Genomic DNA, 72,089 nt, shown 5'->3' with positions numbered 1-72,089 from the left:
TGAACAGTATATAAGCAGTGGGTGAACAAGTGTACTCCAACCTACTACCTTTGTTTTCGGGCTGCATTTCCTTAGGATTCTTCCAATGAATCTCAGTCTGGCATCTGATTTACCAACAATTAAATTTATTTGGTCATTCCATTTTAAATCACTCCTAATGCACACAATTGCTCTGATAGTCCATATTCTCTTACTTTGTTCATCAAACGCCCATAGGGAACTGTATCAAACGCCTTGCGGAAGTCAAGAAACACGGCATCTGCCTGGGAACCCGTGTCTATGGCCCTCTGAGTCTCGTGGACAAATAGCGCGAGCTGGGTTTCACATGATCGTGTTTTTCGAAACCCATGCTGATTCCTACAGAGTAGATTTCTAGTCTCAAGAAAAGCCATTATACTCAAACATAATACGTGTTCCAGAATTCTACAACTGATCGACGTTAGAGATATATGTCTATAGTTCTGCACATCTCTTCGACGTTCCTTCTTGAAAATGGGGATGACTTCTGCCCCTTTCCAATCTTTTGGAATGCTATGCTCTTCTAGAGACCTACGGTACACTGCTGCAAGAAGGGGGGCAAGTTCCTTCGTGTACTCTGTGTAAAATCGAACTGGTATTCTATCAGGTCCAGCGGCCTTTCCTCTTTTGAGCAATTTTAATTGCTTTTCTATCCCTCTGTCATCTATTTCGATATCTACCATTTTGTCATCTGTGCGACAATCTAGAGAAGGAACTACAGTGCAGTCTTCCTCTGTGAAACAGCTTTGGAAAATGACATTTAGTATTTCGGCCTTTAGTCTGTCATCCTCTGTTCAGTACCATTTTGGTCACAGAGTGTCTGGACATTTCGTTTTTATCCACCTACCGCTTTGACATAAGACCAAAATTTCTTAGGATTTTCTGCCAAGTCAGTACATAGAACTTTACTTTCGAATTCGTTGAATGCCACACACATAGCCCTCCTCACACACATTTCGATTTGTGTAATTTTTGTTTGTCTGCAAGGCTTTGGCTATGTTTATGTTTGCTGTGAAGTTCCCTTTGCTTCCGTAGCAGCTTTCTAGCTCGGTTGTTGTACCACGGTGGCTCTTTTCCATCTCTTATGATCTTGCTTGGCACATACTCATCTAAAGCATATTGTACGATGGTTTTGAACGTTGTCCACTAATCATCAGCACTATCTGTGCTTGAGATAAAACTTTTGTGTTGAGCCGTCCAGTACTCTGTAATCTGCTTTTTGTCACTTTTGCTAAACAAAAAAATCTACCTACCTTTTTTAATATTTCTAATTACGGCTGAAATCACCTATGCTGTAACAGCTTTATGATCGCATGATCGCTGATTCCCTGTTCTGCGTTAACTGTTTCAAATAGTTCGGGTCTGTTTGTCACCAGAAGGTCTAATATGTTATCGCCACAAGTCGGTTCTCTGTTTAACTGCTCAAGGTAGTTTTCAGATAATGCACTTAAAAAAATTTCACTGGATGCTTTGCCCCTGCCACCCATTATAAACGTTTGAGTCTCCCAGTCTATATCTGGTAAATTAAAATCTCCACCCAAAACAATAGCATGGTCAGGAAATCTACTAGAGATATTTTCCAGATTTTCCTTCAGGTGTTCTGCCACAACAGCTGCTGAGCCAGTGGACCTATAGAGACATCCAATTACCATGTTTGAGCCTGCTTTAACCGTGACCATCACCCAAATTATTTCACATTCCAGATCTCCGTCAATTTACTTCAATACTATTGCACTTTTTATCGCTATAAACACGCCTCCCCCTTTACTGTCCAGCCTGTCTCTGCAGTATACATTCCAATCTGAGTCTAGAATTTCATTACTGTTTACATCTGGTTTCAGCCAACTTTCCGTTCCTCGTACCATGTGGGCATTGTGACTGTTTATTAATGAGAGCAGTTGTGGGACCTTTCTATAGATGCTCCTGCAGTTTACTATTACCACACTAATATTGTCATTCGCTGTTGCGTTTTGCCTACTGCTACCTTGTCGCGTCCTAGGAGGCGTCTTGTTGGGCCAAGGGAGGGAATTCTCTAACCCAAAAAAACCCACATGCACACTCCACACGTACTCCGCTAACTTGTAGCCGCTTCCTGGGTGTAGTGCATGCATGACCTATTCATGGGGACACTACAATTCTCCACCCGATAGCAGAGCTCGAGAAATTTGCACCCCAGATCTCTGCAGAATCGTCTGAGCCTCTGGTTTAAGCCTCCCACTCAGCTCCAAACCAGAGGCCCGTGATCGGTTCTGGGAATGACATTCAAAATAGTTAGCTCCGTTTCCACCCTGCGATCTAGGCAGCCACCTTCACCAACTCCGCCAACCGTCTGTATGAACTGAGGATGACCTCTGAACCCAGACGGCAGGAGTCATTGGTGCCAACATGAGCAACAATTTGCAGTCGGGTGCACCCAGTGCTCCCTATCGCCGCCGGCAGAGCCTCCTCCACATCTCGGATGAGACCCCATGGCAAGCAGAGTGAACACTGGCCTTCTTCCCTGACCTTTCCGCTATTTTCCTAAGGGGATCCATCATCTGCCTAACATTGGAGCTCCCAATCACTAATAAACCCTTCCCCCCATGTGCCTGCTCGGACCTTGCTGAAGGAGCGGCCACATGTCCACTCACAGGTTGAGCAGGCGATGCCACACGGACAGCCTCCACATTGACCCTCCGCCTCATGTGACGTGAACATCGTTGAACCCGCCACTCCCCTTGGGAAGAGGGTGGCCCAACTGTGCCCGGTACCCACGAAGATGTCTCGACAGCAGGGACTGTGGGTGAAGCATGTAACACCTGGGGTGTACCATGCGATGCATCAGACTCCCCACTGCCCCTACACTCCGAGGCAGCAGCCTGAAGACGGCTGACTGTGGCCATCAGGATGTTCAGCTGTTTGCAAACAGTGGCCAGCTCCTCCTGCATCCGTACACAGCAGTCACACATCCTGTCCATCCCAAGGAATCAACAATTTACTGTAGAGCGTTAAGTAATCAGTTTTGAACTAGACTGCTAATTCAGTAAAGGCGGCTAATAGCTGACTAAACTGTGGTTACTAGACACTTCTTGTTGGAAACAATGAGACTAAGCACTAACTGTCTCTGGACTGTATTCGAAACAAACACAAAATCTATGGAACACTATTACTAGTGCTTGAAAATTAAAGTTTCCTAAAAGCGAAAACACACGGAAAAAGAAGTGACAAGTAAGAAAAACACAGTTAATACTTAAATTTACGTTGCTTGCTGCACAGGAGATGTGTAGCAGACGGCAGTTACCACTGACAATCATGTGGTGTCAGCTAACAGATACCTTTCAGAACATTTCCACAATGCTTTTTAACGACATTCTGCAGTATGTCTACTGATATAATAGAGATATATGCAAGTTCACTGCACTACTAGAAAAGAAAACCCTCTACATCTAAATTGACATCGATCTGTGCTAAGAGATGATAAAAAGTAGGTGGATTAATCAGCTGAGAGGGGCTGTAATGAGTTATGATTTAATGGTAGACTGATGATGCATTCTAGAGACAGCGAGAAGTTGTGGCAGTTCATGTATTGCACTCTCAACCATTTTTTTTCTGATGTTTTCCCATAGTGTATCAGTTGTGTGGTATAACTTTCATTCAACTCATATATAATTGTATGTTCTACGTGTGATTTAGAGAGCTATGTACCTGCGATCATTAACAGGAAACCCCTCCATACCACAGCCAGCGGAGCACTTCCAACGCATGTGCGATGAACCATGTCTACCAAACCGATGGAAAACCTATTTCAGCATCCTCCTCTAAACAAATGAAGATGTATGCAAAGTACTCCATTCCCCTGCCACATCTTGAACATAAATTGAGGCAGGGGTTTGTGAGGTACTGTAATCCCTGCGTATACATTTGCTTCACAGTTATTGTGTTTGGAAGAGATTGTGTTCTGTTCTCATAGATAGTGCAGCATTGGTGTAGTCTGACATGTCAAACACCACTGCTATGCGTTTGTCTTTTTCCTCATAAGATGTGGTAGTTTCATGAATTTTCCATTGCTGACAGTCATTTTATATGACTGATGCGAGCGTAGAATAATTATTGAACCATATTTGGACATGAACAATGTGTGCTGTACACCTCCAGAAAGCTATATAGTGCATGTTTCACAAAGAATCTATTTTTTCCTCTTGGTGTAGAAGGTAGTAGTTTTATCATCATAAAGCTTCTCACCATAGTAAGTAGGATAGAAATCTTAGAGGGTGAGTATATGTCAGGTGTTGGACATATATTTACTCCATTGGAGTATTAATAGCATCGCATTCCATGTGGCTAACATATTGGAAACCACACTGATTTTACATTATAGCATGTTTAAGTGTTGAATCATGTAGTCTTACGAGTGTATGTTCATGTTCTGTGACAATTTATCTTTTTCCAATACTACAGAATTGCTAGCACAAGTGATTTATGTACAATTTTTTAAACTCCTTCCTCCTGGAGTTCCATCATGCATAAACCATACTTTTCTTCTTCTTAATCATCTGTTATATCACCGCAACAGTCTCAAATGTATCAGGCTCGTATTCGCTACACACTAGTAACGGGTGCTAACCTCCTCAGCATGGATGCATCTAGAGAGATCGTGTGTAATTGGATGAGTGATGTAAGATTGGTATCAAACAGTCTTCACAGAACAGCAGCTACAGTAGTGGAATGTGCATACTGGTCTGTATCGTTAGTATCAGTCGGTTGTGCAAGTTTGGAAGTCGTGTTATGCTCTTTCTGAAAGCACAATATCGAAATATATTGATTACATGGAACTCAGTTCATCCCGTTCTTTAACAAGGTATCGAATGTAGTGGGTATAGTGCACTCATACTTCAGGTCAGTTCCAAATTAAGTCGGCGACAATGTGCGCAGGGAAGGTTGGTTAAAGGCCAAGGGACAGTTACAAGATGCATAGAGAGAGCATCTAGAGTTTTTTCTCATGATCATTAGTCGACAGGTTCAATCAAGTGGCAGCTCATTTCGATATAGAGGGCAGAGTGCTGCTATGAATATGATTCTTTTGTTGGGATGGTAGTTATCAAAGGTGATCTTTCATTCTCAGACTTTATTCTATGAATGCAAGGGACATAGGCAATTGCAATAAAATCTTACAGAATGTATGCAGTGTTTTGGCTAAGGAAAGTAGCTTTTGCACATTCTCTCTAATAATGACTATTTCCCACATTAAAGAACAGTATTTGTCTCATGTCACGTAGGAAGTGTAACAGGGTTTGCGATATGTCCACATGTATATAGCACTCGCAAAGTAATGGAGGGTATGGTTTAGCAGTGATACAGAAAATGAGACTCATGCTGCAGTGTCATTGGCTGATAGCATAACGAGATTGACACAATGAAACTCTTTGTTGTATTGACAGGTCGTCGAGAGTGGTGGTCTGGAAGTCGAGTAATTGGGAAAATTGCCTTATGGAAAACCTGGCAAAATTACGAAAATTAATGGAAAATACGTAAAACTGAGGTAAATGCGACAGAAATGTGGAGGAATAAGGGTACTTACATGATCGCCTGGGTGTACAAAAATCATTCCATTCCTCCACCAGTGTAATTGACAACTGATTCTGCATACTATCCATGCTCTATGGGTTTAAGTCCTACAGAATACCCCCATGTTCCACATGTGGTTATGCATTGTAAGCCATAAAAATGAAAGACTCTGTGTCCAAAGATTCAGAGATCATGATGACGACTACCTAGGCCACCAAAACAGTAACCCCACATGTGAGTGCAATAAGCACCACCAGTATGAGGATCAATGCTTTTGGACTCTTAAAAAATGGAACACTGAGACATCTGCTACCAAATCACTGTGGAACATGAGTTTAAATGCAGATGTCATCACCTTTAGATATCTGTTTGGAAATGCTCTACATTACTGCAAAATTTACCAGTTTCCATATGTTGCAGTCTCATCCACATTTTCGTCAATAAGAAACACCACCTCTGTCTTTCATTTCAACCATCCTGTGTGTTTTGGGAGCAGCTTAGTTTACGCCATGGGATGTCCAAGTTTCTGTGAGAGCTCAAGGATCGGAAAGTGTTAATGTCAGTTTAGCACCTGACACAGACCTCAAAGTCAAGGTAGAAAACCAAAATGTATGGTGGTGTACAAAGCTGTAGCCACACACTGTTTCGATGCATTAAAAAAAAATCAATGTATCTAACTGCTTATGAAACATCATCACAGGAACCCTCTATTGTGACTGATGGTCTGTAGGATATGGTCATTCCTCCAGCACAGACGAAAAAACTTTGCACTGCTCTGTGCAAGCAACTTTAACCACTGGCCACCTGCTTCAGTGTGCCAATACCTACATATTTAATAGGATCGCCAGATATGACAGCATGCAGAAAGTATTTGTTTTCGACATATTGGAAATAAGAGGCATGTTAAAACCTTACCACCGTTCTCTACCAGGTGGCGTTGGTGAAGTTTTAATAGTTCATTGGATATTATAAAAGCAAATTGTGTGTGTGTGTGTGTGTGTGTGTGTGTGTGTGTGTGTGTGTGTGAGAGAGAGAGAGAGAGAGAGAGAGAAAGAGAGAGAGAGAGAAGAATAAGAAAAAGAAGAAGAAGAGAGAGTGGTTGGTTGGTTGTTTGGGGAAGGAGACCAGGCAGCGTGGTCAATGGTCTTATCGGATTAGGGAAGGATGGGGAAGGAAGTCGGCCGCGCCCTTTCAGAGGAACCATCCCGGAATTTGCCTGGAGTGATTTAGGGAAATCATGGAAAACCTAAATCAGGATGGCCGGACGCGGGAGAAGAAGAGAGACTTTGCCATTAACAAAGGATCTGATGATCTGACACTATTACGCTGTTGTATATCTAGCGTAGTAATCATAGGAATATGATAAAGATTAGGACATGTACAGGGGGATATTTATAGACAGTCATTCGATATCGATGAATTGTAGGTGTAGTGCTTCCGAATTTCTTTGTACCGTCCATGTATACCCTGCATAGTTGAGAATTTCCTTCTGCATGTTAGTGTTCTATTTTTCTCGTTGCGATATCTCTCTGCCCAATCAGTGATGGGTGGAGGAATAGACAGTCTTCCAACTACTAGAATGGTGCTGTCAGGACGTAATGGGATTTCAAGAGAATGAACTGGGATGTGGGACTTGCCAGGGGACATCTCTTTCTCGTCGGAATCAGGTGGATACAAATGCTATACCGTGGAACCTCACTTAACGAGCACTGCTCATAATGTGCAATTCGCATAACAAGCAAAACAAATGGTAAAAAATGACTCAATTAACGAGTAATGTTATACATAATGAGTGACGATGGCTAGTGTGATGTCACCAGCCTTTTGTGCATAGCAGGAGAAACGTTCAACAACATAAACACCTTTCATTGTCTGCAGCTACCATCTTAGTGCAGATTATGATCATACATTTTTCTAAATTTGTGTTCACATGGTGTTTTTCTGTGTGCAAACGTTAATAACTTTCATACAAATGTCCCTTAGATAAAGCCATTAGGAGACGACAATAAGAGAGAGAAAGTGGCCTTAGAAATGAAACGTAAAATCATTGAAAAACGCAAATGTGGTGTGAGCATTGCTGATTTAGCATCCATGTATACTATGTGATCAAAAGTATTTGGACAGCTGGCTGAAAATCACTTACAAGTTTGCAACGCCCTCCATCGGTAATGCTGGTTTGCACCATGACTGATGGGGATACTTTCACGAATACCAAACCTTTATTCTTTGCAGAACACATTGAAGACAATTTTGGTGAAGTGGACTCCCTGAGAAAGATGCGGTGGGGTTCGTTGTTGATCAAAACTGCTTCAGCTGCCCGGTCTGTGGCCCTTCGTGCATGTAACCATCTTGGCACAATTCCTGATTCCTGTGTCAATTACCCCCCCCCTCCCCCACCCCACCAGTCTCTAAATATGGTTCAAGGTGTGATTTTTCACAGGGGCCTCATCCTTCAAACTGATGAGGAGCATCGGGACAATCTCGGATGGTGGGGTGTTCACTTTGTTCGGCGTGTTCAGAAGGGTCTGAAGTACAATCGCATTGATCCTGATGTCTTTATCCTGGCTTTTGAAGGGGGATTCCCTCCCTGAGAATGTAAAGATTATGTTTTATCGATGTGATGTGATGCCGTATATCCCACCTCCTATGAGGTGTTTTAAGTCTTCCCGCTGTTCACGGGCGCCTCTCTGTGGTGACTGTGCACGTCCACTCCATGAGAGGAGTTCCTGTGTTCCCCCTCCTGTGTGTGTTAATTGTCATGCCAATCGCTCTCCACGTTCACCAGATTGCCCTGTTTATAAGAAGGAAAAGAAGACACAGGAGTATAAGTCCCTTGATCGTTTAACCTACACTGAGGCTCGTAAGAGGTATGCATGTCTTCCCCTGTGTCCATGATGTCTAGTTATGCTTTAGTTACATTTTCACCCCTTCCTCCCCCTTCCTTACCCCAGTCCCGGACGGCTCTTCTCCCCCCTCCCCTGCGGCTCCCACACCTTCTCCTCCAGGCGCTGCTCCCCCTCCCAAGCCACTTCTTCAGCGTCTGCCAGTCAAGGGCGCCCCTCCCGGGGTGCCCCTTCCCGGCACCTTCCAAGCCAAAGGTCTACTGCCATGTGACGACTGCGAGAACCGTGGTCTGTTGGGACCCAGGTCACCCGATCTCTTTATGTTCCCAATCTTGTTGCAGCTGGCTCCATTATGCCGCACAGCCCTCCTCGATCTCAAACAGAAAAGAAGAAGAAACACAAGTCCTGGGACAAGGAGCCTCTTGTGTCACCAGAGGTTCCATCCCCAGCTTCACAACCAGATTCTGACCTGCTGTTCATGGATGTCGCCACCTTCTTGTCGGTGATGGGTGGTGACCCGGCGGTATGACTGGCTTTAGCCTGTTCAACCCCCATTTGAATAATCGTTCTGTGGTTATCCAGTGGAATTCTAATGGTTATTACCGTCACCTTACAGAGTTGGAATCAGTTATTTCGTCTTACTGTGCAGCTTGTGTAGTTCTACAGGAATCTCATTTTACTGATAATCATTCACCGACCCTCTGTGGGTTCAGTGTTTTCTGTCGAAATCGGGTCTGACACCTGCGGGCTTCTGGTAGCGTTTGTACGTTGCTCCATACAGATGTTGCTTGCACGTGACTTCCTCTTCAAACTACATTGGAAGTGGTTGCTGTTAGGTTCCACATGGACTCTGAGGTCACGGTTCACAATCTTTATCTCCCTCCTGACAGGACTCTTACACCAGCTGCCGAAACTACCCTTCTTCAGCAGCTTCCTCCTCCCTTCCTCCTTCCCAGGGATTTTAATGCTCATCATTGCTTGTGGGGCAGTGCTTTTCCATCTAGACGAGGTCTTCTCATAGACCAGTTTATTACAGACCTCGACTTCTGCCTTCTTAATGATGGCTCCCCTACTCATTTCTTGCTGGTCATGGTAACTTTTCTGCCATTGATCTTTCTCTTTCTTCTCCCTCCCTCCTCCCTTCATTACACTGGTCGCCACACGACGACCTTTCTGATAGTGACCATTTCCCATTGATTCTCTCGCTCACTTCCCGCTCCCCAATGGACGGATCACCTCATTGGTCTTTCCAATGCACCGATTGGCCTCTATATACTGCACAGGTCATGTTTTCTCCCTCTTTGTCGGGTTGTATTGATGACGTCTGCTAGCATTGCTGTATTGCGCTCATCTGGACCATTTTGTCGCCGGCAAGTCCCATGGTGGAGTACGGCCATTGCCATTGCCATCCGTGATCGTTGTCGAGCTTTGCAACACCTTAAGAGACACCCATCCATTGCCAACCATATTACCTTTAAACGCCTTCGCAGTAAAGCCCGTTATTTAATCAAACGGAGCAAATGGATATGTTGGGAGCGCTTTGTTTCTTCCCTCGCTTCTACTGTCCGTATGTCACGGGTATGGGCTACACTTCACTCTCTCCAAGGTTGCCATCGGCAGTCCACCCTCCCAGGCCTTCACCTTTGTACGGACCCGTTAATTCTTGCAGAACATCTTGCGACCCATTTTGCATCAGTATCAGCCTCCTATCCAGCTTCTTTTCTTCACCGAATCTTCCGCCTTATGTTTTACCCCTTGTCAGTCAGAATCTTAAAACAAACCTTTTACTGAATGGGAATTTCTTTCCACACTTTCTTCTTCTCATTATACGGCCCCTGGCCCTGACTCAATTCATGACCAACTGCTTCAACATCTCAGTGCTCCACAACGGCAACATCTTCTCCGGGTGTTTAACTGTATTTGGCTCCAGGGTGACTTCCCTTCTCAGTGGAGGGATAACATCGTGGTTCCTGGCCTTAAGCCTGGTAAGAACCCCCTATTTGTTGAAAGCTGTCGTCCAATTAGTCTGACAAATGTTGTTTGCAAGTTACTTGAACGGATGCTAGTCTGTAGGCTCAATTGGGTCCTCGAATCTCAGGATCTATTGTCCCCCTACCAGTGTGGCTTCCAAGAGGGACGATCTCTGATCATTTACTTCGCTTGGAATCCGCAGTTCGGCAGGCTTATTCCCAGCGCTCTATTTAGTTGCAGTAGTTTTTGACCATCGCTAGGCCTATGACACAGCTTGGCGCCATCACATCTTACTTACACTTCATCAGTGGGGTCTTCGGGGCCCACTCCCAATTTTTATCTGCCAGTTCCTGTTCCATCGGTCATTCAGGGTTTGGGTTGGTACTGTTTTTAGTTCTCCACAGACCCAGGAGACGGGCATCCCAGAAGGTTCTGTATTGAGTGTACTTCTTTTCCTCATTGCTATCGATGGACTTGTGGCCTTTGTCGGTCCTTTGGTAACTCCTGCTCTGTACGTGGATGATTTCTGCGTCTGGGTTAGTTCCTTTTTGATGGCCTCTGCAGAGCGGCAGCTCCAGGGAGCTATACGGTGTGCCTCTGCATGGTCCCTCTCACACGGGTTTCAATTCTCTCCTTTAAAATCGTGGGTGGTCCACTTCTGTCACCGTACTACGATCCAACCTGATCCAGAGCTCTATCTTGATGCACAACGATTGCCTGTGGTCCCACAGTTTCGTTTCCTGGGTCTTCTTTTCGACAACAAGCTCACTTGGCTGCCCCATATCAGACTTCTGAAGGTAGGATGTTTCCGTAAACTCAATGTTCTTCGCTTCCTTGCCCACACCTCTTGGGGTGTGGACCGCTTCCTCCTTCTTTGCCTTTATCGTGCTTCAGTTCTGTCTCACTTGGACTATGGTTGTCAAATTTATGGCTCGGCTGCTCCTTCCACACTGCATGTGCTGGATCCAGTCCACCATCATGGTATCCATTTGGCAACCGGTGCCTTCCCTAGTAGTCCTGTTGATAGTCTCCTGGTTGAGGCAAGGAAACCCACCCTTTCTGTTCGGCGGTCCCAGCTTCTGGTGTCTTATGCAATCGCTGTCCATTCCTCTCCCATACTTCCTATTCTGTCCTGTTCCAAAACCATGGACGCCACCCACCTGATTCCTGCCCTTGGACAGGTTTACCGGTTGGGCTCTGCTTTGCGTCTCTTCACCGTGATTTTCAGCTTCCTTCTTTGTCCTGTCTTCCACGCTCCCTCCACCCACCTCCACCCCTGCTTGGTTAGTTCCTCAGCCCCGAATTCAGATGGATCTCCGCCAAGGTCCGAAAGATTCCATTTTATGGGAGTTTCGGGATGCTGCTGTTTTTTACACCGATGTCTCTAAATCTGCTGATCATGTCGGATATGCCTTCACGTCCTCTGTTGGAATGGAAAATCATCTGCTGCCACCTACATGTGGGGTGTTTACTGCGGAATTGATGGCAATTTCCCAGGCCCTTACCTTTATTAAACAGTGCCAACAAACAGTCCCAACACAACCACATTTTGTTATGTATGGATTCAATGAGTGCCCTTGCCTATTGACCCGTGATTTTCGAGCCATCCCTTGGTCTCTGCCATCCATGACCATCTCGCTGATATTCACCGTGCTGCTTGTTCTGTTGACTTCCTTTGGGTCCCTGGCCATGTGGGTATCCCAGGTAATGAGCTTGCTGATCGTTTGGCTGGGGGAGCAATCACTAACCCCCCCTTTTCTGTAACCCCTCCTGTAGCGGATTTATGGCTTCAAATCAAATCCCACTTCGCACAATAAGGGGCAATTCTTGGGAGGCTACATCCCTGTCTAATAAACTTCATGCGATTAAGGTAACACCAGGCCCATGGCATTCTTCCTTTCGCCTCTCCCGAAAGGACTCGACCACACTGTGTCATCTCCGCATTGGCCATACAAGGCTGACCCACGGTTTTCTTTTGCGTGATGAGCCACCCCCACTTTGTGGTTGTGGAGCCTTCCAGTCAGTAGCCTACATTTTGGTTGAATGCCCCCTTCTTCTGGCTATGTGTGCTAAGTACAGACTCCTCTGCACTTTACCTTTGATGTTGGCTGACAATTTCTGGATGGTCGAACTGGTTCTCGGTTTCCTCTGGGAAAGTGGTTTTTATTCTCAGTTTTAAGGTTTTAATCTCTCTCTGGTGTTGGGGCAGGGCGGTGAGTTGGGGTATCTCCCACTGTAAGCCGTGTTTGGAGATTCCCAACTCCCCTCCCTGGTCGAGATCCTCTTTTCTTCCCCTTTTACTCTGTTTTTATCACTGTTTAGGATTGGTTAGTCTCCTTTTCCCATACGCACTTCTACATTCTAGCAGTTGCACACTTTTAAGTCGCAGGTGGTCTTGCCTCTACTGCTTCAGAGGTGGGATATTTCCTGCCTCTAGCATAGCTTTGGGTTTGCTCTCTTGCTGACTTGCTGTTTTTACCATTGACGACGTGATTGCACTTTTACATTTTTTAGCTTTTCCCTTTTATCGTTCTGACTTTTCTGAGATGTCACACTATCGGAATGGACTACATTTGAAACAAGGGACCGATGACCTTGCTGTTTGGTCCCTTCAACCCCAATCAACCAACCAACCATCCTCCCAGATAAATGGACACGACCTCCACAAAAATGCAGCAAGTCAGGTGTTAGGTATCAACCTGTTTCTAATCCACCATGATTTCAGCTGTGATAGATGTGGAGTGAGGCATAGATGATAGATGTAACAGTGGAGATGGGGTCCAGCAGAGGGTGAACACCAAACAGGGAGATCTCGAACCACAGATGAACAGAAAGTTGAAAGAAACTCAGATTTTGTGAGGTTACACCATAAGAGGTAAAACTAAATGTGCAAATTTTTCAAGTGATCTGCTGCAGAACAAAAAAATGCTTCAAATGGCTCTGAGCACTATGGGACTTAACATCTGAGGTCATCAGTCCCCTATAACTTAGAACTACTTAAACCTAACCAACCTAAGGACATCACACACATCCATGCCCAAGGAAGGATTCGAACCTGCGACCGTAGCGGTCGCGCGGTTCCAGACTGAAAAGCCTAGAACCACTCGGCCAAACCAGGCAGCACTGCAGAGCAGCTCATGACATCATCATCCAGATAATTAATGCAAACTGGGACAGGCATAGTCAATTCCTCTAAAAATTCTTGGAAAATAGCAGGAATGCTAGCCACACCAATAGGAGGGTGCAAATATTGATATAAACCAAAAGGAGTATTCAAAACCAGAACTCACCAAGACACTTTGTCCACAGTAACCAGCAGATATGCTTTAGACAAATCAATTTTAGAAAAGTACTGGTCACCCAATATTTTTGACAATGGTTCCTTCTTGCATGGGGGAGCATATGTATCCACAATCGACTGTGCATTGACAGTAGTACTGAAGTCGCCACAGAGGTGAAGTTTCCCTGACAGCTTCTGAACTACAGTCAGCAGAGATGATCATTCACTATCTATAACACATTGCACCAACCCAAGAGATTGAATTCTATCCAATTCTGCTTTCGCTTGATCTTTCAGGGCAACAGGAATAGGACGCGCATGACCAAAATGAGCCAGAAACATGAATTTTAACAAAATATGAGCAGAAAAATTCTCACCACATGCTACAACTTCCAAAAACAAGCCTAAAAACTCTTCACACAGTTTTTCCAATAGAGAACACTGTACCTGATTGGATATAAGGTGAACTGTGCCAGTGATAGAAAATTTAAATGCTTGAAATGTGTCCATCCTGAACAAGTTCTCAACACCAGCATCATCAAACACCAAAAATTTAATGGAACTCCAGTACATTTTGTGGTGCATACTTGTATGTGGGAATGTGTTGTTTTATTAGTTTAAGTTGTATGGCAAGTTGTTGATGTATTATTTCTGCTACATTGTCGTGTCTTCTAGGGTATTCTGTATTTGCTAGTATTGTACATCCACTTGTGATGTGATCTACTGTTTCTATTTGTTGTTTGTGAAGTCTGAATTTATCTGTTGTGGTATTGGGATCTTTAATAATATGCCTGCTGTAATATCTGGTGTTTATTGTTTGATCCTGTATTGCAATCATGAATCGTTCCGTCTCACTGTGTATATTGCCTTTTCTTAGCCATGTGTTGGATGCGTCTTGATCAATGTGTGGCTGTGTTAGATGATATGGGTGCTTGCCATGTAGTGTTTTCTTTTTCCAATTTACTTTCTTTTTATCTGTTAATATGTGATCTAAAGGGTTGTAGAAGTGGTTATGAAATTGCAGTGGTGTAGCCGATGTATTCATATGACTGACTGCTTTGTGTATTTTGCTAGTTTCTGCTCGTTCTATAAAGAATTTTCTTAAATTATCTACCTGTCCATAATGTAAGTTTTTTATGTCGATAAATCCGCTTCCTCCTTCCTTTCTGCTTAATGTCAATCTTTCTGTTGCAGAATGTATGTGATGTATTCTATATTTGTGGCATTGTGATCGTGTAAGTGTATTGAGTGCTTCTGGGTCTGTGTTACTCCATTTCACTATTCCAAATAAGTAGGTCAATATTGGTATAGCATAAGTATTTATAGCTTTTGTCTTGTTTCTTGCTGTCAATTCTGTTTTCAGTATTTTTGTTAGTCTTTGTCTATATTTTTCTTTTAGTTCTTCTTTAATCTTTGTATTATCTATTCCTATTTTTTGTCTGTATCCTAGATATTTATAGGCATCTGTTTTTTCCATTACTTCTATGCAGTCGCTGTGGTTCTCCAATATGTAATCTTCTTGTTTAGTGTGTTTTCCCTTGACTATGCTATTTTTTCTTACATTTGTCTGTTCCAAAAGCCATATTTATATCATTGCTGAATACGTCTGTTATCTTTGGTAATTGGTTGAGTTGTTGATTTGTTGCTGCCAGTAGTTTTAGATCATCCATGTACAGCAAATGTGTGATTTTGTGTTGGTATGTTCCAGTAATATTGTATCCATAACTCGTATTATTTAGCATGTTGGATAGTGGGTCCAGAGCAAGGCAGAACCAGAAAGGACTTAATGAATCTCCTTGGTATATTCCACACTTAATCTGTATTGGCTGTGATGTGACATTATTTGAATCTGTTTGGATATTAAGTGTGGTTTTCCAATTTTTCATTTCTATGTTTAGTAACTGTATCAATTTAGGATCTACTTTGTATATTTCCAATATTTGTAGTAACCATGAGTGGGGTGCACTATCAAAAGCTTTTTGGTAATCAATGTATGCGTAGTGTAGTGACCTTTGTTTAGTTTCAGCTTGATATGTCACCTCTGCATCTATTATCAGTTGCTCTTTACATCCTCGTGCTCCTTTGTAACAGCGTTTTTGTTCTTTATTATTATTATTATTTATTTGTATAACATTTTTTATCAAACCCATACCCTGTTTTAGCTAAGTAATCATTGAATGTATAAAATGTATTGCATAACAGGTACTTTTCAGCTGTATTTTTGCAAATTCTTTAATCTCTTTTGGTAATTTATTGTACAGTTTTATTCTTGGGTAGAAAGTGCTGTTTTGAGTTTTATGTTTATTTTTTCTTGGTAAATGTAAGTTGAGTCTATCTCTTGTTGGATGGTCATGGACAGAGCTGTTTGTGCAGTAATTATCAATGTTATTTTTGATGTGTACAACTGACTGCTAAATGTATTCACATGGAGCAGTTAAAATCTCCAATGTTCTGAACAGATCTTCACAATGTGCTTGACTACTATTTTTGGTTATTATTCTTATGGTTCTTTTCTGGGGTTAGAAAATTGTGTTCATATTTTGTGCATTTGTTCCCCAATAAAGAATGTCATAGCTAAGAATTGAGTGTACATATGATTAATATGTAACTAAAAGACACTGCATGTTACACAGTGATGCTAGGATTCTAAGGGCATAACATGCTGACGACATTTTGTTTGCAAGTACCTTTGTGTGTTCACAACACTACAACTGAGAATAAATAACCATTCCTAAAAATTTTGCACTTTTTACACAGCCTGTAGAGGTAAAATCTACATTTAATTTAACATGGTCTTTTTTCCTCTCCAAACTCAAATTCATGACATTAGTTTTCTTCATGTTCAATGTCACCTTATTGCTTATTGACCAATCATAAACTTCCTTGAGAGTTTCATTTGCTTTCTCAGCAAGGAGTTCTCTTGCTTTCTCAGTGACTATAATATTGCTGTCATCAGGGAAGAGCCCCACTGCGGGTCCGGGGTAAGAATAGGCCCGAGGCATTCCTACCTGTCGTAAGAGGCGACCAAAAGGAGTCTCAACCATTTCAGCCTTCAATGTGATGGTCCCCATTGGGGTTTGACCTCCATTTTTCAAAATTCTACAGAAGTACGAGCCTTTTGGGAAAGGACACCTTACGTGGTGTATCACCGGTCCTCAGTGCAGTAAGACCTTGACACTCATCATCATAACGGCATCGTAACTGCACTCACTGTTCATCAATTTGGGCCTAAACACCTGATGGGTTGCACAGGTTACGCCCGTAGTGTGTCCCCATCTGCACCTTCAATCATGATGGACTTTCCATGGCACCCAAAATCCAGCACAGTAGCTAGCCCATTCTGGTGGGGTCGTCATGTACCCTCTAGGTTGTAGCTCCCTGACAACACATGGATCGTACTGCCGGTACCTGAGCTGCACCCTCCCCACGTAAGACAAGGAGTAGATGCCCGTCTACCTGGAGCATCAGGAGTCCTGGCAATGGTCATCCTGCCAGGTGGCCCTTGCTGAGGCTGGGTGGCGCTTGTGGGGAGAGCCCCTGGTCGGAGTGGATGGTACTGGGGCAGACGTTTCGCAGATGAAACGTCAACATGAATCGGGGCACTCTGCGGCCGCGTCTTCTAAGAGGAAAGGTTCTGTCTCTGGTTCTGGTCCTTTTGCCTTTCCCCCCTCGGCCACTCCCTGGTAGGAAGGACTGGCCCACCGGCTTGGGGCTAAATACTTCCGCCGCTATTTAGTCTGTTCTCGGACCAATGGGGGATGTTCGCCACCTCCAACCCCATGTTCTTTGTACTGCATATCAAGGATATCTTTGGAGAAATTGATGCTCTTAGTAAAATGCGTTCGGGGTCCATTCTCATAAAGACCACCTCCGCTACACAGTCGGTGGCGCTCCAGGCATGCGACCAACTAGGGGACATCCCAGTGTCCATTGTCCCACATCTGGAGCTGAATAGGACACAGGGGATTACTTTCCATCGGGACCTCCTGCTGCAATCTGATGAGGAGCTCAGGGCCAACCTGGAGCGCCGTGGCATGCATTTCATCTGGCAAGTCCAGCTCGGCCCCAAAGATCATTGCGTCGACACTGGGGCCTTTATTCTCACCTTCGAGGGTGATGTTGTCCCGGAGAAGGTAAAGGTGATGTGCTACCAGTTCGATGTTCGACCTTACATCCCACCTCCTATGCGATGCTTTCGATGTTTGCGCTTCAGGCACATGTTGTCTCGGTGTGAAGCTGAGCCCCTTTATGGTGATTGTGGACGTCGTCTTTGCGAGGGACATACATGCACCCCACCACCTCAGTGCGTCAATTGTCCTGGCCTCCACTCGCCTAGATCTTTCAACTGCCCCGCCTATCAGAAGGAGAAGAACATACAAGAATTGAAAACCTTGGACCGTCTGTCTTACTCTGAGGCCAGGAAGAAATATGACCGCCTCCATCCCGTGATGTTGACAACGTCGTTTGCTTCAGTCGTGTCCACTCCTTCTGCAGTATCCTCACCCCTATCCTGTCCCCACTCCACCTCCTCACACCATCCAGGGTCTATGCCTCCGCCTCCCACATCCCACCCTGCGGCCCTCTGCCTCAGGGGCCACTCTTCCTCCTCATCCTCATCCTCCTCCTCATCCTCGTCGTCGTCGTCGTCGTCCTGAGAAGCGATCCTCTTCTCAGGCGTCCATCGGGGAAACATTACGGACCCCAGCTTCCGAGGTCCGGCATTCAAAAAAGGACCCCGAGCATGAGGACTTTCTTCGGGTCCAGCCCCCACAGCTCACCATCCCTGTGACTCATCAGTCTTCCAAGAAGGCCTCCAAGAAGAAGTCTTTATCCCCCTCTCCACCCCGGCACATTTCGTCTGATGGTCCATCTGACAGTCGCTGCTCCCGGCCGTCTTCAGTTTCTCCGGGATGCTCGGCTGCCAGGCGCTTAGCAGACCTGTTGCCAGCAGACAATGCTGCCCGTCCTGTGCAACCCAATAATGTGGCTGCAGCTGGCGACGACTCGATGGAACAGGATCTGCTTCCCGATGGTTGTAGTGATGTTCCCTCGAAAACTGGCCCTCTGCGGCCATCGAGGTGACCAGCTCTCCCCCGTTTCGTTCCCCCTTTCTCTGACTCGCGGTGGCTCTGTTACATTGGAACATAAGAGGTATTCGATCTAATTGGGAGGAATTAAAACTGCTCCTCCGCCTGCACTGTCCACTCGTCATTGGTCTCCAGGAAATGAAGTTACGCCCAACTGACCGTATTGCTTTTACCCACTATACCTCCGAGTGATCTGACCTAACCCCTGTGGACGGTATTCCAGCTCATGGTGGGGTCATGTTGCTCGTTTGGGACGATGTCTATTACCATCCCATCCCATTGACCACCCCACTCCAAGCAATAGCTGTCCGTATTACTCTTTGTGCCTTTACTTTTTCTGTTTGTACTGTCTACACTCCATCGGCATCCGCAGTTAGTCGGGCTGACATGATGCACCTGTTTGCTCAGCTTCCTCCGCCGTTTTTATCGTTTGGTGACTTCAATGCCCATCATCCCCTTTGGGGTTCTCCTGCATTCTGTCAGAGAGGCTCCCTCTTGGTGGATGTTTTCAACCATCTCAATCTTGTCTGCCTCAATACTGGCGCTCCGACTTTCCTCTCGGACTCTACTCATACCTACTCCCACTTGGACCTCTCGATCTGTTCTACCAATCTTGCCCATTGGTTCGAGTGGTATGTCCTTTCTGACAACTATTCGAGCGACCATTTCCCCTGTGTTGTTCGTCTCCTGCACCACACCCCATCCCCACTTCCCTCGAGCTGGAACATACCAAAAGCTGACTAGGGAATTTACTCCTTCCTGGCGACCTTTCCAGACCAAGAATTTCTCAGCTGTGCCAGTCAGGTCGAATACCTCTCGGCTGTTATCATCAATGCTGCCAAACGTTCCATTCCTCGTGCTACCTCTTCTTCACATCACGTTTCAGTCCCCTGGTGGAATGAGGCTTGCAGAGATGCTATCTGTGCTCGACGACCTGCTTTACACACTTTTTGCCGCCATCCTACACTGGCGAATTGTATTAATTACAAACGACTCTGAGTGCAATGTTGTCGAGTCATCAAAGACCGCAAAAAAGCTTGTTGGGCCTCTTTCACAAGCTCCTTTAACAGTTTCACTCCCTCTTCTGTCGTCTGGAGTGGCCTGCGCCGGCTGTGGGGCATTAAGGCCCACTCCTCGATACCTAGCCTGACTTCAGGTAATGAGGTACTTGTAGACCCTGTGGATGTCTCCAACGCCTTCGGCCGTTTTTTTGTGGAGGTTTCAAGCTCCGCCCATTACCACCCTGCCTTCCTTCCCAGAAAAGAGGCAGAAGAGGCTCGGCGACCTTCCTTCCACTCGCTGAATCTGGAAGATTGTAGTACCCCCTTTACCATGCGGTAACTCGAACGTGCACTTGCACTGTCCCGGTCCTCTGCTCCAGGGCTAGATGCCATTCACGTTCAGGTGCCGACACACCTTTCTCAGGTAGGCAAATGCTTTCTTCTTCGTACCTATAAACGCATCTGGACCAAAGGTCAGGTCCCCACGCATTGGCATGAGGCCGTCATTCCCATACCCAAACCCGGGAAGGATAGACACCTTCCTTCTAGTTACTGCCCCATTTCTCTTACAAGCTGTGTCTGTAAGGTGATGGAGCGCATGGTTAACGCTCGGTTGGTTTGGATTCTTGAATCTCGACAACTACTTACTAATGTTCAATGCAGCTTTCGTCAACGGCGCTCCGCTGTTGACCACCTTGTCACCTTGTCGACGTTCATCATGAACAACTTTTTGCGAAAGCGCCAAACGGTAGCTGTGTTCTTTGATTTGGAGAAGGCTTACGATACCTGTTGGAGAGGAGGTATCCTCCGCACTATGCACAGGTGGGGCCTACGTGGTCACCTGCCCCTTTTTATTGATTCATTTTTAACAGATCGAATGTTTAGGCTACTTGTGGGTTCTGTATTGTCCGTCTTCCTCCAGGAGAATGGAGTGCCTCAGGGCTCCGTTTTGAGTGTAGCCCTTTTTGCCATAGCGATCAATCCCGCTATGGATTGCATTCCACCTAACGTCTCCGGCTCTCTATTCATCGATGACTTCGCGATCTACTGCAGTGCCCAGAGAACATGCCTCCTGGAGCACTGCCTTCAGCGTTGTCTTGACAGCCTATATTCATGGAGTGCGGCTAATGGCTTCCGGTTCTCTGAAGAGAAGATGGTTTGCATCAACTTTTGGTGATATAAAGCATTCCTTCCACCATCCTTACATCTCAGTCCTGTTGTTCTCCCCTTCATGGAGTCAACAAAGGTTTTAGGGCTCACACTAGACAGGAAACTTTGTTGGTCTCCACATGTCTCTTATTTGGCTGCCCGTTGTACACGTTCTCTGAATGTCCTACGTGTTCTTAGTGGTTCATCTTGGGGAGTGGTTCACACTGTCCTGCTTCGCTTATATCGGTCCATAGTCTGATCAAAGCTGGATTATGGGAGCCTCATCTACTCGTCTGCTCGGCCATACCTCTTATGCCATCTCAACTCCATCCGTCATTGGGGGTTACGTCTTGCAACCGGAGCTCTCTATACCAGTCCCGTCGAGAGTCTTTATGCTGAAGTTGCCGAATTACCATTGACCTACCTGCACAACATACTGCTTTGTCGGTATGCCTGCCAGCTGTTGTCAATGCCCGACCACCCCTCTTATCAGTCCTTCTTCGACGATTCTCTCGACCGTCAGTGTGGGTTGCATGTGACTGTCCTGCTGCCCTCTGGAGTCCGCTTTCGTCGCCTGCTTTGACAATTGGATTTTGCCCTCCCTACCACCTTCAGAGAGGGTGAGAACCTGACACCACCTTGGCTCCAGGCTCTGGTTCACATTCATTTTGACCTCAGCTCACTCCCGAAGGAGGGTACTCCGGATGCAGTGTATTGCTCGCGGTTTGTCGAACTTTGTGCGTGACTCACCAGTAACACTTTTATTTACACTGATGGCTCCAAAACTGATGATGGTGTCGGCTGTGCCTTTGTTGTTGGGGACATCACCTTTACATACCGGCTCTTCGACCAGTGTTCCAGCTTCACAGCTAAGCTTTTTGCTCTCTCTCAGGCCGTTCAGTATGTCCGCCGCCACCGCCATTCTCCGTATGTACTCTGCTCTGATTCACTCAGTGCTCTTCAGAGCCATGGAGCTCCATATCTGGTCCATCCCTTGGTGCAATGGATCCAGCAATACCTCCATTCTTTTGCTGATGATGGCTCTCCAGTTAGCTTTATGTGGGTTCCAAGCCATGTAGGAGTGCCTGGGAATGAGGCTGCTGATGCTGTGGCCAAGGCTGCAGTCCTCCAGCCTCGGCCATCCTCCCTTTGTGTCCAATCATCTGACATTAGTGGGGTTGTTAGTAAGAGGTTTGTGTCATTATGGTGGGATACTTGGTAATCACTTCAAGAAAATAAGCTCTGGGCCATAAAACCATTCCCAACAGCTTGGACAACCTCCTCCTGACCATCTCGGCGAGAGGAAGTCATTTTGGCCAGGTTGCAGATTGGGCATTGCCGGTTTAGCCACCGCTGCCTGCTATCTGGTGACCCCGCCCTGCAGTGCCCTTGTGGTAATGCATTGACAGTGCGCCATGTTTTATTGTTGTGTCCCCATTTTACTCAATCTGGTGTTGTCCTGTCTCTGCCCTCTACCCTACAGAAAATTTTAGCTGATGACGCTCGAGCAGCTGCTCGTGTTCTTTGTTTTATTACTTTGATGGACTTATCCAAAGACATCTAACTCTTTTAATTATTTTATCTGTGTCTTTGTAAGAACTTTCTTGTGTCCCCCCCCCCCCCCCTTGAGTTGTACCGAATTACCTCAGTAGTTGAGCGCCCTAAAACCCTACAAAAAATTAAAAAAAAGAATCAGGGAAGAGGATTTCTTCACCATGAGTAACACTACTGGAAAAGTCATTGATGTATATCAGGAACAATATTGGTCCTAATATGCTACCTTGCGGAACCCCTATATTAATGTATTTTGGTTCTGATAAGTGTTTTACTAAATGTTTAGATCTATTTGAAGTATGTGTTATCTCTACTCTTTTTACCGTATCTGTTGGGTATGATCGAAGCCAATCATTAGCTACTCCTCTTATTCCTGATGCTTCTAATTTATTTAATAGAATCTTGTGGTCGACAGTATCAGACACCTTAGAAAGATCCAAAAATATGCCTGTGGCACACTCATCTTTATCAAGGGCATCAAGTACAACTTTTGTGAATTCTAATGTGGCTGACTCCGTATTTTTGCCACTTCAGAAACCAAACTGAAAAGATTGTATTTATTCAGGTAATTCATTAATCTGTCTTTCATAATTGCTTCTATTATTTTTGAGAATGCCGACAGCAGGGAAATGGGCTGGTGATTTTCTATGTCTTCTGCATTACCTTTCTTAAGCAAAGGTACAACTCTTGCTTGTTTTAACTGCTCTGGAAATGCCCCTGATGTGAAGGATTCATTCATTATATTTGTTAAGGGGCCTTGTATAATCCCTATCCATTGTTTCAGTACACACATTGGTACTTCATCTAAACCTGCTGACTTTTTATTTTTTAGTTTCTGAATTGTTTTACTGAGTTCATTCTCTGTGGTTGGAAGTAACATCGCCATGTTTAGTGCAACATTATTTACAGGTGTTATGTTTATTTGGGGGAATTTTTGTCTCTGCAATACTTCAAATATGCTAGTTTACATAGTTTGCTAAGTGCTGTCAATCATTTATTACTTTATCCCCCTCCCTTAGCAGTATGTTATTCTGCATTCCTATTTTTATAACATCCCAGACTGCTTTGCTTTTATTCTCTGCATTATATATTATTTTATCATTAAATGACTTTTCTGCAGCAGTGAGCCCATTCTTATAGATCTTTTTGTATCTATGATAGAAATTTAAGAATTCTGGATCATTGCGAATCTTTTTCATGGAACTGAGGTGTTTAAGTGTTTGGGAGCACTTCTTTCTTAATACTTGCTGTTATCCATCTGTTTTTGTGAGATGTTGAGACAGACATGCATACTTTTGGAAATTCCTTTTCAAAGTTAAATTTAAACAATGTGGAGAATTTAGAGAATTTCATATTCACATTGGTTTCCGTATACACTTCATCCCATCTTTGTTTTTCTAGTTCTTTTGAAAAAGCTTTTATTTTGATTTCTGATAGATGTCATTTGTAGGCATGTAGTTTAGGGAATAATTCGATGCCTGACATTACCTAGTAATACATGAAACACATCAAAGTAAAACAAATAAATGTTTTATTCATAAACCTCTGAACAGTAACAGAAATAGGCCTCTCACGAATCCACACAATACGAGACACAGAACAATGATTGTAAAAAGTACAACTGGATAAACAGAGAGAGTCAGCTCTGCTCCATGCATAACGCCTCCCAGGGGCAGGCACCAGTCGGTGGTGGATAGACACAATAAAAAACACACACACAGACACACACACACACACAAATTTCAAGCTTTTGCAACCCAAGGTTGCTTCATCAGGAAAGACGGAAGGAGTGCGAAAGACGAAAGGATGTGGGTTTTAAGGTGAGTGTATACCTGTCCTTTTTTTCCCCCTAAGGTAAGTTTTTTTATTCTCGGGATTGGAATGACTCTTTACCCTCTCCCTTAGAACCTACATCCTTTCGTTTTTCCCTCTCCTTCCGTCTTTCCTGATGAAGCAACCTTGGGTTGCGAAAGGTTGAAATTTGTGTGAGTGTTCGTGTATTTTTTATTGTGTCTATCTACCAGCGCTTTCTCATTTGGTAAATCACAGCATCTTTGTTTCTTATATAAAATTTTCCCACGTGGAATGTTTCCCTCTATTATACACTCCTGGAAATTGAAATAAGAACACCGTGAATTCATTGTCCCAGGAAGGGGAAACTTTATTGACACATTCCTGGGGTCAGATACATCACATGATCACACTGACAGAACCACAGGCACATAGACACAGGCAACAGAGCATGCACAATGTCGGCACTAGTACAGTGTATATCGACCTTTCGCAGCAATGCAGGCTGCTATTCTCCCATGGAGACGATCGTAGAGATGCTGGATGTAGTCCTGTGGAACGGCTTGCCATGCCATTTCCACCTGGCGCCTCAGTTGGACCAGCGTTCGTGCTGGACGTGCAGACCGCGTGAGACGACGCTTCATCCAGTCCCAAACATGCGCAATGGGGGACAGATCCGGAGATCTTGCTGGCCAGGGTAGTTGACTTACACCTTCTAGAGCACGTTGGGTGGCACGGGATACATGCGGACGTGCATTGTCCTGTTGGAACAGCAAGTTCCCTTGCCGGTCTAGGAATGGTAGAACGATGGGTTCGATGACGGTTTGGATGTACCGTGCACTATTCAGTGTCCCCTCGACGATCACCAGTGGTGTACGGCCAGTGTAGGAGATCGCTCCCCACACCATGATGCTGGGTGTTGGGCCTGTGTGCCTCGGTCGTATGCAGTCCTGATTGTGGCGCTCACCTGCACGGCGCCAAACACGCATACGACCATCATTGGCACCAAGGCAGAAGCGACTCTCATCGCTGAAGACGACACGTCTCCATTCGTCCCTCCATTCACGCCTGTCGCGACACCACTGGAGGCGGGCTGCACGATGTTGGGGCGTGAGCGGAAGACGGCCTAACGGTGTGCGGGACCGTAGCCCAGCTTCATGGAGACGGTTGCGAATGGTCCTCGCCGATACCCCAGGAGCAACAGTGTCCCTAATTTGCTGGGAAGTGGTGATGCGGTCCCCTACAGCACTGCGTAGGATCCTACGGTCTTGGCGTGCATCCGTGCGTCGCTGCGGTCCGGTCCCAGGTCGACGGGCACGTGCACCTTCCGCCGACCACTGGCGACAACATCGATGTACTGTGGAGACCTCACACCCCACGTGTTGAGCAATTTGGCGGTACGTCCACCCGGCCTCCTGCATGCCCACTATACGCCCTCGCTCAAAGTCCGTCAACTGCACATACGGTTCACATCCACGCTGTCGCGGCATGCTACCAGTGTTAAAGACTGCGATGGAGCTCCGTATGCCACGGCAAACTGGCTGACACTGATGGCGGCGGTGCACAAATGCTGCGCAGTTAGCGCCATTCGACGGCCAACACTGCGGTTCCTGATGTGTCCGCTGTGCCGTGCGTGTGATCATTGCTTGTACAGCCCTCTCGCAGTGTCCGGAGCAAGTATGGTGGGTCTGACACACCGGTGTCAATGTGTTCTTTTTTCCATTTCCAGGAGTGTATATGTCACATGCACTGGTAGCAGGATACAGCATTGTCACAGAGCTTCTCTCAGTGAAATCCTGTATCAACAACTAGCTGCTCTTTGTTGTGGTTCTTTACCTGGTTTTGCAATATGTTATGACTGTTTCTGTATTATAGCTTGAATTTCATTTATTTGTAACTCAGTTAAAATGGCATCTGAAGGTAGGATTTCTTTTCACATTCATGATATTATGCATGTTCCTGAATGTGAGGTCATATTGCTGGCCAGTAATGCAGATGATACCAATTTGTTATTGAAAATTGCTTGTTTACAATTTGTTTGCAGGTTTGAGAGAACAATGCTTTAAGGATGGCACAGATAGAATTACTCAAAGTGAAACGAAAGTTTGATGCCTTGAGAGTTGTGGAGACAGAGAAAAAAATGATGGTTGCCTTGTTGCAGAGAAAGGATGAAGACTTAAAAACTCTGAAAATCTTGCTTGAAAATGAAAGGAAAGAAAAAACGACTATAATTAATCAAAAGGAATATTTTGAAAAAGAAAAAGCAGAAGAAGTAGAAAGAATTAATAAAGAAAATCTTAGATTAAAAGCTGAGCTTGACAAATTAAATGAGAGAATAAAATCTAATCAGTTTGGAGCAGCAGGTAAACCAGTAGCACATTAAACATATGTCATTCATAAATACCAAAGTTTCACCAACTTTATTTTACTTTGTTCCTACTTTGATTTATTTATTTAAATTGGAAAGTTATTTGATCTGTTAAATTTTGTAGATCTGTAATATTGACATACAGCTTGCAGATGAGATTACTTACTTGGTATCATCAGCACTTAATACCTCTTTTCTATGGTTTATCTCCTTCATTTGCACCCCTTTGTTTCCTTCCTCTCTTTTACTTTTTATGCTACCACTCTGTCCATGCCACTTGCTGTCCCCTTCCCCCACCTCCCCACCCACCCCAACCCCCAGGAGGCTCATAACTCTTTCATTAGTACATGCATGGTGAGCACGGCCCCCTAATCTATTGTAGTATCTCCTTGCTTTCTCGTGCTGCAGTCTCCCATCTCCAACTATACTCATCTTACTTCCTCATGGAGGCAACCTTTGATGTTGACCTGGCTGTTGCCTAGGTTCTGCTTTATTTCCTTGAAATCTTCATTTAATTATATTACACCAATTTTAGTTCCCTTCTAGGTTTTATCTTCATTTTTAATTTTTTTCTGTAATGTGGAATAACTGGAGAACAACACTGTCAGTAGCATCCACTACATACAGTGTTAAAGATAATCTGTGGACAATAACTGCTTAGACTCATACATGTGCTTAAAAGCCAATGTGGTAGCCAATCTGACATGGTGGGGTCATTACATACCATTTCAGTGGAGCCCTCTGACAACACAGGGATCACACTTCTGATACTAACTTTCGATGCATGCCAAGGAGTAGATTCCCAACTTCATGGGGCATCAGAACTCCCGGCAGTAGTCATTGTGCCAGTTGGTCTCTGCTGTGGATGAGTTTTGTCCATAGGGAGAGCCCTAGACTGGAGTAGATGGCATCAGGCAGACATTTTGCACATCAGACATAGAAAATTAAATTTTCATAATGGCTGTTCTGATCTGGTTGTCTCATCAGAGAAGTCTAGGAATTTCAGTGCAGACAGTTCCAGTTCTGCTGGTGAGAAATGTGCTAAAGCCTATAAATAATAGTGAAAGTAGGTATGGTATCCACTGGAATATAAATGGTTTGAACACTGATGCTTCTAACAACAAAAGCTCCAAAATAGATGAATTGGAAATCATTCTGTCAGAATGTGCAAATCTAAGAGTTGCTTTTTTAAATGAGCACAGGTTTACAGAGGACACAATCAAAATTCTAAACAATATAGGGAACTTCAGATAAGCAAGTAACTTTTGCAGAAGAAACAAGTCACGTGGAGGCTCATGTATACTTCTACATAGTGATATAAACTTTATGAGATGAGAAACTGTTTTAATTATTTAAATGAAGAATGTGTGTTTGAGAGCAGTTTTGTAGAATTAGTGGACTCAGTGACAAATGTCATAATAATCTCAATATACAGAATTCCAGGGGCATCAACAACAGAACTATTCTTATCTAAGCTTCAAATTATGCTAGAAGACTTTTGTAGAGGAAAAAAAGAAAAAAATTGTATTAGCTGCTGATTTTAATATTGATATCATGTGTGATGGTAGCCACACTTCAATTCAATGACTTAGTAAAAAAAAATACAGTTTCAAGTTAAATTTCCTTGAATCTACCAGAGACAATGGGAAATCAGCAACATGTATTGACAATTCTCTAACTAATTATGTATATGAAGATGTGTATAAATTTTGTCCAGATCCAGGTATTTCAGATCGTTGTGCATTGTTCATTGAGCTGCCAAACACAGACACAGGAACTTTTCATGTGTGAGAACCCATACGAGCAGGAACTTTAGCAAAGAAAACTTGCTAACATTTAGTGAGAAGCTAAAAGAGAAAACATGGCCTTTTGATCATTGTAACTCAAGTGATGAAAATCTTGAGAAATTCCTAAATAGTCATCTTGCTGTATCTAATGAAACATTTCCACCTAGACTGTGCAGCAATAAAATAAAAAAAATAAAGTGGATTACCCAGGGCATAAAAATTTTCAGTGTAAAGAAAAGGCAACTGCACAGAGAAGATTTCATTAAATATGTTAGACTCTATAAAAGCATATTTAAAAGAGTTGTCGGGGCAGTAAAACAACTGGCAGATAACAGGCTAATTTTAAACCATAAAAATAAGACAAAGGCTGTGTGATCAGTCATTAAATCTGAGTTAGGTGTTAAAGCCTGTAACGAAGCAATTTCAAAAACTGACATTGAAGGAAATACTATTGCAAATGCAACTCAAATAGCAGAGTACTGTAATAAATTCTTTATAAATGTAGCAAAGTCTGATGTAGATGTAATAGATTGCCACAACAAAGTAAATCCCTTTGTCCTAGGTGAAAACTCTGAAAACTTTACAAAATTCTTAAAAGTTTCTGTGGAGGATGTAGAAAATGCTATTCTAACATTGAGAAACAAAAAATCTGCGGGTTGGGATGGAATACCCACCAAAGTTATTAAAGTGGTACACAATAAAATTGCAAACCCACTAGCTCAAATAATGAATCAATGTTTTGAAGAGGGCTGTTTCCCAGAGGAACTAAAATATGCTGAAGTCAAACCACTCTTCAAGAAGGGATCAAGAGAGATCATGGGAAATTATCATCCTATCTCAATTCTCCCAGTCCTATCTAAAATATTTTATTTGAAAAACTTTCTGTTGCACAAATCCGAAACTTCATTGCAAAATATTATGTTATTCTAAACAATCAGTTTGGTTTTCAGCAGGGGGAAAACGCTATAGACAGAGTAAACAGTTTCATTGAGGAAATAAGTACATCATTAGACAAGAGAAATAAGATGGCAAGAATTTTCTGCGACCTCACAAAGGTGTTTGTTTCTGTAAACAATACATTGCTTGTTTACAAACTTGAAAAATATGGCATTAGTGGCAGTGCACTACAATGGCTTAAATCCTAAATGCTACTCATCCAACAGAAAGTAAAGAGTTATCATTTCTTCAAATGGCATATATTATTTTTCTGACTGGAAGGGGGGGGGGGGGGGGGGGGGGGGAAATGGGGAAATTTCATTTTGTTCCACAAGGCTCCATATTATGCTCAGTCCTATTTCTTTTTTATGTTAATCACTCACCATTAAATATCAGCTCCCCATCAGTTCTGTTTGCAGTTGATACTTCTGTCTTAGTTGAAGATCAGGATTCAGAAAAAAATTCCGAAATCTGTGATCAGTACCCCCAGTGCTTTAGAAACTTGGTTTCAGCTAAATGGGTGGAATCTAAACGTATCTAAGACTCGCATGATGCAGTTCAAAACCAAACAGTCCAAATATGAGCAGACTAAGATTGTACACAACAACAAACCTATAGAAGAAGTTGACTCAGTCAAATTCTTGGGTTTAAATGTAGATAAAAATTTGAGCTGGCTGGCACACGTTGAATACCTGGCAAACAAACTGAGCAGCTTTGCATTTGCAATGCAAATATTATCAACTGCAACTGACGTGGACACACAAAAAGTAGCATATACAAGCTACTTTGAATCCATTATTAGGTATAGTATTGTTTTTTGGTGTAACTCAACAAATAGTGCAGATACTAAAAGGACAGAAAAAATCATACAAAATATGTGCAGTGCAAATCACAAAGAACCATGCTGACCAGTATTTAGAAAACTTAAAATATTAACTCTGCCATCCTTATACATTTATGAGATTATTATATTTCTGTACACCAGACATGAATTATTTGAGAGAAACCATTTTGTCCATTCACGTGATACTAGAAACAGAAAATTTTATGCTCCCCACCCACCACATCAGACTGTATGTCCAGGGACCTCAATACATGATAATGAAAATTTGTAATAAATTAAAAGGGAACAAGTTAATGCCGATGAATTTAGACTCACTTAAAAGAAAGCTATATGAGGTACTGACACGGAAGTGTTAGTACTCAGTGGATGAATTCATGCATGACACACTGGAAATTTTTGAGCTGGACAATGTGTTACACGTTCTAAGAAATATCCTTATAGTGTTATTATTTATTATAGTGCTATTAATTATTAATGTAAAAATCATTGTAACTGTTTTATAGATTTTTGACATGTCTCCTATATGCAAACCAAATGGATTGCAAATGTACATCATGAGATGAATAAAACACAAAAACAATTGCCCACATTGTCTACCTAATGGGCCAGACAGCTGGGAGCAAAAAAATTTATTCGGTACCTGGTATGTACTAGAGTAAATGGGAATACTTCTACAGTGAAAACACCATTATTTTTGTGTAGAACAAATTGAAGATAAATTTGTAGTTGACTCCCTGTGAGAAATGTACAATGGATCACTTTTAAGGCCACCTCTGCTGCACAATCTCAAGCTCTTTAAACATGTGGACGACTGGGTAGCTTACCAATGACTGTTCACTAAGCTGAACTCTGTCCTTGAGCCCTGGCAGGCTCATCAGTACTGACTTACCACTGTGTCATCCTCAGTCAATGGGACTATTGGATGTGCAATGGAGGGGTGTCAGATCAGCACATGGCTGACCCAACTGTCAGTTTTCATAACCTGGAACCGCTACTTCTAGGTCAAGTAGCTCCTCAGTTGGCATCATGAGGCTGAGTGAACCCTGTTCCAGTGTTCCCACCAAGGAAAAATCCCAGAAGTACTGGGAATTTAACCCAGGTCCACTGCATGGCAATCAGTACTCCTGACTACTCTCTATTGCCCCATGTAAATCTCTAATCCGGTCCAAGGAAACCTTGCACTATAGATAGTCAAGAAGCTATAGGTTAATCTCAAATGGCACGGTTTCCATTTTTTTGCATGTACAAAAAGGTCCAAAGAATAACCGAACAGATACAGCTGCTTTCATCTTAGTATTTGAAGCAAATCTCCTCCCAGAGGAAGTTAATCATGGTGTACAGGTGTGAAATGAAACATTGTGTCCTATCACCCACGAGGTCCTTCCAATGCGTATGCTTTGATCATATGTCATCCTGCCACATGCCATAAAATGTGGCAACTGTAGATGGCCATTCCATGAAGAGCCTTTTAAACAACCACCTTTGTAAAAGGTCTTTGATTGTGCTGAGTCACAGTCATGCAGCATTTTTTAAAAGAATAAACCGCCATTTGACTGTGTATTACTGTATTTTTCTTCTGTACTATCTATATTTCAGATTTTATGCCATTATCAAGTACAATGCTAAAAGTTCTTCGATGATTAACACATTATATATGGTGAAAAACCAGATATAACTAGATATGATGTCTTAATGGTGTGAGAGCTTTTAGCAATATACTCAATAACTATGTAAAATGTGAAATATAGGTAGTACAGAAGAAAAATATAGTAATTTACAGTCAAATGGTGGTTTATTCTTTGTGTCTCACTTGCAAAAAAAAAAAAAAAAAAAAAAAAAAAAAACACTATCCTCCGCATTTACTGACTTGCCCAGATTTAAAAAAGAAAAAAAAAAGTACAAAAATATAAAAAATTGAGCACCTGTCATATATTGATGCTTAAAAAAAATGAATACTTACATCCTGCCTCTGCCCTTCTCTCATGGTTTCCATGGCCCCATCTTTGGGAACCACATCCTGCTCCCATCCAGAGAAGCAGCTCCCTCCTCTAGCAGGGCTCCCTCTTGGGACCCCTTTCCCCAGAAACCCCAAGGTCAGAGGTTTGACACCAACTATTGCCTGGAGTTGCCACATCCTGGGGGTGCCAGAGTTGTCTGCCCTTCATCCTTATCCACAACTGCTGTGGATAAGTCCTCATCGGCTGGTGTGGCCGAGCGGTTCTAGGCACTACAGTCTGGAACCGCGCGACGGCTATGGTCGCAGGTTCGAATCCTGCCTCGGGCATGGGTGTGTGGGATGTCCTTAGGTTAGTTAGGTTTAAGTAGTTCTAAGTTCTAGGGGACTGATGACCACAGAAGTTAAGTCCCATAGTTCTCAGAGCCATTTGAACCATTTTTGATAAGTCCTCACAAGAATGTCAGTGACCAAAGGTTGTGAAGCAGAAGGGAAATACCAGGAGAAGGCCATTCCTGTGACTCCAGAGGCATCAGATCTCTCCACTCATTTGGATATGGAACAAATGTTAATCAATATGATTCCATCCCCACTGATGACAGGTAGTGGTTCTGTGGCATAACTGATCTTTCTGGCCCTTCTAGCCTAATCAGGACACCCAGCACATGATGATCTAATCAAACTGTAATGGATATTACTGTCACCTGCCAGAACTACATTATCTCATTTACTCATCTTCTACAATTCGTGTTGCTCTATAACAAACATGCTTCACTGATGACTATTTCCCAATGCTGCATTGTTATCATGCCATCAATGTGTGAATTTCTGTTTGTACTACAGTGGAAGCAATTGCAGTGCATGTGAGAATGACCTCAGCAATCACCACCACCTCCAAGGCAAGCTATTATTTACCTTGAGATGACCAACTTAATCCAACAACTCCCCTCCCCCTCCCATCTTTCCTCTCCAGGGGGCTCATGGTTCTTTCGTGAGTTCGTGTGTGGTGCACATGGGGCCCCGAGTTATTGCAGCTCATGTTTCATTCCCTCGCTGCTTTTCCTTCTCCCTGCCCCCTCCCTCCCTATCCCTGCTCCTTCCCTGTTGCCACCTCCTTCCCCTCTCTTGGTGTTCTGCTTTATGTTGACCTGGCTATTCTCCTGGTTTCCTGTATTGGTTGCAATTTTGTTCCTTTTGCCCGTTCTTTCACCCTTTTGACGTTTTAGTCCCCACTTGAGGTTTTACCTCCACTTCAAAATTTCCTGTTTTTATTGTGAGCCATATGGGGAAGAACTCCCTCCCTAGCATTTACGGTGTGGATTCCTCTCCCTTCTCAGTTCCCCTCTCCCTTTCCCAGTCTAGCCCCCTTCCACACTGCTAGGTCACCAGCACGTGTAGCCAGTCCTTGTGGTGGGGCTGTTATGTACTCATATGGTTGAGCCCCCTGACAACACAGGGATCACACTGCTGAAACCTCAGTTGTTCCCTCCCCGTGTATGCCAAGGAGTAGTTGCTTGTCTTCTTGGAGCATTGGAACTCTTGGCAACGGCCACTGTGCCAGATGGCCCTTGCTGTGACTGGGTGACGCCCATGGGGAGAGCCCCTGGTTGCAGTGGGTGATATCAGGGAGGATGCTTGGTGCAAGCTGCAAAAATCTGGCTGTTCTCACACAGCCATCTCTTCAAATGGTGAAGGATTCTTAAATGCTGTCTCACATGACCTGGCAACTTTCCCCTCCCTGGCTACACCATGGGAAGAGGGCCAGGCTCCCATGGAGCTGAAACCTTTTCCCCGTTACCTCATCTGTACTGGGACAGATAGTAGGGACAAATTCACCACCACAAAGCCATTGTTTTTTGTGGAAAATTTAGAGGACAAGTTTGGTGAAGTGGAGTCGATTAGTAAGATGTGATTGGGTTCCGTGTTGATCAAAACTACTTCTGCCACCCAATCTGCAGCTCTTTGTGCCTGTGATCGTCTTGGCAATGTCCCAGTGTCTATCACTCCTCACCAATCTCTGAATATGACCCAGGGAGTCATTTTTTTATAGGGATCTTGCCCTGCAAACTGATGAGGAACTCCAGGCTAATCTGGAGTGGCGTGGTGTTCATTTTGTCCGACGTGTGCAGAAGGGTTGCAAAGACAACTGCACCAATACTGGCGCCTTCATCCTGGCTTTCAAGTTGGATACCCTCCCAGAGAAGGTCAAGGTTATGTGTTACAGATGTGACATGAAGCTGTACATCCCTTCACCTATGTGGTGCTTTTGGGGGTTGCGTTTTGGGCATGTGTCTTTCCGCTGTACGGCGGACCCCTTGTGTGGTGACTGTGACCACCCCGTCCATGAGGGAAGCCCTTGTTCCACTGCATGTGTGTGGTAATTGTGCTGACTACCACTCCCCTCACTCACCAGACTCCTCGGCTTACAAGAGAGAAAAGAAGACACAAGAATATAATCCCCTGGATCGCCTGTCTTACACTGAGGCTCGCCAAAAGTATGAGAGACTGCATCTGGGGTCACTATCTTCAACTTTTGCCTCTGTTACTTCCTTTCCTCCTCCTCCTCCTCCTCTTACCATGCCCCCCCTTCCCCCCTCGTCCATACCCCAGCCCCACCCCACTCTCTCACCTGTCGATTTACTCTGATTGGAATCAGCCATCTGACAGGCTTTTACTCACTGCTGGCACCTTGTCCCACTGTTCTTTTACCTACATGAAGTGTATGACATGGCTTCGTGCCATTACATTTTAGTTACCCTCCATGACTGGGGCTTCCATGGTCCTCTTCAGATTTTTATCTGCGAGTTTTTATCTTACTGGTTCTTCCGAGTTCAAGTTGGCACTTCACCACAGGGTTCTGTGCTAAATGTTACTCTCTTCCTCACTGCCATTAATGGGCTTGTGACCTCTGTTGGGCCTCTAGTTACCCTGGCGTTGTGCGTTGACAATTTTTGCACCTGGTGCAGCTCCCACTCGATGACGTCTGCTGAGTGCCAGATCCAAGCCACCATCCAATGGGCCTCTGTGTGGGCCACCACCCACGACTTCCAGTTTTCCTCCTCCAGAACGCAGGTTATGCATTTTTGTTGTCAACCCACAGTACACCCTGATCCAGAACTTTACTTAGGCAACCAGCTCCTTGATTTTGTAACACAGTCCCGTTTCTTGGGCCTTATTTTTGATAACAAGCTGACATGGCTGCCCCACATTCACTACCTAAAAACTACATGCATACGGAAGCTTACTGGTCTCCACCTCCTGGCCCACATATCTTGGGGTGCAGACCATTCCACTCTCCTCCTCCTTCTTCTTCTTCTCCTCCTCCTCCTCCTCCTCCTCCTCCTCCTCCTCCTCCTCCCCCTTCTCCACCATGCTCTGGTTTTGTCCAGACTCTATTATCTATTATGGTAGTCAGGTTTATGGTTCAGCAGCTCCTTCCACTTTGAAACTCCTTGACCCTGTCCATCATTGTGGGGTGCATCTGGCTATTGGTGCCCTGTGCACTAGTCCTGTTGATAGTCTCCTCACATAAGCGTGGATATCCCCTCCCCCCATACACATCCAACAGAGCCAACTCCTTGTTTCTTACGCAGTTGCCATTCACCACTTCCTTGACCATCCTCTATACACTGCAGTCTTCACCAATGAGGAATGTCTCCCTCATAACACCTGCCCAAGGGTGGGATTGCCAGTTGGCATGCATCTCACTACCCTCTGTCAGGATCTCCATCTGCACTCTCTTCCAGGGTCCTAAGATCTATATTGATCCTATGGTTTACTGGCATCTTGTATGTGCCATCCTTGCAGAGTTCCAGGGTGCCACCATCTTTTACTCTGATGGTTCTAAGACTACTGATAAGGTGGGATATGCTTTCACGTCTCTTACCAGCATTGAGCACTATTTGTTGCCAGGATCATGTAGTGTATTTACAGCAGAGCTTCTAGCCATTTACAGGGCCCTCCTTTTTTGTTTCTCAGGCCTCCCTCCATAGTGTTTTAATTTGTTCAGACTCCATGAGCAGCCTTCAGGCTATTGATCGATGCTACTCTCATCACCCCTTGGTCTCCGCCATCCATGACTTTCTCTCTGCCCTTGAGCATGCTGCCTGTTAAGTCATCTTTGTCTGGGTCCCAAGTCATGGGGGAATCCCAGGGAATGAAGTGGCTGACTGTTTGGCTAGAGAAGCAGATACTTACCCCCTTTTCCTTTCATGATTCCAACTGCGGATATGTGGATGTATGTCAAATCTCTCTTTGCCCAACAGTGGAATGCCATCTGGAGCGCTACTGCTCATAGTAATAAACTCCGCACAATCAAGGAGTCTACTGCAGTTTGGAGCACTTCTTTCTGCCCCCTCTCAGGAGTCCACTGTTTTACGTTGTTTACTTATTGACCATACCCGGCTCACCCATTGTTTCCTCCTACATAATGACCCACCCCGCACAATGTGGTTGTGACGCCAGACTGGCGAAATCTCGCATATTGGTGGCATGTCCCTTCTTTCGACCCTTCATGCTAAGTATAGTCTCCTTGCTTCCTTAAATTTGATGTTAGCAGATGATTCACAGATGATTGACCTGGTCCTCACATTATTCTATGAAAGTGGTTTTTATTTCCAGATGTGAGGTTCTCCTTTTGCCTTGCAGCAGGGGCAGGTTGGTTGTGCTTGGGACTCCTTCTGCAGTCTTCACGGTTTGTGATCCCATGACTGCCTACAGCCCCCCCCCCCCCCCCTTTCCCTTTTTCCAGTTTTTAGGTTTGGTCTCACCTTTTATGCTTATACTGTGTGTGTTTAATGTTCATTCTTTTATAATTTTACTCCTCTGATTGAATCTTTTCATTTCTACCGGACTCTCTTTCTAATGTGCACTGTAATTGTAAAGTAAGAGGAAAGGGGAGGACTGATTGATTAACTGAGAGAGTATGGGACCAAACGGTGAAGTCATCAGTCCCACGATTCCAAAGGGGGGATCGTGGGACTGATGACTTCACCGTTTGGTCCCATACTCTCTCAGTTAATCAATCAGTCCCGCCCTTTCCTCTTACTTTACAATTACAGTGCACACCATCATGCCCTGGGGAAGTTCCATTTCTTCTGGTAGGCCTTCTGATTAGCTAACTTCTTTCCAATCTTGGTCTGTCTCCCCTCAATGACAATACTCCTAGCCACTTTGTTGCTTCCCATAGCACCTATTCAGCTGCTGACCTTATGATCTCTTTCCCCTAAGCTCATGGCTTCGCTAGAATGGCCTGTACCCAGTGAGCTTCGTACAGTGACCATTTTTCAATGTCCTATCACTTGTCACAGCCCTATGGACCAATAACCATGTTTGGCACTTCAGAGAACCAATGACAGTTGTATGCTTTTGCTATCATCTTTGTTGCCTGTCTGTCAGATTGCTCCAACAAGGTTGTGGGAGATGTCTTTGATACAATCTCCCATGCTGCTGGACCTGCTATTCCTCTTTCTGAAGGTTGCCTCCACCATTGTATGTGCCATGGTGGACCAAAGAAACCGCAATGCCTATTCAGTTTGGCAATACCTTTGAGAGTTTATTGTAGTGCCTCTTTCCAGGAAATCCACCATCCTCCCTTTCAGGCAACTAAATTCTGAGGTTCACTATCTAATTAAATGCAGTAAAAATGAATGTAGGGAGCACTATGAACATTTCACTGCATTGGAGCTACTTCAGGCACTTTCCTCATCTCACAGTATGGTCCCAGGCCTTGATTAAATTCATTATGAGATGATCCAACATCTGAATGAATATTATTCAGTTGCTCCATGTACTGAGGATCTTTAACCATATTTCTCTTCACAGTGGTTAGATAGTATCATCATACTAGTTCTTAAGCTAGGCAAAAACCCCTTTGTCCATTGACAGATATGTCAGTTAGCCTCAACACTGACTTGGCTGCACGATATTTGTCAACTAAAGACTAACAGTCTTTGCTTTCTTGCCCACACCTCTTCAGGTGCTGATTGCACTACCCTTCTCTGTATTTATCAGGCCCTGCTATTGCCACAGTTGGACTATGGTTGCCAGGTTTGTGTTTTGGCACCCTTTTACATTTTGAAACTGTTAGATCCAGTCAATCATCATGGGGTAAGACTGGCCACTGGCACCTTCCTGACTAGTCCCCTAGACAGACTTCTTGCTGAAGCAAGAATCTTCCCTCTTTATTTCTGACAGTACCAACTGTTGCTCACTTATGCTGTTACCATCAGACAATTCCCTAATCATCCAACTGATCACACATTTTTGACCGAGAGAAGTCTCGCAGTGGTTAGCACACTGGCCCCACTTTCAGGATGACGACAGTTCAATACCCTGTATGGTCGTCCTGATTTAGACTTTCTGTCATGTTCCTAAATCAGTTCAGGCAAATGCTGGTATGGTTCACTTCCTTCTCCATCCTTCCTTAATCCAATGAGACCAATGACCTTATACGAGGGCTATCCACAAAGTACATTACGTTTTGGAATAAAAAATAAATAAAGTATTGGAAATTCTTTTAATTATATACAGATGAAAGCCGCACTTAAATACTACTTTTCTACATAGTTGCCATTTAAATTAAGGCACTTATCATAGCAATGGACGAGCTTGGAAATTCCTACGTCGTAAAATTCGGCCGCCTGCGCCTTCAACCATGTGGAGATGGATGCAGTAAGCAAATTCAGAAGGATGTAGGTTACAGTAGTTACACAGAGATGAAGAGGCTTGCACAGGATAGAGTAGCACAGAGAACTGCATCAAACCAGTCTTTGGACTGAAGACCACAACAACAACAACAACAATAACAATAACATAATGTTTTCAACTACTTTTGTGGTGGGGGTGGGTGGCTGTGGTTGAGGTGTCTCCCACCTTATGCTAGGTTTGGGAGACCATCAACCATACCTCAACCTCCCATTTGTTCCATACTTGTCTCCAACACCACAATGTGACACCATTGCTTATCAGTTATCCACAGAATCACAGAATGTAGATGCACACTTAATAGTTGGTAACAGGCCAAACAGGGGCATTTGTAAGGCACTTTCACTGAGATGTTATTTAGGAGAGCATATGGGATTTATGATACCCCTAGCCTGATATAGGCTCATGTCTTTAGAGTATGCTAAACACATTGGTACCTTTTCCTCAGCTGTATGTGTATAAAGTTCTCTTTGGTAGTGAATGCCTCTGTATGTTTGGACCAACTTTGATATCAGGGTGTATTTATTTCATGCAATTGTTAATTCTTAATTGTAATTGTTAATTCATTGTAATATTTCAGGACCATATTGATGGGAGAAGAAAAGCCTGCAGATGCCAAATATAATCATTCTTATAACAATTTATTCTGCCACTCACATTTTAAAAAAATCCACAGGAAAGCTTGTGATTGAACTACCTAGCTGACATCAAGCAGCTACTGTGTGGAAAGTGACACTAATAAATACTTTCATCTCTTCTATTCTCACACATTGTTGAATCTTGAAACAACATTCTTGGAAAAATGACATTGCATTTAAACTCATTTGAGGACTTCATTCTGGCCCATTATTTTTCATTATTGAGCCTGTAATATTCAAAATTGATAAGACTTTGTGCGTAATTTTTAACTGTCAGTATTCTGTTTTAAAAATTTCTTTGAATACAAAAGCAGCACCTTGTACTATGTATACAGGAGTGTAAAACTATGCAGAAGAGCAACAGCTTTTTCAGTTGGTGACTTATGCTTGTTTTCGGTTAATCATTTACTATCTGATTATAGTTGAGCTTAAATTTATCAGAATGATTCATGTTTGTATTATTATTCCATGGCACTATAAAAATGTATACACTTACTTTGTAGTCACTCAGATTTGTATTTCCAATAATGCTTCTTTTGATGCTATCAACATTTATTGATACTAGTATATTATGTATGCTAAAATGAAGACACCCTTTTAAGGATATACTGTAGTTAATTGTTTCCACTGGACATGCTACCCTAAATGGTATATATTTTAGTGATGTTACACAATAATTTTCTTTAATTTTAGTAGAGAATCTACAGGCCTGTGTTGAGCTAAAAAGGCTGATGCTGAGCAAAGATAGAGATGGATATCAGAAACTCCTGGAAGAGCACAACCTATTGAAAAAACAAAATGAAAGCTTGAAGAATGAAATGGGTCACCTGCAATGGCATGGGCATTCTAAAAGTACTCATCAGTGTTCTTTTTATAGTCCAATCACTGTTAGTGCACAAGATAAAACTATAAGTGGTGTATCTGACCATGGGGAAGATGTAAGTTTTTATTCCTTTATTATCCCCACTGTGTTTATCTTGTGTTTGCAATGTCTGTATACTATGGGATTTACTTGTAGGTGAAATGAATTTTGGGGTAATGCAGAATCAGATAACTTACACAGATTAAACAGTTTTGTCTTCACATATTTTTCAAATTCAAAATAATAATTAAAACTTCAGGCTTGTCTCATGTGAATGTTAAAAGGAGGAAGGGAATTCCAGCAAAAGAAAAAAATCGTTATTCAGGTTCCACAGCTTGCTGAAGTAGATGGAACAGTATCAAAATTATGCTCTGTTAATTTAAATATATCCACCTGATGATGAATGTATGATCACTTAGGTTATTCCAGTACTTGTAAAATGAACCATAAACAGGGTTATAATTTGAATATCTTCTTCTGTAGCAAAGGATCTACCTATGACTCAATTTTTTTCAGTGTTAAAGTACATACCATGGCCTTTTGGCCTTTATACTGGTGTCCCAAGAGGATTTGTCAATATTCATGGATATGATGAGAAGGACCATTCCAAGGAAAAAAGTCTAGTAAGCATGGGCTCTAAAATGCATTCCTTAAGCTCTATGAGAATATGTACATCTTTGCTACTGGGAAATGTATCTCTTCTATTGAATAAGTGCTCACAGATCTTAAGGTATGCATTTCAGATCCCAAGTTCACTAGATTATTATTTTTTCCCCCAAATGATCATTCCTGTCATATTCCTGAATGTTGTCCCAGTAGAGTGCACACAGAATACCATTCCGCGAGTTACTGCAAGAACTGTCAGCCATTTTGAAGCTTCCAAAATAAATTTCATTATAGCGTATATGGTCAAAAAAGTATGTGCAAACATGTTTATAATTTCATTCATTGTTACAACTTTGTAGAAAATATAAAATGTAATGAATTTACCTGGAAATCAGATGGAAAAAGTAAGTAAACTGTTCATTATTTTGAAAGTAATCACCATAACTATTGATAAACTTAACCCAGTATGTGATACACAGTCAATACCATCACGGAAACATGTTTGTGGTTGCCTACCAAACCATGATTTTACCCAGACATGCACCTCTTCATCCAAAGCAAATCTGTGGCCACAAACATCTTTCTTCAGGTCTCCAGAGAGGTGAGTTATAATTAGTCTGATCAATTCCATTTTCACATTCTTCTGGAAACTTCATCTTGGGACACCAGTATAAAGGCCATGGTATGTACTTTAATATGAAAAGAAATTTGACTCATTGGTAGATACTTTGCTACGTAAGAAGACATTCAAATTGTGTTTGCTAATATTATTGAAAACCAAGCTTTTCGCCTCAAAAATACAGGATATGGAAGTAAAACTTTACCAGTAAGGAAGCTTTATTATTGATTCATGTGCTTTAGTCATGCTTTTCAGTGCTATCTTTGTTTTCAGACTGAAGGTGTTCAATTGGTTCTCAGGCTCCACCAGAAGGTAAAGGAACTGGAAAAAGAAACAATCAAGTTGCAGAAACAAATGGAAGAGGTAGAGAAAGAAAAAGATAGTCCATGTGGTGATACAGCATTTACACATGTTGGTTTTAGAGTATGACTTGAAGTGATGATTAAACTTTCAATTCTGTGTACTACTATTTAAATAATCTATTTGATAGTATATTAGAATTTGAGATCAAAAATAATATTGATTAGGGGATTATTTTTTCTGTGTCTGTTTTTTGTAAGAACAAGATGTGTGTGTGTCATCTTCGATGGTTTGGGCATGTTTTACGGGCTGGTGATGACTCTATTGCCAAGGTGGGTTACACACTTGAAGTTGTCAGCAGCAGACCCTAAGGATGACCTAAGCAATAATGGGCTGATACAATTCACAAAGACCTTAAATGTGTGAACATCCACCCAGATGCAGCCCTTGATAGAGCAAAATGGAGACAATGGACCCATACAGGGGACCCCGCAGGCACATGGGACAAATGCTGAAGGAAAAGAAGAAGATGAAGAAGAGTATTAGATGATGACTTGAAATGCAATAAAAGAACCGTTTTGAATCAAGGGTGCTGTGCTGCTTTGATCTATATGATGGTTTTTTATGTGTATTGACATAAGTTGCTTGCATTAATTTTTTTTATGTTTCTTCAAACTGCCTTGCCTGACCAGTTCTGTACATTAACACTAGCTAACAACACATGGATGAATTTTGTAACCTACAATTTGAATGATACATTAGGACAGTACAAACTTTCTCACAAAACATACATACAGCTTATATAGTAAATCGAAATTAAAATGCATCATCTGTGTGGTCAACTCCATTGTCAACTCTTGTTTCAGATTTCAGAAACAACATCCAAATGTTTTAAGGTTAGTGGAAAGAAACTTTTTGTGGAGTGGGAACATATTGCTACTGAAATAGGGTTACAGATGGTGGTTTTTGTGTTTGACATCAACAGGTGGTTTTATTGAGCCATCTCAAACAGAGAAATCAACATCTGGGAAGGTAGCTCATTGATGGTCAGATGAAGCAGGTTTTGGAGATGATGATGATGATGATGATGATGATGATGATGATGATGATGAAGCAACTTGAAAAAAAAAGCCCCAAGATCATGAAGATGATGTCAATTAATTTAAACCAAACAAGGGCTGTTAGGGGTCAAACAGGTATGGATTATTTGTTTAGGTTGCCCACAAACAGGTTAAGCATTTAATGCAAAACTGATACTCATCACAATTCCATGGAGCTTTTGTAGATTTAGTCTTCAAAAGAGAGAATTATAGGGCAGAATGTCATTGACTGAAAGGATTAGGATTTAAGTGGTGGATTCATATTGGCAGGTTACTGGGAAATGTGTTCATGGCAATAAAGCTATGAGCATAGGGGATGATGTGTCAGGAAATAGCATCCACAGTGCAAAGCACAGGAGGAAGTGATTTAGTCTTTGATGTAAGAAGGCAGACTGTGGACAATTGATTGGAGATGATACTCAACAAAGGCTGGAGGATCTTTCTATGAGTGTGTTATATCCAGCCACAGTGAGGTGAACTGTAAGGGGATTAGTGGTATTAGCTTTGTGAAATTTGGGATGAAAGTGAAGATAAGGGTTCAAGTGGTTGACAATGTGTGAGCACGTGGATTAAGGTAAGAGCTTTGGAAAGAGCTGCTGGCGGTTGTGTAGGCTGAAGGTCGTATAGGGATAGCATCCTGTGGTAAAGTATGTAAGCATTGGTGTTGAAAACATGAGGAGAGTTCCCTCTGCCTCGTGGTTACTTTGATCCATGACCATGCTTCTGGAGCCCTTTTCTGAAGGGGGCTGAAGTTCATTTTAAGGCTGAGGTTGTTTTGTAAGTGTGCAGTTCACCTTACTGGAAAGAGATCTGAGGCAGGAAGGTAATGTTAAGTTGGATGTGAGGAGTTCCTGGAAAGTTATCAGAAATGGCTGCTTAGGATGGATTGAGGACCACAATTAGTAGTAGCTTGGAAGTGTTTGAGACAAGCTGCTGTGTGATTTTTTGCTGGCTGAGCTCAGTTGTGCAGATGACAAACAAATGAGTTGACTGAAGGGAACAAATAAAGGAAAGCAGGGCCTTTGCTATTCCATCATTCTTAAACTGGATTTGGAGCTAAATGAGAGGCATTTTGAAAGTACTGTAATGTTGCAGGGGCCATGTTCTTGCAAGACAAGATATTGACAGTATTTATGTAGAAAGGGGTTAGGTGAAGGTGATTTCTCTACCTTAATGAATAAGTGACATATAAAACTATCCCTAGAAACATACTGCACCAGCCTTGCAATAGTCGTAGCAGCAATAGTTCACATGATCTCCAAAAGTAACAGTGTCACACTACCCTTAGGTCTATCAACAACTGTATCTTTCAGCCTAAGTAGGACCCAAGATGGGCCAGTTTCTCTCAACAGAATTCCAGGTGGCCACACTAAATAAAATTGTGTTCAGATGATCTTGAGGACCAGGTAGGTAACTGAATTTCCATGGCTTGTTGATTAAACCACTGACCAAATTTTTGGGTGGGGATGTGATACTTTCTCAATGAATTTTCAAACTCTGCCTGCAGCTTTTTGTGTAACTCACATACATTGTAGAAGAAAAGATGTATGAGCAGCACCATTTCAGCCCTTTGTAAATTAAAGAATCAAAGCATGTGTAATGGGGTCAGGATGGTCTTAGTGCTATTAATCTCACAATGGACGAGAATGACAGACTGAAAAGTAGGTTAGAAGAACCAGTTTCTCAGCTGTCATAGAATTGTAAAGACAGTGAAGGTAACATTATTATTTATATAGCCAAAGTCACGCAAGTCAAGTAGTCAGTGTCCCAGTGACGCGTGTTGACCCTGGGCTGTGGTATTTCCTTTGCTTGACACATGGCAGTGGGAGATTCCACTAGTGCAAAGAAGTCAGGCTGGGCAAGTGGCCACAGAAGTACTGAAGTCAGCACATTGTCTGGTGTGGAGCTGTGTCATGCCTGCCAACATCAGACACACAATGACAGAAAACTCTGGTGTAGGCTGGCTATGCTATCAGGTGCCAATGCAGCAGGCCAGGAGCTCGCATTGGACATGGTGCAGAAAATATGCAAGGATGGGCAATGAACCAAGGACACCAGAAGGTGCCCCAGAGTCAGTTGATGACAGCCAACAGTAGGCCTCTAGCTGGCAGGCAACAGTTTGGCTACTGACAGCATTGAGGTTACATGTGGGTCATAGATGCATAGGTAGAGGAGGTAGCACCAAGTTGTAGTTGAGATGACCCACTTTGGGTTGACGATCACCATGGAGTACTTTTCAGTGTATGGTGCAGTTGACAACAGTTGGATGAGGCATGCGATATTTGGGGCTGCTCGATCTGGCTCTGTTATGACAGTATGTCACTTTTGGCCACTTAGACCACAGAAGCAGCAGAGTGCCATGCCCTGGCAGGATGTAATCCAGGTAGTCACTGCAATAGCCTGGATCTCACACCATGCTGTGTGAACAGTGTTCCAGCCCCAGCAGCAGCTGGCAGGGCCTGGTATGTGGCAAATGTACACACTTCAGTGCTGGAGCAGAGGTTTCCTTCATGTCAGCTCTGTGTGTGTCCAGTACAGGCACCATAATTTGGTAAGGTACCTGGTGGTTCATCTGGGTGCAGGTTGCAGACATTGATTTGGAAATGTAGTGCCATAACACTTGATTAGTTCACATTTTCGTGTTTAAGTGTGTGAGTACTACCACTAGCCTGAACTGAATCTTGCTGCTACGAGTGATCCATCATTTATTGTGGTTTTTATGTGCTTCTACCTTGCCACTGCTGTGTAGCAATGTGTAATGTGACTCACCAGTCAAAGAGGAATCTTTCATGCTTCAGATATGCAGTGGCTGGTGTTTATGCTCAGAGCTCTCCTTCCACCCTATTACATGCATTTAGCAGAGTTACTTCAGGGCAGTGACTTCAGTACATGATAAAAACTGGATGATACTGGAAGATACATTTGCTCGCACATGATGTTGTTGGACAATTTTCTGCACTGTGCCCAGTGTGTATACTGCTACAATCAAAACTGAACAATGGTGCATTTGTCATTTATTTTGTATTGGACACACCAGTTTACACTTCCAGCAGAAATGTTACGTAACTGAGGTACTGCCAGTATATTTCGCATGTTGTTCCATAAGTGGCTTAGCTTCAGTGAGGAAGAGCTGTATGTTTTTGTGACTGAATCTTCATTATCATATATACTGAGGTTTAGTCTTCTCTATTCCAAGCACAAATGTCAGATTTATTAACACATGTATATGTTTTACAAGGAAATAATTTTCTAGAACGTTAAAATATGGACACAAGAAATGGTGAATTTGGCTCCTCATAAACTTAATAATCATTAAATGGTTGTCTACACATATTAATACTACAATCATTTCTCTTTGAACTTTGCACATACTTTTTCTGAAAATCGGTCTGGATCTTTATATTTTTCCTATCAGACATATTGCTGTATTATAACTGGCATTTTTGCCTACCACCTATCATTTTTAGAAGATCTTCACCTTTTCCAATTCTCCAGTTTTACTGGCTGGTCTGCATTAGTATTATCTTGGGTTTCTCAGACGTTATGTCTGGGTAAAAATGGAAAGTGACTCAGACCTTGATCAAGCGTGACTTCCTTTTAACTGTACGGTATATGTTACATTGGATTTAGGAACTTTCGGGTAATTGAACATGTATCAATAATTACAGATTTCTGTAGTTGTAGTCCGCAGCTTGTGGTCGTGCGGCAGCGTTCTCGCTTCCCACTCCCGGGTTCCCAGGTTCGATTCCCAGCGGGGTTAGGGATTTTCTCTGCCTCATGATGACTGGGTGTTGTGTGATGTCCTTAGGTTAGTTAGGTTTAAGTAGTTCTAAGTTCTAGGGGACTGATGACCATAGATGTTAAGTCTCATAGTGCTCAGAGCCAAAATCTGTAGTTGTATATATATGTTTGGATGTAGCTGTATTGCGTTGATGTACTGGTGGATATTGTGTGGGATGACTCCTGTAGTTGATAGTACAATTGGTATAATGTCAACTTTATCCTTGACTTCCTCAGCCAGTTGGATGTATTTTTCAATTGTTCTCCTGTTTTTTTCTGTATATTTGTTGTATTGGGTGTGGATATTTCGATTAGTTGTGTCAATTTCTTCTTTTTATTGGTGAGTATGATGCCAGGTTTGTTATGTGGTGGTGTTTTATCTGTTATAATGGTTCTGTTCCAGTATAATTTGTATTAATCATTCTCCAGTACATTTTGTGGTGCATTTATTTATTTATTTATTTATCCATCTTTAAGCATTTACATGCAATCAATATTGTCATGAGTAATGTACAATTTACATATTAAGGAATATAACTATTTTGAGGTATCACACAAAGCTAAAGTATACATTTTAAAAGAACATACATAATAATGGAATACATTTGATACATAAAGATAGCCCACATAACTAAAGTGTTCATCTTAAAGAATGTGCATAATAAAAGAATACATTTCATACATAAGGATTTCTCCACATGTTTAACAGCTAAATGTGGAACTACGGAGACAAAAAAAGCTTAGAGGTACAAACAGAGTTGCAAGTTGTTTCATAAGTCAGGTCTATTTTTGAAGAGTTTTCAAATTCTTTAACACTGTAAAAAGCTTTGTCTATCAGCCATTTTTTAGTCTTACTTTTAAACATATTAAGAGAGACACAACGTGCCTGCACAGGTAATGTGTTGAAAAGCCTTATTCCCATGTATTCATAACTGTCTTGTGTTTTCTTGAGTCGAGTTGTTGGTATGTCTATCTTAAATGTTTGACGAGTGTTATGATTATGAACGGACTGCCTAAGGTTTTAACTGTTAAAGTTTTCTTTTATGTACAAAAGGCAGCTGTACATAAAAAGAGAAGGGACTGTCATTATCTGTAATTCTTTGAAGTATGACCTACATGATATGTTATTTTTGGTAATCCCAGAGACGCTCCTGATGGCTTTCTTCTGCCAAATAAAAATTTTCCTGGACCATGGAGAATTACCCCATAGAAGAATACTATAGCTAATATGGCAATGAAAGAATGCATAATAGGAATTAATCAGCAGGCTTTCAGAAACACATGTGCGTAATTTTTTCAGTAGATAGATAACTCGCGAAAGCTTTCGAGATATGTTGTCTATGTGACTCTGCCAGGTTAATTTCGTATCTAAGTATATGCCAAGAAGTTTCGTAGAAGTGTACTCAGTATCAGCATTGGATAAGCTGAAGGATATATTTACAGTCTTTTCATAGTTAATAGCTAACTCATTGGCTTCAAACCACATATTGGATAATCTGAGAAAATCTTTACTTTGCTCCTTCAGTTTATTTATGTCCTTCCCTGAATTGATGAAAGTTGTATCATCTGCGTAAAGCACAGATTTGCATGGCATATTGCTGGTCAGGTCATTTATAAATATTATAAACAGTAATGGCCCAAGCACTGATCCTTGGGGTACACCTCTAGTGACGTTGAGTAACTGTAACTTTTGACCGTTGTAGCTTACAGTTTGCTTTCTGTTACTGAGATATGATTTATTGAGGGAGAGTTCCAGATCCCTAATGCCATAACACCACAGTTTCTCCAGCAGTATTGTTTGGTTTACAGAATCAAATGCTTTGCTTAAGTCCACTAGTGTGGCTTCAGCAGATAATTTAGATTCAAAAGAAGATTGCACAATAGAAACAACATTTTCAACAGCATTAATTGTTGATAACTGGGCCCTAAAACCACATTGAGACTTAGTCAGTACACAGTTTTTTGACAAACGCATGTTAATTTGCTTTTGTATACAATATTCGATTAATTTTGAAAGAATAGGTATCAGAGAAATTGGACGATAATTATTAGTGCAGTTTTTATCACCTTTTTTGTGTAATGGAATTACTACTGTCTTCTTTAGACATTATGGAGAAATACCACAGTCAAACAGCCAGTTTATGAGTGTGAAGAGGGGGAATGATATCAAACCGATTATTTTTTTTAATCACAAAATTTGAGAGGCCATAAATATCTTCTGATCTGGAGTCACTTAACTTTGCCACTGATTTAATTACATCACGTATTTCCACATGTCCCCAATTACAGGTTGGCACAGTATCAGCAAAGTTTTGCAAAAACTGGTTTATATAAGTAGATTGTGAATTTGATTTTGAACTCTTCTTACGAGGAGATGAGGGATTAGGGTTTGCTGCATTGATAAAAAAGGGGCTAAATTCATCTGGGGTGACATTAACACCAGTTGTAACTTTTGCACTATGACTACCTGTACCTAATTCTGCTTTAATGACCCTCCACGCAGCCTTACACTTATTATTGGAGTTTTTGATGAAGAAATCATTTGCTCTACATTTTGCTACTCTGATTTGTGATCTACAGTGTCTCTTGAGGCTAACATACGTTTCATTGTCAACACTACCATTTTTTACCTTATCATAGCATATCAAGACCATTAATCTTAGCTTCTGTAAATATGGCGTGATCCACCTATGTGGAGTAGTTCTGCCATGCTTTCTTGCCATAGTTTTGTTTTGTTTGGTAACCATTGGACAGGAGGTATTGAAAATTTCAGATAAAGTACTAACAAACCTGCTACAAGCCTCCTCAACATTGTTGGAAGCATATATTATATTATTCCAGTTTAGTACCTTCAGCTTATCCGTGAAGCTATTTATGCCTTTATCATTTAATAACCTGACAAACTGGGTTGGTTCACAATCCCCCATTGTTTCATTAATTGTTAGTTTTGCCCATATACCTTTGTGATCTGTCAGATAGTCAACATTAAGGAGTCCCAATTCAAAATCATCTTTATGTATATTTGTGATAAAACTGTAGAGACAAGAAAGTTGCCTTGTGGGACTATAATTTGCACAGAAGAGATTATGGGATCTTAGCATGTTAAGCAAATTAGTATTTTTGTGTGTTTTTTCTTTTTTTCCCTTACATCAAAATTTAAATCTCCTAAAATTACTGTCTTGTGTTTGGTATATTTTTCTGTACGGTGAATAAGTTTATCTAAACACTCTACAAATTGATCGGCATCACTATCAGGAGAATGGTATATTGAAATAACTGTGAGTTTTAATGTTGGTAGTAGCATGACAGCCGCTTCAAGAATGCCTTTAACACATATGTCCTTAACATCAACCACAGTATATCTTAACCCTAGGTTGTCACTTATATATATTGAGGAACCCCCATAACCTTCATTGGGTCTGCAGTAACTTGTAATTAAATTAAAACATGGTGGTACATACAGTTTTATCTCTTCTTCTCTTAACCAGTGTTCATTAATACATAATACTATTCTATTGTTTCCATTCAATACAACACCAAGTTCATCAGCTTTATATTTCAGTGATCTAATATTTATGTGCATGAATAATATTGATTTTTCACAGCAAGAGGGAAGATGCATGATGTCTTGGGCCCAATGGGATGCACACATGGTGGTTTGCCTTTCACTGGTCCTCATGTTTGGTGTGGTGATGGTGTTATGTTTTGGTAGCGGCTGGACTTCCTTGTGGCAGGCCATAAAAAATCATTACTTCTCTGTGGTATTTTTTTGGTTCTGTTTGAGGCTTGGGTGGCAGACTTGTTTATTTCACTTCCTGCATAATTTATCTGGCATGGGGGATTTGATATAGGCCTACTTGATAACACATTTGTGTGGGATGGCTGATTTGATGCACTATATAACACTTCACTATGGGATGGAGATGATAAAATACTTACTTAGGTTTCTGTCTAATTATCCGCCAATCAAGGTGATATTTTTGTTGTCTGTTTCTCAAGGTTCTTGTTTGTCTCACATGTTACATAGTTTATGTGGGCAGGCTGAGTGGAGGCACTTGATAACACTTTGGCATAGGATGGAGATGGTGATACAATACTCACTGTGGTTTCCTTCCTCTTTTCTACCAGTGACTGCAGTGGAACTGCTACAGTTGTTGTTGACACCATTTCTGCTTCTGTTGCTTGTGCTGCTGCTGTTATTGGTCTTGTTGCTCGAGCTGGTTCAGATGTTGCTGGTTTTGATGGTGCTGCCATTGTTACTGAATTTGATCGTGATGCTGTAACAATTTGTGGTTCTGCAGCTGCTTTAGTTGTTGTCTCCATGACATATTCACTTCCTGCATGGTTGCTTTCAGTAATGTATCGGTAGTTCATTGCAATAATTGGTACTGACTCATAGATACTCTGTTTTTCATATGTTTCTAATGTTTCGTAAATTGCTTTGCACAGAGATGACTTGCCTCTTCTATTCAGGTGCATGCCATGTTTTGTAAAGCTGCATCTATCCATGGAATCGACTGATAGAAATCTTATGTTTGGGTACACTTGACACATTGTTTGTATCTGTTTATTTGCTTCCTTAATTTCGGCTTTCACACATGAAGCAGATATGAGGTCATGCCTATGTGGTATACCAATAAGTTACTTTTTGGTTTTCTATCGAACTGAAGGCACTTTTGAGACTGATAATAGCGTTAGCTAACTCATTACAATACACGTCATTTGCTCCTCCAATTAATACAACATGATGATTTTTGTTGTCTTGTTGGTCCCGTAAAATGTCCCTAATAATTTCCCACATTGGTGCTCCTGGTTTCACATGCCTGCATACTTTGTGTGTTTTCCTTGACTATGCTATTATTCTTACATTTGTCTGTTCCGAAAGCCATATTTATATCATTGCTGAATACTTCTGTTATCTTTAGTAATTGGTTGAGTTGTTGATTTGTTGCTGCCAGTAGTTTTAGATCATCCATGTATAGCAAATGTGTGATTTTGTGTGGGTATGTACCAGTAATATTATATCCGTAATTTGTATTATTTAATATGTTGGATAGTGGGTTCAGAGCAAGGCAGAAACAGAAAGGACATAATGAATCTCCTTGGTATATTCCACACTTAATCTGTTTTGTCTGTGACGTGATATTATTTGAATTTGTTTGGATATTAAGTGTGATTTTCCAATTTTTCATTACTATGTTTAGGAACTGTATCAATTTAGGATCTACTTTGTATATTTCCAATATTTGTAGTAACCATGAGTGGGGTACACTATCAAAATCTTTTTGGTAATCAATGTATGCGTAATGTAGTGACCTTTGTTTAGTTTTAGCTTGATATATCACCTCTGCATCTATTATCAGTTGCTCTTTACATCCTCGTGCTCCTTTGCAGCAGCCTTTTTGTTCTTCATTTATAATTTTGTTCTGTGTTGCATGTGTCATTAATTTCTGTGTAATGATTGAAGTTAATATTTTGTATATTGTTCGTAGGCATGTTATGGGGCGATATTTAGCTGGATTTGCTGTGTCTGCTTGATCTTTAGGTTTCAGATAGGTTATTCCATGTGTAGGTGTATCAGGGAATGTGTATGGGTCTGCAATGTAACTGTTAAATAATTTTTGAGGTGAACTTCTTTAGCCAGAAATTTGCTATTTTATCTTTTCCAGGGGCTTTCCAATTGTGCATAGAATTAAGTGCTTGGGTGACTTCATGTTGCAAAATTACCACTTCAGGCATTTGTGGTATCATCTTGTATGTGTCTGTTTTTGCTTGTATCCACCGTGCATGTCTGTTATGTTGTACCGGGTTTGACCATATGTTGCTCCAGAAGTGTTCCATGTGTGTTATGTTTGGTGGGTTGTCTATTTTAATGTGTGTGTTATCTATTGTCTGATAAAATTTCTTTTGGTTTGTGTTGAATGTTTGGTTTTGTTTCCTTCTATTTTTACTTTTTATGTATCTTCTAAGTTGTTTGGCCAATGCTTGTAATTTCTGCTTCTTTTCATTTAATTGCTCTATTGGCTCTTATTGTAAGATTTTACCTAACCTTTTTTGGTTTTTGTCTGATATTTCATTTCTTATAAATTGTGTTAGCTGTCCACTGTTTCTTCTCAGTTTTTCTATTCTAATCTGTAGCCTGTGTTGGCATGCTGGTTTTGTGGGTTTCTTCTGTGTGTTGGTTGGTTCTGATCTCTGCCTAGTGTGTATATTTAGTGTAGTGAGTGCTCCTGTATAAACCAGTAGTTGTAACTCTTCCATAGTTGTATTTTCATTTATTTTGTTGTGTATGATTGTGTTGATAGTTGTTATTGTTGTTTCGACTTGTGGGTTATTTGGTGGTCTATGCAAGAATGGTCTAATGTCTGTATTTGTGTCTTTGTATTCTATATATGTCAGCTGAAATTTGTCTTCCTTATCTAACAAATGTGTCACTTCGTGTTCAGTTTGTGCTTGTTCTGGTGGCCATCTTAAGATTTCGTTTTCCTCTGATTGTTTAATTGATGCGTGGTGTTCTTTGTTTGTTTGCTCTGGGATGTTTGAGTCCATTGCTGTATTTTATTCTTCTTCCTGATTGCATATCATTTTGTCCCAGTATTTGTTGTACTTGTTGTTTGATGTTTTCTAATTCTGACTGGGATATCCTGTTATTTTTGATTATTACATGGATCTGATCAGCTAGTCATTGTTCTGTTAAAAATTTTAATTCTGGGTATCTGGTAATAAATGTTTTGTATACTTGTGATCTGTATCCAGTTGTGTTGGTTCCTAAGTTTGTTGCTTGGTAATAACAGAACATGAGGTGTTGGTTAACTTCATCAGACCATCTCATCCTCTGTCTTTGTTTTCCTTCTAGGGTGGTTGCAGGAAGCATATCCTGCAAAACACCTCTATTTGGATTTAAATCATTTTCCGTGTGGCTAGCAGTGTCGTTACCATTGTGGATGGGCATAGGGTTCAAGCACTTGTCTGAGGCTTCATTAGTTCTGTCCTGAACCAACTAATCACACTAAAAGGGGGGGGGGGTTAGCCCTGTTAGTGGTTTGTCCTTTTCATTGCCTTTTACGACTGGCGTATTATTATTATTTCCTTCACTTTCTCAGACTTTAAGTCCGGTTAAAAATGGAGTGACGCGGACCTTGATCAAGCGTCACTTCCTTTTAACTGTACGGTATGTGTTATATTGCATTTAGGAACTTTCGGGTAATTGAACATGTATCAATAATTACGGATTTCTGTAGTTGTACATATATGTTTGGATGTAGCTGTATTGCATTGATGTACTGGTGGATATTGTGTGGTATGACTCCTGTAGTTGATAGTATAATTGGTATGATGTCAACTTTATCCTGATGCCACATGTCTTTGACTTCCTCAGCCAGTTGGATGTATTTTTCAATATTTTCTCCTATTTTCTTTTGTATATTAGTTGTATTGGGTATGGATATTTCGATTAGTTGTGTTAATTTCTTCTTTTTATTGGTGAGTATGATGTCAGGTTTGTTATGTGGCGTTGTTTTATCTGTTATAATGGTTCTGTTCCAGTATAATTTGTATTCATCATTCTCCAGTACATTTTGTGGTGTATACTTGTATGTAGGAACGTGTTGTTTTAAAAGTTTATGTTGTAAGGCAAGCTGTTGATGTATTATTTTTGCGACATTGTCATGTCTTCTGGGGTATTCTGTATTTGCTAGTATTGTACATCCACTTGTGATGTGATCTACTGTTTCTATTTGTTGTTTACAAAGTCTGCATTTATCCGTTGTGGTATTGAGATCTTTAATAATATGCTTGCTGTAATACCTGGTGTTTATTGTTTGATCCTGTATTGCAGTCATGAATCCTTCTGTCTCACTGTATATATTGCCTTTTCTTAGCCATGTGTTGGATGCGTCTTGATCGATGTGTGGCTGTGTTAGATGATACGGGTGCTTGCCATGAAGTGTTTTCTTTTTCCAATTTACTTTCTTCGTATCTGTTGATGTTATGTGATCTAAAGGGTTGTAGAAGTGGTTATGAAATTGCAGTGGTGTAGCCGATGTATTTATATGAGTGATTGCCTTGTGTATTTTGTTAGTTTCTGCTCGTTCTAGAAAGAATTTTATTAAATTGTCTATCTGTCCATAATGTAGGTATTTTATGTCGATAAATCCCCTTCCTCCTTCCTTTCTGCTTAATGTCAATCTTTCAGTTGCTGAATGTATGTGATGTATTCTATATTTGTGGCATTGTGATCGTGTAAGTGTATTGAGTGCTTCTAGGTCTGTGTTCCTCCATTTCACTACTCCAAATGAGTAGGTCAATATTGGTATGGCATAAGTATTTATAGCTTTTGTCTTGTTTCTTGCTGTCAATTCTGTTTTCAGTATTTTTGTTAGTCTTTGTCTATATTTTTCTTTTAGTTCTTCTTTAATATTTGTATTATCTATTCCTATTTTTTGTCTGTATCCTAGATATTTATAGGCATCCATTTTTTCCATTGCTTCTATGCAGTCGCTGTGGTTATCCAATATGTAATCTTCTTGTTTAGTGTCTTTTCCATTGACTATGCTATTTTTCTTACATTAGTCTGCTCCAAAAGCCATACTTATATCATTGCTGAATCCTTCTGTTATCTTTAGTAATTGGTTGAGTTGTTGATTTGTTGCTGCCAGTAGTTTTAGATCATCCATGTATAGCAAATGTGCGATTTTGTGTGGGTATGTTCCAGTAATATTGTATCCATAATTTGTATTATTTAGCATGTTGGATAGTGGGTTCAGAGCAAGGCAGAAACAGAAAGGACTTAATGAGTCTCCTTGGTATATTCCACGCCTAATCTGTATTGGCTGTGATGTGATATTATTTGAATTTGTTTGGATATTAAGTGTGGTTTTCCAATTTTTCATTACTATGTTTAGGAACTGTATCAATTTAGGATCTACTTTGTATATTTCCAATATTTGTAGTAACCATGAGTGGGGTACACTATCAAAAGCTTTTTGGTAATCAGTGTATGCGTAGTGTAGCGACCTTTGTTTAATTTTCACTTGATATGTCACCTCTGCATCTATTATCAGTTGCTCTTTACATCCTCGTGCTCCTTTGCAACAGCCTTTTTGTTCTTCATTTATAATTTTGTTCTGTGTTGTATGTGTCATTAATTTCTGTTTAATGACTGAAGTTAATATTTTGTATATTGTTGGTAGGCATGTTATGGGGCGATATTTAGCTGGGTTCGCTGTGTCTGCTTGATCTTTAGGTTTCAGATATGTTATTCCGTGTGTAACTGTATCAGGGAATGTGTATGGGTCTGCAATGTAACTGTTAAATAATTTAGTTAGATGTGAATGTGTTGAGGTGAACTTCTTTAACCAGAAATTTGCTATTTTATCATTTCCAGGGGCTTTCCAGTTGTGAGTAGAATTAATTGCTTGGGTGACTTCATGTTGCAAAATTATCACTTCAGGCATTTGTGGTATCATCTTGTATGTGTCTGTTTCTGCTTGTATCCACCGTGCATGCCTGTTATGTTGTACCGGGTTTGACCATATGTTGCTCCAGAAGTGTTCCATGTCTGTTATGTTTGGTGGATTGTTTATTTTAATGTGTGTGTTATCTATTGTCTGGTAAAATTTCTTTTGATTTGTGTTGAATGTTTGGTTTTGTTTCCTTCTATTTTCACTTTTTTTGTATCTTCTGAGTCATTTGGCTAATGGTTGTAATTTCTGCTTCTTTTCGTCTAATTGCTCTGTGGCTTCTTGTTGTGAGATTTTACCTAACTTTTTTCATTTTCTTTCCGAGATTTCATTTTTTATAAATTGTGTTAGCTGTCCGATGTCTTTTCTCAGTTTTTCTATTTTGATCTGTAGCCTGTGTTGCCATGCTGGTTTTGTGGGTTTCTTCTGTGTGTTGGTTAGTTCTGATCTCTGCCTAGTGTGTATATTTAGTGTAGTGTGAGCTCCTATATAAACCACTAGTTGTAACTCTTCCATAGTTGTGTTTTCATTTATTTTGTTGTGTATGATTGTGTTGATAGTTTTTATTGTTGTTTCGACTTGTGGTTTATTTGGTGGTCTATGCAAGAATGGTATATTGTCTGTATTTGTGTCTTTGTATTCTATATATGTTAGCTGAAATTTTTCTTCTATATCTAACATGTGTGTCACTTCGTGTTCTATTTGTGCTTGTTCTGGTGGCTGTCTTAAGATTTCGCTTTCCTCTGATTGTTTAATTGGTGTGTGTTGTTCTTTGTTTGTTTGCTCTGGGATGTTTGAGTCCATTACTGTATTTTCTTCTTCTTCTGATTGCACATTATTTTGTTCCAGTATTTGTTGTACTTGTTGTTTGACGTTTTCTAATTCTGACTGGGGTATCCTGTTGTTTTTGATTATTACACGGATCTGATCAGCTAGTCGTTGTTCTGTTAAAAATTTTAATTCTGGGTATCTGGTAATAAATGTTGTGTATACTTGTGATCCGTGTCCAGTTGTGTTGGTTCCTAGGTTTGTTGCTTGGTAATAACAGAACATGAGGTGTCGATTAACTTCATCTGATCATCTCATCCTCTGTGTTTGTTTTCCTTCTAGGGTGGTTGCAGGAAGCATATCCTGCAAAACACCTCTATTTGGATTTAAATCATTTTCCAGTTGGCTAGCAGTGTCGTTACCATTGTGGGTGGGCATAGGGTTCAAGCGTCGTCCCCGACCATGACGACGCTTGTCAGAGGCTTCTTTAGTTCTGTTATTATTATTATTATTATTATTATTGATCTTAACAATTACTAATCATTCATTAATGCCAGTAGTAATTGAATATAAATAATTGTTTCTTAATTATTAATAATTAAAAGTATCATCAATAACAATAACAACATATTTATGCAAGATGAGACTGTCAGCCAAAGGTCCTTTACTATAATATTTATACATCTTCCTGGAAGAATATAAGAACACATGAGGCGATACTGAGTCTGTGGCTTAGGGCTTACCTTGGAAGACAAAACTACATTTGTGAAGGTAGTGTGGATGAAACACGTGGAACTGCAGGCTGTCTACAACTTTCACAGAAACCAGACAGTAGTTATCTGTCAAAAGATATAAAAGGGAAGCAGTAAGTAGATTGGCTATGATGGCATTGGCACACATTGTTTACATTTGTGACATCACTTGCACAGGCCAGTGCTGTACCCATGATGAGAAGTAGAGCATAACCCCTGAGCTGGCAAGTGAATTGGGCTGCTGATATTTCAGACTGTAGTGCAGTTTCCCTGTTCTAGCATGTCTGCAGTGTTGGTGGTAGCAGTTGTTGTATGGTGACCCATCAGATAAATGTTCCTGATTGAGAAAGTCTTTTATTCATAACAGTTACAGTGATGGCATCAGGGAGATGTCATTTGCATCCATAATGTAGGTGACAATAGCTGTTTAAGTGTGCTGGCATCAGCAGTTGTCTGCAAGGAGGGTGGCCCAGGGTGGCACACAGTACGATGGTAACCCATCATGCTGTAATCAGCAAATCAGCACAGCAGCAGAGTGCTGATGCAAGGCAGTAATGGCTACAGGTGACAGGGAGTAGGAAGCCACCTTAATTCTCACTTGCTTTTTTGACCCGCCAGAGAATACAGTGGAGTAGGTGGGGTTAAACTGCAGCCACTGGGATGACTGATGACAATGGCATGTGCCTGTTCTGGACAGTGAACAGCAATTACACGTGTCCACAGAGGGCAGTGATGTAAGGGTAGCTAGATCACCAGCCTCAAAACCATGGCCCACCAGGGAGGTGGCTGTTGGCAGATGGTAGTCAACCAGTAAACTGCATACAGGCTCAGCTCAAGCAGAGGCCTGCAGCTCTTGACAGCAAAGTCTGACAGCAATGGCTGGTTGCTTCATCTTTGATTGCAAGCAAATTTCTTTTCATAGCTAGTGGCCAGCATAAACTGCATAACTGGGCCTTCTGTGTGCAGATTAATGCTACTGAGACTGATGGACTAAATTAGGTTTTGTGTGTGTGTGTGTGTGTGTGTGTGTGTGTTGTGTGTGTGTGTGTGTGTGTGTGTATTCAAATGGGGGAAACTGACTTCATTTGCCATGGTTTTCCTATCTAGCTAGCTCCTCCAGAAACTCTACTGGAGTAGGGAGGCATCATAACTTCGACTTCTGGACTTCTGTAGATGATGGCTGGCATCTTCTCCATTTTCAGTGTACTGAATACATGTTCTTCAGTGCAGAATATGCACTCTTGTGCCAAATCACCTAATTATTGAGCTGATGTACGCTTCCCTCCTCATGACGTCATTCTGCTGAATGAACACAGCAGTTGTTTGCTACACCAGGCAAAGCCATGGTAGAGCACTACCTTCCACTTTGAGATTCAGTCTCTCCAGTTGTGATATGTTAACATTTATAAAGAAAATCTTAATAGATGTTTCATATATGTCCAATATTCTCCACTTCTCTCTTCTCAGGTTCAGTGTGAACCACTTTGTTCATTTGCTGTTTACTAACTTAAGTACTGTTTCCGAATATTAACACAGTTTACTGGTAGTCATAATAAAAGCTAAAGCAATCAGGTGGTTTCCCACTTGAAGTAGATACAAATAACACACAGTAGTCACAACCATGGTGAAACCAGACACCAGAACATTGTGTCATGAATCATGAATAACTGATCATGGTATTGCCACACATGCTGGAGCACCTGCTCTGCAGTAATGCATGATTTCTGTGTAGCTGTAAGCTTAACCAGTGAAAGGAAGTCAGGTTTTAAGTGTTGCTTATGTAAGTTTAAGTCTGGATTGGTAGTAGTTTCAGTAGTTTTTTTCAGCTAATACAGCAATGGCTGTATCATATTCATTATAGTGGTTCCATTGATATTAGCTGTAAGACAGTTCCTGCTATGCCACAAGTTGTACCATTTACCAGTAGCACACTACCTCATAATTTTAGCCTCATCCTCCCTTTCTGTCATCCCTGCTCATAGCAGTTTATAACAACTATTTTGGTTGTAAATATGGATTAGATAAAATACATTCCAGCCCTTTGAAAGAAAGGATACAGTGCCATGATATCCCTTTGGCATCCTAAGGCATCTTTTATCCCTAAAATTAACCTCCCCCATGGGCCTCACGGTCCTTCCGTGAGTATGTGCATGGCGAGCATGGGGCCCTGAGCTATTGCAGCCTTCCTTCTTTCCAGGGCTGCATTTCCTTGCCCTTTCCTTCCTTTCCTCTCCTTGCTCCTTCCCCTTCCACCTCTCCTCTCCCTCTCTTGGTGTCCTTTTTTAAGTTGGCCCTGTTATCCACCTGGTTCTGTTGGCTTTGCAGTTTGGTTTTGTTGCATAATCACCTCATCCTTTTGGCGTTCCCTGGTTCCCTTCTGGGGTTTGACCTCCATTACTAAACTTCTGTTCCATAGTGTCAGCAATTTGGGGAAGAGCGCCTTACCTAGTGTCTCCGACATGTGCCCTCCTAGTTCATTCCACCTTTTCTTTCACATCGTTGTCTGATGCTAGGATGCATAGCCTGCACGGTAGGCAGCCCGTGTGGTGGGGTCGCTATGTACCCTTTTGGTTGAGCCCCCTGAACACACAGGGATTACACTTCTGATACCTGAGCTGTGACCTCCTCGTGTAAGCCTAGGAGTGGTTGCTTGTTGTCCTGGAGCATCAGAACTCCTGGCAATGGCCACCGTGCCAGACAGCCCTTGTTGTGGCTGGGTGGCACCCATGGGGTGAGCCCCTGATTGGAGTGGGTGGTATCAAGGCGGACGCTATGCAAATGAAACGCATACAGGTCCAGAACTCTGGCCATTCTTCTGCGGCCATCTCTCCATGTGGAACTGATTCTTTTAGTGCTGCTTCTCCTGCTCCTTCGGCCTTCCTATCCATGGCTACCCCCTGGGAGGAGGGTCAGGCTCATCAGGTAGGAGCGAAACCTTTCCCCCACTATCTAGTTTGCACCAGCACTGATGGGGATACTGTCACTGATACCAAACCTTTATTTTTTGTGGAACACATTGAAGACAAGTTTGACGAAGTGGACTCTCTGAGATAGATGCAGCCATGATCTTTGTTGGTCAAAACTGCTTCAGCTGCCCAGTCTGTGGCCCTTCATGCCTGTACCCATCTTGGCACAATTCCTTTGTCCATTACCCCCAAACAGTCTCTAAACATGGTTCAAGGTGTGATTTTTCACAGGGACCTCATCCTTCAAACTGATGAGAAACTTTGGGACAATCTCAGCTGGCAGGGTGTTCACTTTGTTTGGCGTGTTCAGAAGGGTCCGAAGGACATTTGCATTGATACTGGTGTCTTTATCCTGGCCTTCGAAGGGGATAAGCTCCCTGAGAAAGTAAAGATCATTGTTTATCAATGTGATGTGAAGCCATACATCCCACCACCTATGAGATGTTTTAGGTGCTTGCATTTTGGGCACTAGTCTTCCCGCTGTTCGCAGGCCCCTCTCTGTGGTGACTGTTTACGTCCACTCCCTGAGAGGACTTCCTGTGTTCCCCCTCCTGTGTGTGTTAATTGCCATGCCAATCATTCTCCATGTTCACCAGATTGCCCAGTTCATAAGAAGATACAAGAGTAGAAGTCCCTTGACCATTTAACCTACACTGAGGCTCGTAAGAAGTATGCACGTCTTCACCCTGTGTCCATGACGTCTAGCTATGCTTTAGTTAAATCTTCAGCCCTTCCTCCGCCTCCCTTACCCCAGTCCCAAACCCCTCTCCTCCCCCTCCCCTGTGGCTCCCACACCTTCTCCTCTGGTCGCTGCTCCCCCTCACCAGCCGATACGTGTCCCATTTCTTCGGCGTCTGCCGGTCAAGGGCGCCCCTCCTGGGATGCCCCTTACCGGCACCTTCCAGGTCAAAGGTCTGCTGCCACGAGATGACTACGAAAACCATGGTCTGTGGGCCCCAGGTTGCCTGATCACTTTCTGTTCCCGATCTTGCTGCAGCTGGCTACTTTATGCCACACAGCCCTCCATGATCTGAAACAGAAAAGAAGAAGAGACATAAGTTCCGGGACAAGGAGCCTTCTTTGCATCCTGATTCTGATCTGTTGTTCGTGGGTGTCGCCCCTCCTTGTCGGTGACAAGTGGTGACCCGGTGGCATGACTGGCTTTAGCCTGTTCAACCCCCATTTGAATCATCATTCTGCAGTTATCCAGTGGAATTGTAATGAATACCACCATCACCTTCCAGAATTGAAATCCCTTGTTTCGTCTTACTCTACAGCTTGTGTGCTTCTACAGGAATCTCAATTTACTGATGATCACTCACTGACCATCTGTGGGTTCCATGTTTTCTGTTGAAATCGGGTCGGCCCCCTGCGGGCCTCTGGTGGTGTTTGTACGTTGGCCCGTACGGACGTTGTGGATTCCTCTTCAAACTACATTGGAAGCGGTTGCTGTTAGGGTTCACCTGGACTCTGAGGTCACGGTTTGCAATCTTTAGCTCCCTCCTGACAGGACTCTTACGCCTGCTGCCTTAACTGCCCTTCTTCAGCAACTTCCTCCTCCCTTCCTCTTTCTCGGGGTTGCTCATCATCCCTTGTGGGGCAGTGCATTTCCATCTAGATGGTGTCTTCTCATAGACCAGTTTCTTGCAGACTATCTATCTATCTATCTATCTTTCTTTCTTTCTTTTTCTTTGTTTCTCTCTTTCTTTCTTTCTTTCTTCCTTCCTTTCTCTTTCTTCCTTCCTTTCTTCCTTTCCTTCTTCCTTCCTTTCTCTTTCTTTCTTTCTTCCTTCCTTTCTCTTTCTTTCTTCCTTTCTCTTTCTTTCTTCCTTTCTCTTTCTTTCTTTCTTTCTTCCTTTCTCTTTCTTTCTTTGTTTATTTCTTCTTTCTCTTTCTTTGTTTCTTCCTCCATCCCTCCCTCACACTGGTTGCCACATGATGGCCTTTGTGATAGTGACCATTTCCTGTTGATTCCCTCGCTCCATTCCTGCTCCCCGACGGACAGGTTACCTTGTTGGTCTTTCCAATGTGCCGATTGGCCTCTATATACTGCATATGTCGTTTTTTCTCCATGTTTGTCAGGTTGTATTGATGACGTCCTATGTTACGTGTCTGACGCAATTGTTCGCGCTGCTAGCCTTGCTGTACTGCGCTCAAGTGGACCATCATGCCGCCGGCAAGTCCCATGGTGGAGTACGGCCATTGCCATTGACATTCGTGATCACTGTCAAGTAAGTCCTGTGGTGGAGTACGGCAATTGCCATTGCCATCCGTGATCACAGTCAAGCTTTGCAACACCTTAAGAGTTACCCATCTGTTGCCAATCTTATTACCTTTAAATGCCTTCATGCTAAAGCCCCTTTACTTAATCAAACAGAGCAAATGGATGTGTTGGGAAAGCTTTGTTCCTTCCCTCAGTTCTACTGTCCCTATGTCATGGGTATGGGCTACACTTCGCTCTCTCCAAGGTTGCTGTCCATCCTCCCAGGCCTTCACCTCCTGGATGGCCTTTGCACAGACCCGTTGATTCTAGTGGAACATCTTGTGACCAATTTTGCAACAGCATCAGCAGCAGCCTCCTATCCGGCTGCTTTCCTTCACCAGAAGCAGCGGGCTGAAGCTTCCACATTATGTTTTACCCCTTGTCAGTCAGAATCGTACAACAAACCTTTTACTGAATGGGAACTTCTTTCCACACTTTCCTCTTCTCATTATATGGCCTCTGGCCCAGACTCCATTCATAACCAACTGCTTCAACATCTCAGCGCTCCTCAACGGCAACATCTTCTCTGGGTGTTTAAGGGGCTCCGGAACGCCCTATACTTGCAATGTTAAAATAACGCTTATAAATTACATATTTCCTCACAAAGTATTTGAGGTAGGAAGTTGAACTTTTTACAGATTATTTATTGTAATATGGGCTACAACTTAACACAGGGATTTTACAAAATTTTAGTTCAGTTATTAAAGATGTTTTTTTTTCAATTGTAATTAAAATTCACAATATTTTTTTGCAATTTTTTATTTATATATTCAAAAATATACAGTTTTTGGGAAAAAGACTGTGTTAAATTATGCAGAAGGTACTGTGTAACATTTACTGAAAGTTTGAAACAAATATGTTTGGAAGATCCTTAGAAAACATGTAATTAGTATGAGAAAATAAAAGTTTTGGGAATCGAGCGACAAAGATTGGATTAACTTTTTAGTGCATTCCAGGTCCATAGGATGGATTATCTTCATCCCCTGCAAACTCCTCCTCCAGCTTCCTCTTGTTCCTCCTCCTGTTTACTCTTGCTTGTATTTCTAGACTCTTTACAGCCCTGTCTGCAGCCCGAAGGTGTTCCTTGTCTAAAGCAAGCATCACTCGTACCATGTTAGAACCTATCTTTATTCCCATATTTCTAAATACCTTGCACCTTACAATGTTGCCATCATTGAAAGCCACAACAGCATCATACACACCAAAGTGAAGTGTTTCTATTCCAACAAATACAGTCTTGGGGATTCTCGACCATATAACACTATTTACACTTTCATTGGGATTTTGAGTTTTTCCGTGAATACACTTTTTCAACAGTTCAGGTGCTGCTAAGTCTCTGAAAATAGGTTTTATCACCTCCATTATTGCATGAGGCAGACTATGCTTATGAGTGTACACTTCACCAGTTAGCAATCCTTTGTTATATTTACACCAACTGTCTTCTTCTTTGGGACACAAGCTATGTTGGGGATTTTCATCGGTTGAAGAAGTATGAAAAAAAAAGAGCCCAAACAGCCTTCTTCATTTCGTCGACACTTTGTGTATTTTGCCTAATAGCCATTCCATAATAGTTCTATATTTTGTCAATTACACTGTCAGTTAACCTTGCCTTCCCATCCAACCCTTTACCATCACTGAGTTTTTGTTTTTTGTACGAAGCTTTCAGTCGCCAAAGTCTTGTTCCCATTCGCTTCTGTATGTGTCCAATACACTCAAATTTCTGCACTACAAAATCATCACCATAGGGCTTCAGTCCTTGAACATGTTTGAAACTTTTAGAATCACCGTCACCAAGGTAATTAACATATCGCACTTTATCACACGCCTCAGAACGCTGGAATATACTGGCAACACCAGCCACTTCAATTCCTCCACTACTGCCACTATAGTTAGCTTTGCAATTATTTTCATGTGTACCTTTATATTTTTGTGGACATCTACAATACTTTGATATTACTGCTACATCTAAAACTTTCCCTGTATACATACTGGTGGCAGATACTACACCATGAAGAGATGTGTGTCCCCGTTTATGCCAGGTACCATCGAACGCTGCAGTCAAATCTCTGTTACCATTATTTTCCATTACTGCCTCTTCCACAGCGTTCTTCATAGATTCTATACAGACATCTTCTACTTTAGACCCTATTAATTTATTATAGGTCGTAAACTTGGTTGGGGGATTTGGAAGATTCATGATGCCACAGAAAATTGCACCTGCAGTAGCACCCTTACCAACTGAACGCAAGGAATAAACAAATCTAATGTTGTGTTTGTAGATTTTGCTACCATTTTCTTCAGTTGCAGTTACTGCAACACTGTTCCAAAAGGTGGTCATGTATGAACACTTATCACATTTCATTTGTATTTCACTAGCAAGTCCTACGTGCTTTATTATAGAGAGTTCCAGACCAGCTTCACTACAATGAATACATCTTACACAGTTTGAAAAAAATCCTTTGAGAACCAACATATCAAATATTTCATTCACATCCGATTTGCCCATAAAACATTCATAGTTTTCACTCATTGAACCAAGCTTCTTCTGTGAAGTATTTTCTTTCCCACTTTGACTGCTACGGGCAGGTGTACTTGAGAGGTTAGGTTCACTCACTTGGTTATCATCTTTATTGTTTACAGTAATAACACATACCTTTGGCTTTCCAACATTTCTCCTTTTCTTAAAAGCCTTCAGAGGATTTCTAATAACTTTACTTTTACTCATTATTATACTTCAACAAAACAGAGACTCAAGAAACAGAATTAATTACGAATATTTTCGAGATAACGACTGATTAAATAAACATGAAACAATCGACAATCACACCAGCGATATATATTGAACCATCACAGGTTAGCCACAACACATACTTTATCTCACATCACTAAAATGTACCTGATGAACATGGACGTTAATAATAACACCATTTGACAGCAGTTTAACAGCGCCACAGTGGGTCACGCCCATGTAGAACCCATTTCAAAAAAAATTTAAAAATAGTTGTAGTCTTCGGAATTGAATAAATTATATATCTATTAAAAGGTAATAGTCTACAGATTCAGAAAACGCAAAAAAGTAAAAATTGAACTTTTCATGATTTTGAGCCTTTCCGGAGCCCCTTAACTGTATTTGGCTCCAGGGTGACTTTCCTTCTCAGTGGAGGTATAGCATTATGGTTCCTGTCCTTAAGACTGGTAAGAAACCCCCTTTGTCGAAAGCTACCGGCCAATTAGCCTGACAAATGTTGTTTGCAAGTTACTTGAATGGATGGTAGCCCGTCAGCTCACTTGGATCCTCGAATCTCGGGGTCTATTGTCCCCTTACCAGTGTGGTTTCCAAGAGGGGCGGTCTCTGATTGATCATTTACTTCACTTGGAATCCACAGTTTCGCAGGCTTTTTCCCAGCACCCCATTTGGTTGCAGTATTTTTCAACTTTCGCAAGGCCTATGACACAGCTTGGCGCGATCACATTTTACTTACATGTCATCAGTGGGGTCTTCCAGGCCCACTCTCGATTTTTATCTGCCAGTTTCTGTTCCATCAGTCGTTCAGGGTTTGGGTTGGTACCGTTTTTTGTTCTCCACAGACCCAGCAGAATGGCATCCCACAGGGTTCCGTATTGAGTGTAGAACTTTTTCTCATTGCTATTGATGGCCTTGTGGCCTCCATCAGTTCTTTGGTCACCCCCTGCTCTGTATGTGGATGATTTCTGCATTTGGGTTAGTTCCTCTTCGATGGCCTCTGCAGAGTGGCAGCTCCAGGGAGCTATACGGCGTGCCTCTGCATGGACCCCCTCACACGGGTTTCAATTCTCTCCTTTAAAACCATGGGTGGTCCACTTCTGTCGCCGTACTATAATCTACCCTGATCTGGAGCTCTATCATGATGCACAGCAATTGCCTGTAGTCCCACAGTATCATTTCCTGGGTCTTCTTTTCGACAGCAAGCTCACTTGGCTGCCCCATATCAGACTCCTGAAGGTAGGATGTTTCCGTGAACTCAATGTCCTTCGCTTCATTGACCACAGCTCTTGGGGTGCGGACTGCTCCATCCTTCTCCGCCTTTATCAGGCTTTAGTGCTGTCTCACTTTGACTATGGATGTCAAGTTTATGGTTCGGCTGCTCCTTCTACACTGTACCTCCTGGATCCGGTCCACCATTGTGGTATCAGTTTGGCCACTGGTGCCATCCATATTAGCCCTGTTGATAAACTCCTGGTGGAAGTTGGGATCTCCCCCCCTCCCCCCTTCCCCCTTTCTGTTCGGCGGTCCCAGCTTTTGGTTTCTTATGCAATCACTGTCCATTCCTCTCTCACTCATCCTTCCTATTCTATCTTGTTCCCAGACCTTGGACATCACCCACCTGCTGCTTCGAGGTCGGAAAGGTTCCACTCCCCCGATGGTGTTCCGTTGTTTTTTCCGCCAAATTTTATGAGAGTTTCAGGATGCTGTTGTTTTTTACACTGATGGCTCTAGATCTGCTGATCATGTGGGATATGCCTTCACATTCTCTGTTGACATGGAAAATCATCTACTCCCACTTACATGTGGGGTGTTTACTGCAGAATTGATGGCAGTTTCCCAGGCCCTTACCTTTATTAAACAGTCCCAACGCAACCATGTATTGTTATGTACGGACTTAATGAGTGGCCTTCTGGCTATTGACCAGTGTTTTTCCTGCCATCCCTTGGTCTCAGCATTTTGGTGGAATGCCGCCTTCTTTTGGCTCTGCGTACTAAGTACAGACTTCCCCAAACTTTACCTTTAATGTTGGCTCACAGGTCTCAGATGGTCGAACTGGTTCTCAGTTTCCTCCGTGAAAGTGGTTTTTATTCTCAGTTTTAAGGTTTTTAACCTCACGCTGGTGTTGGGGCAGGGCCAAGATCCTCTTTTCTTTCCCTTTTACTCTGTTTTTATCACTTTTTAGAATTAGTTAGTCTCCTTTTCCAGTACACACTTCTACATTCTAGTGGTTGATGCAGTAGAGGCAAGACCACCTGCTATTTAAAAGCATTCAGAGGTGGGATATTTTCTGCTTCTAGCATAACCTTGGAGTTGCTCTCTTGCTGACTTCTCTCATTTTGTTTTTACCATTGACGGCACGACTGCACTTTTACATTTTTTAGCCTTTTCCTTTCATCGTTCTGACTTTTCTGAGATGTCAGACTGTCTGAATGGACCACATTTGAAACAAGGGACTGATGACCTTGCTGTTTAGTCCCTTCAACCCCAACCAACCAACCAACCAACCAACCAACTGACCAACCTAAAAATAACTCTCACACACCTTTGTGTCAGTCTGGAGCATCTGAGTTAGGCATATTGTAACCCATCCTCTCTGCCATTGACAAATCTCATCCACTAACATTAACACATAGCATCCCCTTTGTTTGGAGATCAGCATCACCTCGCGTGTCCTTAGTTGTGTGTATTTCTCCAGAGCTTTCCACTATTTAGAACAAACAAACATAATTTTGGATACACCCTCAAACTGAATACACAACCCATAACTCACTACATAAAGAGTACAAATAACAATAAAAAATGCGCAAAAAATACAACAGTTTGGAATGGTTCCCATAATCCAAGCATACTCTTCTTGACATGAAACCACTAGAAATGAGCACCCTATCCCAAGAAAAATTCATGCACAAGTAAAATAATATTGCAAGTAACCAAAATTCCTTGCAAAGACTGCACTCATGCCCATTTTTGGTGGCAACACCACCTGGGGAAATGGAATCTGCATCACCCTATGTCCCCCTCATGAGAACACTGCCCATGGTCCATTGTTATACACCAGCCATGATATAACTCATTCTGTTTTGCTGATATACATGTGTTCCACTGCTGTATTGCACTTCATACCAAGCCTATTACTAGAAAACAGATCAAAGTGAAAACACTAACAGAAAAATAAGAGAACTATACAAACACAACAGAATCCACCACGAAGTTTATCATGTACTCCATATCTCCCATACAATAAATCATACAAAAAATATTCATAAAATATACATACAAACCCCTTATGTGCGTGACCTAAGAGCATATAGTATCTTGTGTGCAGCCCGCATGCAAGTTTGATTCTTTACTTCCCTTTACTCTTGCCATCTATCTTCTTTCCACGAAGTGGTGCTGGCAATTGTAGTAGTATCTGAAGCACCCTTAAAAGATTAACTGTGCTCCACCTGAGCAATGGTTTGTGTGTCAGAAACTGCAATGGAATGTTTACTAGTGATGTCATTTCCACAGCTTGATATGGCCCATAATTTTGCGTAATAAATTTATTCAGTTTACTCTTTGGTTATAGGGGCCAGTTAACATTACCCTTCACTTGGCTCTGTACTCTGGCAGTTTAACTTTATACTGTCCCATTTTCTCTTGCCAATCGAATGCCTTATTGCTTGCCTTTTGCATTTGCTTTCTTATATCTTTAATGCTTTGTGATAATTCCATATGTTTCCCATTTTTTCCCTATCTTAGGTTTAATACCTCAAAAAGTTATGGCATCTTTCTTCCATGTGTCACCTTATATGGTTACAACCCAACACTAATGTGCGCCTTTCAGTTATACACAGCCATTACACGGGGTAAGTAAACATCCTAGTCATTATGGTGACTGTTGAAGTAGTAGCTCAGCACCTTATCTATGGTTTGGTGAATGTGTTCAGTCCTCTCTTTAGACTGCAGGTGCAAGGACTGGTTCTTTGTTTCCATATGTGTGATGGATGTAATGGCTGTTTCATTATCTCTGACATAATGATGGTGCCCTGTTCAGTGATTATCATGTTGGGGATGCCAAACTTCAGTAACCAGTTATTCACAATTGCTTGTGCTACTGTAATTGCTAGCTGATTTGTAATCTTTGCAAGGTAACACAAAAAGTGGTCTATGATAGTCAAAAAAGAGTGGTTGCCCATCATTTTTGGCTCAATGGACCCAAAACTGTTAATTCCAACCATCTAAAATGGCCTGGGTGACCCTGGTAATCATTGAATTGTGTAATCTTACCCTCCCTTGCATCACCAGTTGATTTTCACTCTTATAAATAATTGACCGGTTTCATAAGCTTTGAGAGAAGTAAGATTTATGAATAAACTTTTTTACATATCTTCTTTCCTTATTGTTGGCTCTAGTTTGTCACATCTAGGGGTTGATTCTTGAAGCTTAAATTTTTTTGACTCTGTAGGTTTCAAATTACATGCTAACTATTAAGTAAGTCTGCTGTGTAATTTCTATTTTGGTACTTTTTTGATATCACACTGTCTTTACAATTTCCACTTCCATAAAGCCAAGAATTGCATTGTTATTGCCAAAATTAAAATCTCATTCAATTCCATCAGATCCATACCCACTACTACTTCATTCTGCAGTACTAAAAATATTCAAGAGATTTTAGAAAACAAAAAGAGTTTACAAACTTTCTTGACAAAAGAGGGATCTTCACCAAGCTATATCATTTTATAGATGAGACCAGAAATAAATATTGTCAGATTGTGCAATTAACAATAGGAATTTTAAGTATGCCAGATATTTTGTAATTTAAAATATTTCTAAAAGAAAAGTAATTGTAACTGTACATAGAGAGTCAATACATATAGATTGTGATAAAGTAATGAAATAATTTTTCCTTGTGCATTTTAGTCTGAAATGTAATACATCATATACAAAAGCATATGAAATCCTTTTAGTTAAATAGCTGAGACAATATTAACCTGTTCAAAAGGTAGAAAGTATTTTTGGTATCTATAACTTCTGTTGAATAAAGGTAATGTTAGAGGATGGTGTCCCTTTACAGTATCCCCTTCACAAAATTTTGAAACTGTTTGTTTACAATATTTTGTGACAGACTATAAAGTTTGACAATCGGTGTACAAAATGATACCAAAAGGTTGAATACTGATGTATAGAAGTATCTGGTACATAACATATTACAGAAAACAGAAAAATATCTGCTATACAAGTCATAATCTATACATATGTCAGGGCATGGCATTCATCTTTTCAGATCTGTGGAGCATACTGTTAAAAGACAAATAATACAAAGTCAAAACATTACAACACTACACTATGGAAATAAGTAAAGAGACATCCATAAAATCACACCTTCAAAGCCTTAAAAAGAGACGAGAAAAAATTCAGAGCCTAAGTGTACGATGAGTGAGTCGACTCAAAGTTACATAATGTATTGGGAATTTAATCCCCCTACTTAAAAAAAAACTTACATTTATGTGAAATAACACTGTCTTTGGTAGTCTTGGTTAACAATTTACAAATCTCAGTCACAACACTGATGTAGTTGGCAGGTGCTTGAGTACATTACCCAGCACCTACGATTTCTTGTAAGTTGACTGGTCCAGCCAGGTACAGCCATACAGCAGTGTGGGAGTGAATCTACCCACAGCTTTCAGTTTCCTCCCTAGAGTTCTCAAACTTTCAGTCTAGCATTCAACCAAATCCTGAAACATTGTTTTATGTACTAATTATGCTGTTCAATACCTTCTTTACATCACACGGAGTATGCTCTCCCTATTAAGTTTCCAAAAGCAGTTACTTATGTGAGATGAGATTTAAAAATGGTTCACATATGACACTTTGATAAACGGAGTTAACTGCAATGGAAAGAATAAACTAACAAGGTGATACACACAGATATACTAACATACTATTCATATTTTTTACAGTACAAATTATGTATATTATCCCATTTCAAAATTGCAAAAGGATCTACTCATGTAGTCTCATAGCATATATGTATCATATTCTAAAGCACAAATCTATTACAAAACATCATTATATAGCGCATCATAAATTTGAACAGCCTATAGATAAGACAAAACTCTAGGAATGACATTATCTTACATACTACATTCTTGATAAACACACCACAATTATGTAGTCCTATGAATCTGCAAACGTAGTGTGTATTTTCTTCTAGATAATTAAGCATCCATGGTCATAGGTCTTGTCCTCTATACTGAAAGTTAACAGTACTTTAACATTTTACATACTTGCTTTACTTACCACTAGTTCCTCCTATCTTTACACGTGCAATGGACATTTCCACAAAATTCTTATTATGCTGGATCTTGTCTCTAAACTGTTCAGATATACCACAAATTGGTACCTGTCTCAAAC

Source organism: Schistocerca americana, chromosome X, assembly GCF_021461395.2.
Source record: "Schistocerca americana isolate TAMUIC-IGC-003095 chromosome X, iqSchAmer2.1, whole genome shotgun sequence".
NCBI lineage: Eukaryota > Metazoa > Arthropoda > Insecta > Orthoptera > Acrididae > Schistocerca > Schistocerca americana.
This window is presented reverse-complemented; position numbering follows the sequence as displayed.